The sequence below is a fragment of the Sinohyriopsis cumingii genome, chromosome 9 (assembly GCF_028554795.1).
Source record: "Sinohyriopsis cumingii isolate HCF-2022 chromosome 9, ASM2855479v2, whole genome shotgun sequence".
NCBI lineage: Eukaryota > Metazoa > Mollusca > Bivalvia > Unionida > Unionidae > Sinohyriopsis > Sinohyriopsis cumingii.
This window is the reverse complement of record NC_142969.1, coordinates 31,183,382-31,244,329: the sequence shown is the minus strand read 5'-3', so window position 1 is coordinate 31,244,329 and position 60,948 is coordinate 31,183,382. Positions and strand designations below refer to the sequence as shown.

General features: G+C 35.6%; 1 protein-coding gene across 1 annotated transcript; it reads right to left on the bottom strand.

Annotated features, from left to right (window-relative positions):
* Window positions 1-20,422: 20,422 nt before the first annotated feature.
* LOC149791498 (uncharacterized) lies at window positions 20,423-50,064 on the bottom strand. Its single transcript, XM_089969435.1, has 3 exons — window positions 49,774-50,064; window positions 39,439-39,505; window positions 20,423-20,952 (listed from the first exon to the last, which is right to left on the bottom strand). The coding sequence occupies exons 1-3, from the start codon at window positions 49,792-49,794 to the stop codon at window positions 20,423-20,425; spliced, it is 618 nt and encodes a 205-aa protein (XP_089825561.1). The 5' UTR covers window positions 49,795-50,064.
* Window positions 50,065-60,948: the final 10,884 nt, after the last annotated feature.

Below are 60,948 nucleotides of genomic sequence, written 5' to 3'. Positions count from 1 at the left end.
ATATTTGAATGACTGCCTCAGCAAACATCATATCTGCGTCTTTAATGGTTTTCATTTCGGAAAATTAGCTTAAGAATTTAGTATCTCACCTTGACGATTTCATTAGTGTCTATTAAATGATGCCTATTTATATGCCCTACTCCACCTATTCACTTCTAAGCTAACAAATTTTGGTGTTCTTAATCTTCAATACACATTTTAATTATTTTCTATTTTCTAACTTTCTATAATTGTCTCAAGATTATACTGAAAGCTTGTATTCTTGTGCCCCTATGGTAACAACCTTATTACTTTCCGACGGAGAAGATTTTTTCGTTCTCTCTCACAGAAACGTGAAATTAAACCGAACTCCACAGCTAAGATCTGTATATTCCTAAATTACAGTCCTTCGTTCATCCATGCGTATCAAGAGATAAAGTATATTTCCTGTTATTTAAAGCATCCATGCACTCTAATTAGTGTCATATTCTTATTATTGTTCCTACGAGTGTTCTTTCTCGTCCCCTTCACATTAGAAGACCTGCATTGATGAAGATAATTTGGTCAAACATACTTTTCCAAAGATCTATATTAATGAAAGAATTCATTTTTGCGCGTCTCATTTGCAAACTTACAAACGATAGATCACAAATTAGACTCAAAATATATTACCACGAAATACATCCGATGACTTTTGTGACGAGACCCTTCAAAGAAAATGAAGCTCTATCTATGTCCACATCGATCACTAATTTCAGCGTTCCCCTTGTCAGATCGACTCAGTTGGAGAAAGATTGTCTGAATGTCATTCCATACTGCCGTAACTGGCGATTTCCGTGTGATATGTCGGCAGGTACTATCCTTGGATGCAACTTTACTAATTTCTGTTTGTAATTTAATATTTTCAGATCGTTAGTTTGTATTGTAGAAGGACGAAGGGACTTGTGTAAGAAGCATTATTGCGATCGATGTAAGTCGCATTCAACTCTCTTCCAAAATAACAGATAGGAACACAAGAGTTTCAACCTACAGCTTAGAATAGTGCTAAATTATTCATCAAATAAAGTACAATGTGAACAATGACAAAGGTGGGCAGGTCGAGTGCAATGAAGAATATACAAGCATCTCAAGAAGAAAATATACCTGTTGTAACTGTGGTAGTGGCAGTGTCTTGAGTCGATGAGGTCGTGCCGCTGCTACTAGTTGTTGTTTCGTTTGGTATGAAAGTAGTACTAGATGCCGTGGACGTCTCCGACGTGCTGGTTGTCTGTGGTGTACCTGTACTTGTACTTGGAGAAGAGACGGTTGTTCGACTAGTAGATGTCGTTAAAGGAGAAGATGTGGTTGGAACCGCAGTTGTTGAGGTTTCCAATGTTGATGAGGTCGTTGGCGTTGTTGTCTCTGACGTTGTACTTTCCGACAGCGTTGTTGGCGTACCAGTAGTTGTAGTCCCAATTGTACTCGTTGTTACCGTCGAAGTGCTAGTCTCCAGTGTGGAAGTGCCTGTAGACTGAGTCGACAAGCTTGTTGCACTGCTACTTGTCGCTATAGAGGACGTTGTTGTCGGCAACGATGTTGTAGACGTCTCGATTGTGCTAGTTGCTGTTGGTGAACTTGTTGATGTGGAACTAGTCTGAGAAGTAGTTGTTTCAGCACTTGAAGAAACTGTGAAAGAGACGATCAATTTGCAATCACGTGTTCTGCAACCACTGAATCTTGAATGACTTTCAATTAGGCAAATTTATTTTATATTTAAGCATCTCAAAATGCCCATTTCATTACTGTCTATAAATGATATGCATTTCTGTGCTCACTACACCCATTCACTCCTACGATGGAAAATGTTGGTGATCTCAATCTTCATAAGACATATAAAGTCGTTTCTATTTTCTCAATGTATGTCAGTAAGCTCCATGATACAATGAAAGCTTAAATTCCTGTGAAAATTCTGAAACATTGTAAGGTTCTAACGAGTGATGAGATTTGTTCATTCTATCAAAGTCGAACATGACAGCTCAGGTCTTGATATTACTAATTTACATCGATTCCATTCATACATGCATTGCGCGATTTAAATTAAATTTCTTTTAATTTTAACTATCCATTCGCTCTAGTTAAAGTCACATTCTTTTCATCATGCTTACCATTCAAGTATTGTGCCGTTTCGATAGAACAAAGAAAATGGCTTATGAAACCTAACGTAGTAAATATTTACTTTTCCAAAGGTTTATATTAATACAGAGATTAAAGACAAGCTTTTCTCTTGCTTGATCATACAAACAATATGTCGTAAGTATGAGTCAAGCTACTTTAAAAAGAAATATCTTCGATGACTTTTGTGACGAATGTATTCCATAAAAATATTAAGTCTGTATATGTCCGCATCAGTCACCAACATGTGCGATCCCCTTTCCAGATCGATTCGATTGGACTAACATTGTATGCATATTTAGTCTTTCTGCCCTTATTGTTGACCCCTTGTGTGATATCTAGACATCAATGTCCTATGATGCCATGTTAATAATCTCTGTGTTTGTAATTTCTATTTTCAAATCTTTAGTCTAGGCTCGAACGGCTTATTCAGGGAGAATTACCGACATTGTGGGAAGTCGCATTAAGCTCTATACTTATCATACAGATGCCAAAAAGAGGTTTTCAAAGGAAAGCTTTGAATGGTGCTATCATTTTCATTAAATCTTGTTCAATGTGGGCAAATATGGGTTGGTCGATTTCAATGAAGAATATAAAAGCATATCAAGAAGACAATGTACCTGTTGTAGCTGTGGTAGAGGCAGTCTCTGGAGTCGATGAGGTGGTGCTGCTACTACTAGTTGTTGTTTCGCTTGGTATGGAAGTAGTACTAGATGCAGTAGATGTCGCCGACGTGCTTGTTGTCAATGGTGTACTTGTACTTGGAGACGTTGTGGATGGAACCGAAGTTGTTGAGGTTTCCAATGTAGATGAGATCGTTGGCGTTGTTGTCTCTGACGTTGTACTTTCCGACAGCGTTGTTGGCGTACCTGTAGTTGTAGTCCCAATTGTACTCGTTGTTGCCGCTGAAGAGCTAGTCTCCTGTGTTGTAGTGCCTGTAGACTGAGTCGACGTGCTTGTTGGGCTGCTACTTGTTGCTATAGAGGAAGTAGTTGTCGGGAACGTTTCGCTTGTACTAGTTGGTGACGTTGTTGATGTGGAACTAGTCTGGGAAGATGTTGTTGCAGCGCTTGTAGAAGCTGAGAAGGAAACGATATATTTGAATGACTGCCTCAGCAAACATCATATCTGCGTCTTTAATGGTTTTCATTTCGGAAAATTAGCTTAAGAATTTAGTATCTCACCTTGACGATTTCATTAGTGTCTATTAAATGATGCCTATTTATATGCCCTACTCCACCTATTCACTTCTAAGCTAACAAATTTTGGTGTTCTTAATCTTCAATACACATTTTAATTATTTTCTATTTTCTAACTTTCTATAATTGTCTCAAGATTATACTGAAAGCTTGTATTCTTGTGCCCCTATGGTAACAACCTTATTACTTTCCGACGGAGAAGATTTTTTCGTTCTCTCTCACAGAAACGTGAAATTAAACCGAACTCCACAGCTAAGATCTGGATATTCCTAAATTACAGTCCTTCGTTCATCCATGCGTATCAAGAGATAAAGTATATTTCCTGTTATTTAAAGCATCCATGCACTCTAATTAGTGTCATATTCTTATTATTGTTCCTACGAGTGTTCTTTCTCGTCCCCTTCACATTAGAAGACCTGCATTGATGAAGATAATTTGGTCAAACATACTTTTCCAAAGATCTATATTAATGAAAGAATTCATTTTTGCGCGTCTCATTTGCAAACTTACAAACGATAGATCACAAATTAGACTCAAAATATATTACCACGAAATACATCCGATGACTTTTGTGACGAGACCCTTCAAAGAAAATGAAGCTCTATCTATGTCCACATCGATCACTAATTTCAGCGTTCCCCTTGTCAGATCGACTCAGTTGGAGAAAGATTGTCTGAATGTCATTCCATACTGCCGTAACTGGCGATTTCCGTGTGATATGTCGGCAGGTACTATCCTTGGATGCAACTTTACTAATTTCTGTTTGTAATTTAATATTTTCAGATCGTTAGTTTGTATTGTAGAAGGACGAAGGGACTTGTGTAAGAAGCATTATTGCGATCGATGTAAGTCGCATTCAACTCTCTTCCAAAATAACAGATAGGAGCACAAAAGTTTCAACCTACAGCTTAGAATAGTGCTAAATTATTCATCAAATAAAGTACAATGTGAACAATGACAAAGGTGGGCAGGTCGAGTGCAATGAAGAATATACAAGCATCTCAAGAAGAAAATATACCTGTTGTAACTGTGGTAGTGGCAGTCTCTTGAGTCGATGAGGTCGTGCCGCTGCTACTAGTTGTTGTTTCGTTTGGTATGAAAGTAGTACTAGATGTCGTGGACGTCTCCGACGTGCTGGTTGTCTGTGGTGTACCTGTACTTGTACTTGGAGAAGAGACGGTTGTTCGACTAGTAGATGTCGTTAAAGGAGAAGATGTGGTTGGAACCGCCGTTGTTGAGGTTTCCAATGTTGATGAAGCCGTTGGAGTTGTTGTCTCTGACGTTGTACTTTCCGACAGCGTTGTTGGCGTACCAGTAGTTGTAGTCCCAATTGTACTCGTTGTTACCGTCGAAGTGCTAGTCTCCAGTGTGGAAGTGCCTGTAGACTGAGTCGACAAGCTTGTTGCACTGCTACTTGTCGCTATAGAGGACGTTGTTGTCGGCAACGATGATGTAGACGTCTCGATTGTGCTAGTCGCTGTTGGTGAACTTGTTGATGTGGAACTAGTCTGAGAAGTAGTTGTTTCAGCACTTGTAGAAACTGTGAAAGAGACGATCAATTTGCAATGACGTGTTCTGCAACCACTGAATCTTGAATTACTTTCAATTAAGCAAATTTATTTTAGATTTAAGCATCTCAAAATGCCCATTTCATTACTGTCTATAAATGATATGTATTTCTGTGCACACTACACCCATTCACTCCTAAGATGGAAAATGTTGGTGATCTCAATCTTCATAAGACATATAAAGTCGTTTCTATTTTCTCAATGTATGTCAGTAAGCTCCATGATACAATGAAAGCTTAAATTCCTGTGAAAATTCTGAAACATTGTAAGGTTCTAACGAGTGATGAGATTTGTTCATTCTATCAAAGTCGAACATGACAGCTCAGGTCTTGATATTACTAATTTACATCGATTCCATTCATACATGCATTGCGCGATTTCAATTAAATTTCTTTTAATTTTAACTATCCATTCGCTCTAGTTAAAGTCACATTCTTTTCATCATGCTTACCATTCAAGTATTGTGCCATTTCGATAGAACAAAGAAAATGGCTTATGAAACCTAACGTAGTAAATATTTACTTTTCCAAAGGTTTATATTAATACAGAGATTAAAGACAAGCTTTTCTCTTGCTTGATCATATAAACAATCTGTCGTAAGTATGAGTCAAGCTACTTTAAAAAGAAATATCTTCGATGACTTTTGTGACGAATGTATTCCATAAAAATATTAAGTCTGTATATGTCCGCATCAGTCACCAACATGTGCGATCCCATTTCCAGATCGATTCGATTGGACTAACATTGTATGCATATTTAGTCTTTCTGCCCTTATTGTTGACCCCTTGTGTGATATCTAGACATCAATGTCCTATGATGCCATGTTAATAATCTCTGTGTTTGTAATTTCTATTTTCAAATCTTTAGCCTGGTGCTCGAACGGCTTATTCAGGGAGAATTACCGACATTGTGGGAAGTCGCATTAAGCTCTATACTTATCATACAGATGCCAAAAAGAGGTTTTCAAAGGAAAGCTTTGAATGGTGCTATCATTTTCATTAAATCTTGTTCAATGTGGGCAAATGTGGGTTGGTCGATTTCAATGAAGAATAGAAAAGCATATCAAGAAGACAATGTACCTGTTGTAGCTGTGGTAGAGGCAGTCTCTGGAGTCGATGAGGTGGTGCTGCTACTACTAGTTGTTGTTTCGCTTGGTATGGAAGTAGTACTAGATGCAGTAGATGTCGCCGACGTGCTTGTTGTCAATGGTGTACTTGTACTTGGAGACGTTGTGGATGGAACCGAAGTTGTTGAGGTTTCCAATGTAGATGAGATCGTTGGCGTTGTTGTCTCTGACGTTGTACTTTCCGACAGCGTTGTTGGCGTACCTGTAGTTGTAGTCCCAATTGTACTCGTTGTTGCCGCTGAAGAGCTAGTCTCCTGTGTTGTAGTGCCTGTAGACTGAGTCGACGTGCTTGTTGGGCTGCTACTTGTTGCTATAGAGGAAGTAGTTGTCGGGAACGTTTCGCTTGTACTAGTTGGTGACGTTGTTGATGTGGAACTAGTCTGGGAAGATGTTGTTGCAGCGCTTGTAGAAGCTGAGAAGGAAACGATATATTTGAATGACTGCCTCAGCAAACATCATATCTGCGTCTTTAATGGTTTTCATTTCGGAAAATTAGCTTAAGAATTTAGTATCTCACCTTGACGATTTCATTAGTGTCTATTAAATGATGCCTATTTATATGCCCTACTCCACCTATTCACTTCTAAGCTAACAAATTTTGGTGTTCTTAATCTTCAATACACATTTTAATTATTTTCTATTTTCTAACTTTCTATAATTGTCTCAAGATTATACTGAAAGCTTGTATTCTTGTGCCCCTATGGTAACAACCTTATTACTTTCCGACGGAGAAGATTTTTTCGTTCTCTCTCACAGAAACGTGAAATTAAACCGAACTCCACAGCTAAGATCTGGATATTCCTAAATTACAGTCCTTCGTTCATCCATGCGTATCAAGAGATAAAGTATATTTCCTGTTATTTAAAGCATCCATGCACTCTAATTAGTGTCATATTCTTATTATTGTTCCTACGAGTGTTCTTTCTCGTCCCCTTCACATTAGAAGACCTGCATTGATGAAGATAATTTTGTCAAACATACTTTTCCAAAGATCTATATTAATGAAAGAATTCATTTTTGCGCGTCTCATTTGCAAACTTACAAATTATAGATCACAAATTAGACTCAAAATATATCACCACGAAATACATCCGATGACTTTTGTGACGAGACCCTTCAAAGAAAATGAAGCTCTATCTATGTCCACATCGATCACTAATTTCAGCGTTCCCCTTGTCAGATCGACTCAGTTGGAGAAAGATTGTCTGAATGTCATTCCATACTGCCGTAACTGGCGATTTCCGTGTGATATGTCGGCAGGTACTATCCTTGGATGCAACTTTACTAATTTCTGTTTGTAATTTAATATTTTCAGATCGTTAGTTTGTATTGTAGAAGGACGAAGGGACTTGTGTAAGAAGCATTATTGCGATCGATGTAAGTCGCATTCAACTCTCTTCCAAAATAACAGATAGGAACACAAGAGTTTCAACCTACAGCTTAGAATAGTGCTAAATTATTCATCAAATAAAGTGCAATGTGAACAATGACAAAGGTGGGCAGGTCGAGTGCAATGAAGAATATACAAGCATCTCAAGAAGAAAATATACCTGTTGTAACTGTGGTAGTGGCAGTGTCTTGAGTCGATGAGGTCGTGCCGCTGCTACTAGTTGTTGTTTCGTTTGGTATGAAAGTAGTACTAGATGCCGTGGACGTCTCCGACGTGCTGGTTGTCTGTGGTGTACCTGTACTTGTACTTGGAGAAGAGACGGTTGTTCGACTAGTAGATGTCGTTAAAGGAGAAGATGTGGTTGGAACCGCAGTTGTTGAGGTTTTCAATGTTGATGAGGTCGTTGGCGTTGTTGTCTCTGACGTTGTACTTTCCGACAGCGTTGTTGGCGTACCAGTAGTTGTAGTCCCAATTGTACTCGTTGTTACCGTCGAAGTGCTAGTCTCCAGTGTGGAAGTGCCTGTAGACTGAGTCGACAAGCTTGTTGCACTGCTACTTGTCGCTATAGAGGACGTTGTTGTCGGCAATGATGTTGTAGACGTCTCGATTGTGCTAGTCGCTGTTGGTGAACTTGTTGATGTGAAACTAGTCTGAGAAGTAGTTGTTTCAGCACTTGTAGAAACTGTGAAAGAGACGATCAATTTGCAATGACGTGTTCTGCAACCACTGAATCTTGAATGACTTTCAATTAAGCAAATTTATTTTAGATTTTAGCATCTCAAAATGCCCATTTCATTACTGTCTATAAATGATATGTATTTCTGTGCACACTACACCCATTCACTCCTAAGATGGAAAATGTTGGTGATCTCAATCTTCATAAGACATATAAAGTCGTTTCTATTTTCTCAATGTATGTCAGTAAGCTCCATGATACAATGAAAGCTTAAATTCCTGTGAAAATTCTGAAACATTGTAAGGTTCTAACGAGTGATGAGATTTGTTCATTCTATCAAAGTCGAACATGACAGCTCAGGTCTTGATATTACTAATTTACATCGCTTCCATTCTTACATGCATTGCGCGATTTCAATTAAATTTCTTTTAATTTTAACTATCCATTCGCTCTAGTTAAAGTCACATTCTTTTCATCATGCTTACCATTCAAGTATTGTGCCGTTTCGATAGAACAAAGAAAATGGCTTATGAAACCTAACGTAGTAAATATTTACTTTTCCAAAGGTTTATATTAATACAGAGATTAAAGACAAGCTTTTCTCTTGCTTGATCATACAAACAATATGTCGTAAGTATGAGTCAAGCTACTTTAAAAAGAAATATCTTCGATGACTTTTGTGACGAATGTATTCCATAAAAATATTAAGTCTGTATATGTCCGCATCAGTCACCAACATGTGCGATCCCCTTTCCAGATCGATTCGATTGGACTAACGTTGTATGCATATTTAGTCTTTCTGCCCTTATTGTTGACCCCTTGTGTGATATCTAGACATCAATGTCCTATGATGCCATGTTAATAATCTCTGTGTTTGTAATTTCTATTTTCAAATCTTTAGCCTGGTGCTCGACCGGCTTATTCAGGGAGAATTACCGACATTGTGGGAAGTCGCATTAAGCTCTGTACTTATCATACAGATGCCAAAAAGAGGTTTTCAAAGGAAAGCTTTGAATGGTGCTATCATTTTCATTAAATCTTGTTCAATGTGGGCAAATGTGGGTTGGTCGATTTCAATGAAGAATAGAAAAGCATATCAAGAAAACAATGTACCTGTTGTAGCTGTGGTAGAGGCAGTCTCTGGAGTCGATGAGGTGGTGCTGCTACTACTAGTTGTTGTTTCGCTTGGTATGGAAGTAGTACTAGATGCAGTAGATGTCGCCGACGTGCTTGTTGTCAATGGTGTACTTGTACTTGGAGACGTTGTGGATGGAACCGAAGATGTTGAGGTTTCCAATGTAGATGAGATCGTTGGCGTTGTTGTCTCTGACGTTGTACTTTCCGACAGCGTTGTTGGCGTACCTGTAGTTGTAGTCCCAATTGTACTCGTTGTTGCCGCTGAAGAGCTAGTCTCCTGTGTTGTAGTGCCTGTAGACTGAGTCGACGTGCTTGTTGGGCTGCTACTTGTTGCTATAGAGGAAGTAGTTGTCGGGAACGTTTCGCTTGTACTAGTTGGTGACGTTGTTGATGTGGAACTAGTCTGGGAAGATGTTGTTGCAGCGCTTGTAGAAGCTGAGAAGGAAACGATATATTTGAATGACTGCCTCAGCAAACATCATATCTGCGTCTTTAATGGTTTTCATTTCGGAAAATTAGCTTAAGAATGTAGTATCTCACCTTGACGATTTCATTAGTGTCTATTAAATGATGCCTATTTATATGCCCTACTCCACCTATTCACTTCTAAGCTAACAAATTTTGGTATTCTTAATCTTCAATACACATTTTAATTATTTTCTATTTTCTAACTTTCTATAATTGTCTCAAGATTATACTGAAAGCTTGTATTCTTGTGCCCCTATGGTAACAACCTTATTACTTTCCGACGGAGAAGATTTTTTCGTTCTCTCTCACAGAAATGTGAAATTAAACCGAACTCCACAGCTAAGATCTGGATATTCCTAAATTACAGTCCTTCGTTCATCCATGCGTATCAAGAGATAAAGTATATTTCCTGTTATTTAAAGCATCCATGCACTCTAATTAGTGTCATATTCTTATTATTGTTCCTACGAGTGTTCTTTCTCGTCCCCTTCACATTAGAAGACCTGCATTGATGAAGATAATTTTGTCAAACATACTTTTCCAAAGATCTATATTAATGAAAGAATTCATTTTTGCGCGTCTCATTTGCAAACTTACAAATTATAGATCACAAATTAGACTCAAAATATATCACCACGAAATACATCCGATGACTTTTGTGACGAGACCCTTCAAAGAAAATGAAGCTCTATCTATGTCCACATCGATCACTAATTTCAGCTTTCCCCTTGTCAGATCGACTCAGTTGGAGAAAGATTGTCTGAATGTCATTCCATACTGCCGTAACTGGCGATTTCCGTGTGATATGTCGGCAGGTACTATCCTTGGATGCAACTTTACTAATTTCTGTTTGTAATTTAATATTTTCAGATCGTTAGTTTGTATTGTAGAAGGACGAAGGGACTTGTGTAAGAAGCATTATTGCGATCGATGTAAGTCGCATTCAACTCTCTTCCAAAATAACAGATAGGAACACAAGAGTTTCAACCTACAGCTTAGAATAGTGCTAAATTATTCATCAAATAAAGTGCAATGTGAACAATGACAAAGGTGGGCAGGTCGAGTGCAATGAAGAATATACAAGCATCTCAAGAAGAAAATATACCTGTTGTAACTGTGGTAGTGGCAGTGTCTTGAGTCGATGAGGTCGTGCCGCTGCTACTAGTTGTTGTTTCGTTTGGTATGAAAGTAGTACTAGATGCCGTGGACGTCTCCGACGTGCTGGTTGTCTGTGGTGTACCTGTACTTGTACTTGGAGAAGAGACGGTTGTTCGACTAGTAGATGTCGTTAAAGGAGAAGATGTGGTTGGAACCGCAGTTGTTGAGGTTTTCAATGTTGATGAGGTCGTTGGCGTTGTTGTCTCTGACGTTGTACTTTCCGACAGCGTTGTTGGCGTACCAGTAGTTGTAGTCCCAATTGTACTCGTTGTTACCGTCGAAGTGCTAGTCTCCAGTGTGGAAGTGCCTGTAGACTGAGTCGACAAGCTTGTTGCACTGCTACTTGTCGCTATAGAGGACGTTGTTGTCGGCAATGATGTTGTAGACGTCTCGATTGTGCTAGTTGCTGTTGGTGAACTTGTTGATGTGGAACTAGTCTGAGAAGTAGTTGTTTCAGCACTTGTAGGAACTGTGAAAGAGACGATCAATTTGCAATGACGTGTTCTGCAACCACTGAATCTTGAATGACTTTCAATTAAGCAAATTTATTTTAGATTTTAGCATCTCAAAATGCCCATTTCATTACTGTCTATAAATGATATGTATTTCTGTGCACACTACACCCACTCACTCCTAAGATGGAAAATGTTGGTGATCTCAATCTTCATAAGACATATAAAGTCGTTTCTATTTTCTCAATGTATGTCAGTAAGCTCCATGATACAATGAAAGCTTAAATTCCTGTGAAAATTCTGAAACATTGTAAGGTTCTAACGAGTGATGAGATTTGTTCATTCTATCAAAGTCGAACATGACAGCTCAGGTCTTGATATTACTAATTTACATCGATTCCATTCATACATGCATTGCGCGATTTAAATTAAATTTCTTTTAATTTTAACTATCCATTCGCTCTAGTTAAAGTCACATTCTTTTCATCATGCTTACCATTCAAGTATTGTGCCGTTTCGATAGAACAAAGAAAATGGCTTATGAAACCTAACGTAGTAAATATTTACTTTTCCAAAGGTTTATATTAATACAGAGATTAAAGACAAGCTTTTCTCTTGCTTGATCATACAAACAATATGTCGTAAGTATGAGTCAAGCTACTTTAAAAAGAAATATCTTCGATGACTTTTGTGACGAATGTATTCTATAAAAATATTAAGTCTGTATATGTCCGCATCAGTCACCAACATGTGCGATCCCCTTTCCAGATCGATTCGATTGGACTAACATTGTATGCATATTTAGTCTTTCTGCCCTTATTGTTGACCCCTTGTGTGATATCTAGACATCAATGTCCTATGATGCCATGTTAATAATCTCTGTGTTTGTAATTTCTATTTTCAAATCTTTAGCCTGGTGCTCGAACGGCTTATTCAGGGAGAATTACCGACATTGTGGGAAGTCGCATTAAGCTCTATACTTATCATACAGATGCCAAAAAGAGGTTTTCAAAGGAAAGCTTTGAATGGTGCTATCATTTTCATTAAATCTTGTTCAATGTGGGCAAATGTGGGTTGGTCGATTTCAATGAAGAATAGAAAAGCATATCAAGAAAACAATGTACCTGTTGTAGCTGTGGTAGAGGCAGTCTCTGGAGTCGATGAGGTGGTGCTGCTACTACTAGTTGTTGTTTCGCTTGGTATGGAAGTAGTACTAGATGCAGTAGATGTCGCCGACGTGCTTGTTGTCAATGGTGTACTTGTACTTGGAGACGTTGTGGATGGAACCGAAGTTGTTGAGGTTTCCAATGTAGATGAGATCGTTGGCGTTGTTGTCTCTGACGTTGTACTTTCCGACAGCGTTGTTGGCGTACCTGTAGTTGTAGTCCCAATTGTACTCGTTGTTGCCGCTGAAGAGCTAGTCTCCTGTGTTGTAGTGCCTGTAGACTGAGTCGACGTGCTTGTTGGGCTGCTACTTGTTGCTATAGAGGAAGTAGTTGTCGGGAACGTTTCGCTTGTACTAGTTGGTGACGTTGTTGATGTGGAACTAGTCTGGGAAGATGTTGTTGCAGCGCTTGTAGAAGCTGAGAAGGAAACGATATATTTGAATGACTGCCTCAGCAAACATCATATCTGCGTCTTTAATGGTTTTCATTTCGGAAAATTAGCTTAAGAATTTAGTATCTCACCTTGACGATTTCATGAGTGTCTATTAAATGATGCCTATTTATATGCCCTACTCCACCTATTCACTTCTAAGCTAACAAGTTTTGGTGTTCTTAATCTTCAATACACATTTTAATTATTTTCTATTTTCTAACTTTCTATGGGTAAGGCATATAATTGTCTCAAGATTATACTGAAAGCTTGTATTCTTGTGCATCTATGGTAACAACCTTATTACTTTCCGACGGAGAAGATTTTTTCGTTCTCTCTCACAGAAACGTGAAATTAAACCGAACTCCACAGCTAAGATCTGGATATTCCTAAATTACAGTCCTTCGTTCATCCATGCGTATCAAGAGATAAAGTATATTTCCTGTTATTTAAAGCATCCATGCACTCTAATTAGTGTCATATTCTTATTATTGTTCCTACGAGTGTTCTTTCTCGTCCCCTTCACATTAGAAGACCTGCATTGATGAAGATAATTTGGTCAAACATACTTTTCCAAAGATCTATATTAATGAAAGAATTCATTTTTGCGCGTCTCATTTGCAAACTTACAAACGATAGATCACAAATTAGACTCAAAATATATCACCACGAAATACATCCGATGACTTTTGTGACGAGACCCTTCAAAGAAAATGAAGCTCTATCTATGTCCACATCGATCACTAATTTCAGCGTTCCCCTTGTCAGATCGACTCAGTTGGAGAAAGATTGTCTGAATGTCATTCCATACTGCCGTAACTGGCGATTTCCGTGTGATATGTCGGCAGGTACTATCCTTGGATGCAACTTTACTAATTTCTGTTTGTAATTTAATATTTTCAGATCGTTAGTTTGTATTGTAGAAGGACGAAGGGACTTGTGTAAGAAGCATTATTGCGATCGATGTAAGTCGCATTCAACTCTCTTCCAAAATAACAGATAGGAACACAAGAGTTTCAACCTACAGCTTAGAATAGTGCTAAATTATTCATCAAATAAAGTGCAATGTGAACAATGACAAAGGTGGGCAGGTCGAGTGCAATGAAGAATATACAAGCATCTCAAGAAGAAAATATACCTGTTGTAACTGTGGTAGTGGCAGTCTCTTGAGTCGATGAGGTCGTGCCGCTGCTACTAGTTGTTGTTTCCTTTGGTATGAAAGTAGTACTAGATGCCGTGGACGTCTCCGACGTGCTGGTTGTCTGTGGTGTACCTGTACTTGTACTTGGAGAAGAGACGGTTGTTCGACTAGTAGATGTCGTTAAAGGAGAAGATGTGGTTGGAACCGCAGTTGTTGAGGTTTCCAATGTTGATGAGGTCGTTGGCGTTGTTGTCTCTGACGTTGTACTTTCCGACAGCGTTGTTGGCGTACCTGTAGTTGTAGTCCCAATTGTACTCGTTGTTACCGTCGAAGTGCTAGTCTCCAGTGTGGAAGTGCCTGTAGACTGAGTCGACAAGCTTGTTGCACTGCTACTTGTCGCTATAGAGGACGTTGTTGTCGGCAACGATGTTGTAGACGTCTCGATTGTGCTAGTTGCTGTTGGTGAACTTGTTGATGTGGATCTAGTCTGAGAAGTAGTTGTTTCAGCACTTGTAGAAACTGTGAAAGAGACGATCAATTTGCAATGACGTGTTCTGCAACCACTGAATCTTGAATGACTTTCAATTAGGCAAATTTATTTTAGATTTTAGCATCTCAAAATGCCCATTTCATTACTGTCTATAAATGATATGCATTTCTGTGCACACTACACCCATTCACTCCTAAGATGGAAAATGTTGGTGATCTCAATCTTCATAAGACATATAAAGTCGTTTCTATTTTCTCAATGTATGTCAGTAAGCTCCATGATACAATGAAAGCTTAAATTCCTGTGAAAATTCTGAAACATTGTAAGGTTCTAACGAGTGATGAGATTTGTTCATTCTATCAAAGTCGAACATGACAGCTCAGGTCTTGATATTACTAATTTACATCGATTCCATTCATACATGCATTGCGCGATTTAAATTAAATTTCTTTTAATTTTAACTATCCATTCGCTCTAGTTAAAGTCACATTCTTTTCATCATGCTTACCATTCAAGTATTGTGCCGTTTCGATAGAACAAAGAAAATGGCTTATGAAACCTAACGTAGTAAATATTTACTTTTCCAAAGGTTTATATTAATACAGAGATTAAAGACAAGCTTTTCTCTTGCTTGATCATACAAACAATATGTCGTAAGTATGAGTCAAGCTACTTTAAAAAGAAATATCTTCGATGACTTTTGTGACGAATGTATTCTATAAAAATATTAAGTCTGTATATGTCCGTATCAGTCACCAACATGTGCGATCCCCTTTCCAGATCGATTCGATTGGACTAACATTGTATGCATATTTAGTCTTTCTGCCCTTATTGTTGACCCCTTGTGTGATATCTAGACATCAATGTCCTATGATGCCATGTTAATAATCTCTGTGTTTGTAATTTCTATTTTCAAATCTTTAGCCTGGTGCTCGAACGGTTTATCCAGGGAGAATTACCGACATTGTGGGAAGTCGTATTAAGCTCTGTACTTATCATACAGATGCCAAAAAGAGGTTTTCAAAGGAAAGCTTTGAATGGTGCTATCATTTTCATTAAATCTTGTTCAATGTGGGCAAATATGGGTTGGTCGATTTCAATGAAGAATAGAAAAGCATATCAAGAAGACAATGTACCTGTTGTACCTGTGGTAGAGGCAGTCTCTGGAGTCGATGAGGTGGTGCTGCTACTACTAGTTGTTGTTTCGCTTGGTATGGAAGTAGTACTAGATGCAGTAGATGTTGCCAACGTGCTTGTTGTCAATGGTGTACTTGTACTTGGAGACGTTGTGGATGGAACCGAAGTTGTTGAGGTTTCCAATGTAGATGAGATCGTTGGCGTTGTTGTCTCTGACGTTGTACTTTCCGACAGCGTTGTTGGCGTTCCTGCAGTTGTAGTCCCAATTGTACTCGTTGTTGCCGCTGAAGAGCTAGTCTCCTGTGTTGTAGTGCCTGTAGACTGAGTCGACGTGCTTGTTGGGCTGCTACCTGTTGCTATAGAGGAAGTAGTTGTCGGGAACGTTTCGCTTGTACTAGTTGGTGACGTTGTTGATGTGGAACTAGTCTGGGAAGATGTTGTTGCAGCGCTTGTAGAAGCTGAGAAGGAAACGATATATTTGAATGACTGCCTCAGCAAACATCATATCTGCGTCTTTAATGGTTTTCATTTCGGAAAATTAGCTTAAGAATTTAGTATCTCACCTTGACGATTTCATTAGTGTCTATTAAATGATGCCTATTTATATGCCCTACTCCACCTATTCACTTCTAAGCTAACAAATTTTGGTGTTCTTAATCTTCAATACACATTTTAATTATTTTCTATTTTCTAACTTTCTATGGGTAAGGCATATAATTGTCTCAAGATTATACTGAAAGCTTGTATTCTTGTGCCCCTATGGTAACAACCTTATTACTTTCCGACGGAGAAGATTTTTTCGTTCTCTCTCACAGAAACGTGAAATTAAACCGAACTCCGCAGCTAAGATCTGGATATTCCTAAATTACAGTCCTTCGTTCATACATGCATATCAAGAGATAAAGTATATTTCCTGTTATTTAAAGCATCCATGCACTCTAATTAGTGTCATATTCTTATTATTGTTCCTACGAGTGTTCTTTCTCGTCCCATTCACATTAGAAGACCTGCATTGATGAAGATAATTTTGTCAAACGTACTTTTCCAAAGATCTATATTAATGAAAGAATTCATTTTTGCGCGTCTCATTTGCAAACTTACAAACGATAGATCACAAATTAGACTCAAAATATATTACCACGAAATACATCCGATGACTTTTGTGACGAGACCCTTCAAAGAAAATGAAGCTCTATCTATGTCCACATCGATCACTAATTTCAGCGTTCCCCTTGTCAGATAGACTCAGTTGGAGAAACATGGTCTGAACGTCATTCCATGCTGCCGTAACTGGCGATTTCCGTGTGATATGTCGGCAGGTACTATCCTTGGATGCAACTTTACTAATTTCTGTTTGTAATTTAATATTTTCAGATCGTTATTTTGTATTGTGGAAGGACGAAGGGACTTGTGTAAGAAGCATTATTGCGATCGATGTAAGTCGCATTCAACTCTCTTCCAAAATAACAGATAGGAACACAAGAGTTTCAACCTACAGCTTAGAATAGTGCTAAATTATTCATCAAATAAAGTGCAATGTGAACAATGACAAAGGTGGGCAGGTCGAGTGCAATGAAGAATATACAAGCATCTCAAGAAGATAATATACCTGTTGTAGCTGTGGTAGTGGCAGTCTCTTGAGTCGATATGGTCGTGCCGCTGCTACTAGTTGTTGTTTCGTTTGGTATGAAAGTAGTACTAGATGCCGTGGACGTCTCCGACGTACTGGTTGTCTGTGGTGTACCTGTACTTGTACTTGGAGAGGAGACGGTTGTTCGACTAGTAGACGTCGTTGAAGGAGAAGATGTGGTTGGAACCGCAGTTGTTGAGGTTTCCAATGTTGATGAGGTCGTTGGCGTTGTTGTCTCTGACGTTGTACTTTCCGACAGCGTTGTTGGCGTACCAGTAGTTGTAGTCCCAATTGTACTCGTTGTTACCGTCGAAGTGCTAGTCTCCAGTGTGGAAGTGCCTGTAGACTGAGTCGACAAGCTTGTTGCACTGCTACTTGTCGCTATAGAGGACGTTGTTGTCGGCAACGATGTTGTAGACGTCTCGATTGTGCTAGTTGCTGTTGGTGAACTTGTTGATGTGGAACTAGTCTGAGAAGTAGTTGTTTCAGCACTTGTAGAAACTGAAAGAGACGATCAATTTACAATGACGTGTTCTGCAACCACTGACTCTTGAATGACTTTCAATTAGGCAAATTTATTTTAGATTTTAGCATCTCAAAATGCCCATTTCATTACTGTCTATAAATGATATATATTTCTGTGCACACTACACCCATTCACTCCTAAGATGGAAAATGTTGGGGATCTCAATCTTCATGACACATTTAAAATCGTTTCTATTTTCTCAATGTATGTCGATAAGCTCCATGATACAATGAAAGCTTAAATTCCTGTGAAAATTCTGAAACATTGCAAATTTCTCACGAGTGATGAGATTTGTTCATTCTATCAAAGTCGAACATGACAGATCAGGTCTTGATATTACTAAATTACATCGATTTCATTCATACATGCATTGCGCGATTTAAATTAAATTTCTTTTAATTTTAACCATCCATTCGCTCTAATTAGAGTCACATTCTTTTCATCATGCTTACCATTCAAATATTGAACAATTTCCATAGAACAAAGAAAATGGTTTATGACACCTAACTTAGTAAATATATACTTTTGCAAACGTTTATATTAATACTGAGAATTGATACAAGCTTTTCTCTTGCTTGAACATACAAGCAATGTCATACGTATGAGTCAAGCTACTTTAAAACGAAATATCTTCGATGACTTTTGTAACGAATGTATTCCATAAAAATATTAAGTCTGTATATGTCCGCATCAGTCACCAACATGTGCGATCCCATTTCCAGATCGATTCGATTGGACTAACATTGTATGCATATTTAGTCTTTCTGCCCTTATTGTTGACCCCTTGTGTGATATCTAGACATCAATGTCCTATGATGCCATGTTAATAATCTCTGTGTTTGTAATTTCTATTTTCAAATCTTTAGCCTGGTGCTCGAACGGTTTATCCAGGGAGAATTACCGACATTGTGGGAAGTCGCATTAAGCTCTATACTTATCATACAGATGCCAAAACAAGGTTTTTAAAGGAAAGCTTTTAATGGTGCTAATATTTTCATTAAATCTTATGCAATGTGGGCAAATGTGGGATGTTGGATTTCAATGAAGAACATAAAAGTATATGAAGAAGACAATGTACATGTTGTAGCTGTGGTAGAGGCAGTCTCTGGAGTCGATGAGGTGGTGCTGCTACTACTAGTTGTTGTTTCGCTTGGTATGGAAGTAGTACTAGATGCAGTAGATGTCGCCGACGTGCTTGTTGTCATTGGTGTACTTGTACTTTGAGACGATGTGGATGGAACCGAGGTTGTTGAGGTTTCCAGTGTAGCTGAGATCGTTGGCGTTGTTGTCTCTGACGTTGTACTTTCCGACGGCGTTGTTGTCGTACCAGTAGTGGTCGTACCAATTTTGCTCGTTGTTACCGCCGAAGAGCTAGTCTCCTGTGTTGTAGTGCCTGTAGACTGAGTCGACGTGCTTGTTGGACTGCTGTTTGTTACTATAGAGGAAGTAGTTGTCGGGAACGTCTCGCTTGTACTACTTGGTGACGTTGTTGATGTGGAACTAGTCTGGGAAGATGTTGTTGCAGCGCTTGTAGAAGCTGAGAAGGAAACAATATATTTGCAATGACTGCCTCACCAAACATCATATCTGTGTCTTTAATAGTTTTCATTTCGGAAAATTAGCTTAAGATTTTTGTATCTCGCTTTGACGATTTCATTAATGTCTTTTAAATGATGCCTATTTCTATGCCCCATCCACCCATTCACTTCTAAGGTAGCAAGTTTTGGTGTTCTTAATCTTCAATACACATTTTAATTATTTTCTATTTTCTCATTTTCTATGGGTAAGGCATATAATTGTCTCAAGGTTATACTGAAAGCTTGTATTCTTGTGCCCATATGGTAACAACCTTATTACTTTCCGACGGAGAAGATTTTTTCGTTCTCTCTCACAGAAACGTGAAATTAAACCGAACTCCACAGCTATGATATGGATATTCCTAAATTATAGTTCTTCGTTCATAATGCTTATTAGGAGATAAAGTATATTTCCTGTTACTTAAAGCATCCATGCACTCGAATTAGTGTCATATTCTTATTATCGTTCCGATGAGTGTTCTTTCTCGTCCCCTTCACGTTAGAAGACCGGCATTTATTAAGATAATTTTGTCAAACTTACTTTTCCAAAGATCTATATTAATGAAAGAATTCATTTTTGCGCGTCTCATTTGCAAACTTACAAACGATAGATCACAAATTAGACTCAAAATATATTACCACGAAATACATCCGATGACTTTTGTGTCGAGATCCTTCGACGAAAATGAAGATCTATGTATGTCCACATCGGTCACTAGTTTCAGCGTTCCCATTGTCAGATTGTTTCCATTGGAGAAAGATTGTCTGAATCTGAAACCTTGCTGCCGTAATTGGCGACTTCTAGTGTGATATGTCGTCAAATACTGTCCTTTGATGCCACTTTATTAATCCCTGTGTTTTACATTTCATTTTTTCAGACCGTAACTTTTATCGTAGATTGACGAAGAGACTTATGCAAGAAGCATCATTGCAATAGATGTAAGTCGCATTCAACTCCTTTCCAAAATTACAGATAGGAAAACAAGAGTTCAAACGTCAGCTTAGCATAGTGCTAAAATATTCAAAAAATAGTGCAATGTGGACATGGCAAAGGTGGGCCGGTCATTGCAATGAAGAATATAAATGCATATAAAAAATACAATGTACCTGTTGTAGCTGTGGTAGAGGCCGTCTCTTGATTCGATGAAGTGGAGCTGCTACTATTAGTTATGGAAGTAATACTAGAAGCAATGGATGTCGCTGATGTGCTTGTTGTCATTGGTGTACTTGTACTTTGAGACAATGTGGTTGGAACCGAAGTTGTTGATTTTTCCAACGTAGATGCGATCGTTGACATTGCTGTCTCTGAAGTTGAACTTTCCGACAGTGTTGTTGGCGCACCAGAACTGGTCATACCAATTGTACTCGTTGTTGCCACCGAAAAGCTTGTCTCCTGTGTTGTAGTGCCTGTAGACTGAGTCAACCAGCTTGTTGGACTGCTACTTGTCGCTATAGAGGATGTAGTTGTCGGGAACGTTTCGCTTGTACTAGTTAGTGACGTTGTTGATGTGGAACTAGTCTGGGAAGTAGATGTTGAAGCACTTGTAGAAGCTGAGAAAGAAACTATAGATTTGCAATGACTGCCCGTAGCAAACACCATATCTGTGTCTTCAATAGTTTTCTTTTCCACAAAATTAACTTTAGATTTTAGTATCTCATCTTGACGATTTCATTAGTGTCTTTTAAATGATGACTATTTCTATGCATTGTACACCCATCCACTTTTAAGATAATACGTGTTGGTGTTCTCAGCCTTCAATACATATTGTAATTATTTTTATTTTATCTGTGGGTGAGGCATACAATTATCTCAAGATTACATTGAAAGCTTATATTCGTGTTCCCAGTGCGTAACAACATTATTACTTCCCGACGTAGAAGATTTATTCGGTCTCACTCACAAAATCGTGAAATCAAACCATTTCCACAGTTCAGATCTTGATATTCCTAAAATGCAGTCGTTCGTTGATAAATGCATTTCCGGAGATAAAATATATTTCCTGTTTTTAAAACACCCATGAGCTCTAATTAGTGTCATATTCTTATGATCGTTCCTTTGAGAACGAAATACATCCGATGAGGTATAAAAAAAAGAAGTTTGCAAAGATATGTAAAAATGTATTCATAGAAACAAATTACAGAAAGAGATAAATATACGTGGATCATACCATCGAGAGATGTAAGTTAGTACGTTAAATAAGTTTGCCTTTTAATCTTAATTTCATAATTGTTGTTTGGTGGATAACATAAACTCACTTCCATATGGTTAATCTCGACCATTGGCAGGTTCTCCTTATCAGACATTGTAACTGACCGGAAATTGAGGTATTGTTGAAATAAGATTTCTTGTTTCACTTTTGGCTTTATTACAACAATATCACCTTTCAGTACTTCAGGAACAAAGTTAGTTCCTTTATCAATCGTTGCCTTGACACTTATCTTTTGAATAAAGTGATTCGTAAATTTTACATTTTCTGTAACGCCTTTTATTATACAAATCTAGTTTTTAGCTATTATCTATACAGATATTACAAATTATCAATGGCTAAAATAAAAAACAATTCAGTAAAATCATCTAAATTTGCGTAGTCATCGATAAGAATCAAAGTTGTCCCCCTTGCTCTCCACTTTCTAATTTATGAGATAATATGGTATTAAAAATAATCAATAGCTTATACTTCTAGACTCGTTATATATTATATGTTTCAAATGATATATACTTTAAATAATGCACCATCAAGTTTGATTCGTTTTGATTAAGTTCTTGTTTTCTCCTTTAGAACTTTTGATTTTAAGGATGTCAATTTATCTTTTAAAGTGTTTTCCTAAGTTTTCTTCTTTTTCATATCATATTTTAAATCCATATTACCCACGTTCTCAAACATTGCGCATCTAATCCATTCTTTCTCTGGCAACTTACACATTTAATGTTAGATTGTTTGTTACAACAATCATTAACGAACACGTATTTGCATCTGTCTCACTACAGTCACCTTAATGTGATCACATTGAAGCACTTTAACTTAATTTAATTGTATTTATTTCAGGTTGTTGAATACTATGAACCTTAACTGCATCATTCATCGTGATATTTTCAGAACAAAATGTTTAGATCGCATGGGAATTTCACCATTGTAACCAGTCAATAACATGCCACAAGAGAAGCGGACGTCTAGTCTAACATAATAACAAACAGGGAAATAAAAATTCGTTTTATAAAATCACCCTCCAAGGAAATGAGGCTGAATGAATATAAGATACAAGTGAATAATTGCCATTTGGAGGTATGTTTAATCAAATTATAGAAAATGTCACACGTTACTTTTCTGCGCTTTATTTCTTGTTCATATTCTTCATAGATCAACCCTTACACAACAGTAAACTGTATGATAGTTATTCACAGTCGTATTGATTATCTCTCTCTAATTTGATTCGTCATGAATGAAATATTTATTTGCGTTATTAATTTTTTTCCAATTTATTCCCTTGTGAACAAACAGATGTGGAACTTTTTCCACCAGAACCACTTACCTATTGCTTATCTGAAATAATTTTCATGACTATTCTCTGATCTTTTGTCTACATAGTATCAATGCTCCCTTGTATTCTATGATGAATCGAGTATGACATTGTTTGGGGTTTTATTAGTGTTTCCATCAGTACGTTTCTGTCTTGTGATGTGCGCAAAGGAGAAGGGGTGTTCATTTATATACCTTATGCTAATCGAGTTATCCGTTATGTCGGAATTGATATAGATGTACTGTGAATTCTTCATATTCATAATCCATGTAACTCTAATCTCTCCATCCTATAGCGTATGTCTTCTTAAAGCTAAAGACATAATTAACATGCAATAAAAATGTATCAATTTTTGTATCTTTAATAGTCTATTTATCGTACCGCTTTGCACCTATTTATAGCATTTAAAATGAAATCACGGTAACAAATACATGAAAGAGGTACGTGATCTAATATAGTATAGTAAGAGTTATTATGTAATTCTTTGTATGATTTAGCTGATCAAGAAAATAAACAAACTCCAAAGTTTCAAAACTCCACAAAATGTATATAAGCCGAGAGCTCGAAACTTATTATGACTAGTATATCCTATTATTTCTGTGCTTTATTGATACGATTTGATTAGACCTTTCAAAGTATGGTGTAATGTCAATATCAATACCTTCGTCGTTGTATTCTTTTGCTGGAGTTCATTCCTTTACATCCTTCAAATAGATTTGAAGTAATCCCTCTATAATCTAAAGAGTTTTTTTTCTTTTTCTTATTGTACATGTACGAGATAATATTTAATAAGCAACCTCATAAGGGGATATTGGTACTGAACTTTATAATTTGCTATCTCTGACATCCATTTGAATGTAAATTTCCAACGACAATCGTTCTCAGGATCTTATTTATTTCTTTCGCACAAAACAAATAAAATTTAAAATAAAATAAAACCTCTTGTTGAAACATCATACGATGTTCAAGGGAGATAAACCCCACATTCTCCATAATTCGAACTTGCACATTCTTGGTTCACATGTCTTCCCTGGTATCGAAATCAATAGATGTTGCATTAAAACATATGTCTGTTTTCTTTTCTTCCGAAAGAAACTTTGTGATTTTATGGTCAATGTTTATCAAGACAGACTACTTCAAATCAGCATAGTTAGTAGACACAGCCCAATTCCTCAGACATATCCTTATTCCTCAGACACAGCCCTGTTCCTCACATGTAGATTATTGTCGCATTCGGTGTCGCAAGTAAACATTGTCCATTGTCAGACGTTGTTTTGCAATACTTCAAAAACAAATACCGTGTGAGGGCCCATTGATGATTACAATTACCAAATGATGATGGGCACCTTTGTCCTCATGGACTCTTTCTTTGGGAAAACAAATGCTATGTATATTTTCCCAGAAAAAAAAAGTGATTTTTTTCTTTTACATACGTGATCAGCGTTTCTGTGGCAAGTACAACAATAGCACTTTATAGGAAAACAACCACAAAATAGAGACACTGAACAATACGAACGTAACAGTTGATATCTGCACATCTCATGTAAACAAGTCTGGAAAGCACCTACATTGCTACATATTCTACACGCGATTGAGAACAAAATGTTGTGAATCTAATCTCGATCACGGTTCACAGTATCACTTACATTTAGATATTAGTGTAAACTGGTTGCGGATACTAATAATTTCCTATTAACTTTCCTTATTGTCCGTTTAAGCATAAAGGATTAATAAGCATGCATTGTTATGCGTTAACTTGTGCATCAGCTTTGATTGGAAATAATCTCCGGTACATAATAACAATATATGGGATGGATGATATGGAAATTGAGTTGAAGAAAACTAAATAATAGCTGATATAGGTAGTGAATATCCCAGTTCGTCAGTCGGATATATTCATTTACACGTTCATATTTCCAAGTACTAGTTTCAAAAAATAATATTTTCAGATTTGTGTTTCTAAACCCTGGAATGAACATCGCGGATTCATACATGTATGTTAAGATACACATTCAACGTACTAACTTTCATTGAAAATGACTTAATGATGAATCATATTCGTTAGGTTTTGTAGACCATATCGGAAAGAAAATTGAAAATATAAACACACAGACGTAACCAAGATCACCGATCTCATCACGATTTAGTTCAGATCTAGAGCTGTCAACTTCACGCCTACTTTTTTCTACCCATTTTACTTGATTGCTACATACGGGTTGTATAGGTTATTCAGGATATATATATACTGAATACAATAAATAAACATTTTATTAATATTATTATTATGTATAATGCTTATTTAAAGCAGATATAATAAAAATAAATATGAATTTTTTTATTCCAATTGAGAAAATCAAAGATGAATTTCAGCGCAGAATTAAATTTATTTTTTACTGATTCTTGTTCAGATTTCACGTGAATGATACTTAAAACAACGAGAATTAGTTAGATTTTATAATTTGATGGGGTAAATGGTGCTGAAAACAACGAAAAGTAGTCAGATTTTATAGTTCGATGGGGTAACCAGTACTTAAAATTGTTAAAATCCTACTCAAACACATAATTATTTTTACATAATCATAATGTAACATTTGACTTTGTCAGTGAACAAATAAGTACATTATAACATAATTATGTTAAATGATCATCAGCTAGATTTTATAATTTGACGGGTATATTACCCATAATATTTGAGATTATCGAACAATTTCATCAAACTGATGGATATATTACCCATATTTCCGGTTATTAGTCAATTTCATTAACAATTTTATGTTCAGTGCTTTTATTTTTTATTTAATCGTTATTAATAGTTTTTCAGATTAATGACTAATTTTATCAAATTGATGGTATATTACCCAAATTAAATCAGATTAACAAACAATGTTATCAGATTGATGGGTATATTACCCAAATTAAATAAGATTATCAAACAAATTCATCAGATTAATGGGGTAAATAATACTCAAAATAATATTTTAAAAAATCTCATCCAATGCAGAAGAAAAAATACATAATAATAATTTCATCCTTGACAATGCTAAGGAACAAATAGATATTTTATAACATAATTTTATTTTACTGATTCTCGTCCAGATTTCAGGTAAACGGTATTAAAATCATGGAGATCAGTCAGATTTTTTAATTCGATGGGGTTTATGGTACTTAATATCATACAATAGTTTTGTAATCCTACTAAAAACAGGAAATTGCATAATAAATATAATAATCTGAATAAATATTATTCTCAAAATAAAGATTATTATCAGTATAAATATTATAACCTTATTCCTCAATGATTTCTAAATTGCTAAAATCAGTCTGATTTTATATTTTGATGGGGTATATGGTACTCAAATCATGAAATTCAGCTAGATTTTACTATTTGATGGGTTGGATGGTAGTCGAAATTTCGAAAATAATACAGGAAAAAAAATTACATAATAAATAGTATAATGTGAATAAATATCTAAATTTAAACAAGCATTAGTTTCAGAATAAATATTATTATCAGAATGAATATCATTATTTGAATAAAAAAATCTGAAACAAACTAAAAAGTAAATATGAATTCCTTAACAAAGTCAAGGATAAATATTATAATCTGAATCATAATAAATATTATGATCAGTGTTATTACAACCACTAGTAAATATTAATTGTTTTCATCAGAATCCGTTACCTCAGGCATAGATGAAACGTTCGCTGCTGCTGTAACTTTTACTTTTATAATCCCCATTAGTGACGTGTTCACAATCACAACGGTCAATGGTGGCAGTGCTATTTTCAAATATTTGACATAATTTTTCTAAATTGTCTTACGCGAGTGTTAGTAATAATAATTTGTTTCGTACTCGTGTGGTAATTCTGATCAAATGTTTATCTTCAAAATTCCATTGTCGTAATGATTCAAAATCACAAATACTTTTCTCAGCATTCAACTCATGACAAATTTTATACCGTCATGCGCATTAATTGCCGAAAGAATTGCATTAGTATTTCCATAATTTATAATATAATGAATATATATTTAAATTATATTCCTGAACAAAGACGATATACAATTATATAGTATAGACGCAAGCCCTAGAGTACTAAACTAACGTTTACACGCCTTTTCATTCTAACGAAAACACTTCCAGACTGACTGGACAAAATTCTTTGTGACTTTTATAGTGATTTAACGCCTATGCAGAATGTTCCAGAATGACCAACATAATTTCCAGAATTATTGACAGAATGTCCAGAATAATAGAATAATTGACAGAATTTCCAGATTAATTGACAGATTAACCAACATAATTTCCAGAATAAGTGAGAGAACTTCCAAAGTAATAGAATAATTGAATGAGTCTCCAGAATAACCACATAAAATTTCCAAAATAATTGACTGAGTTTCCAGAATAATTGATAGAATAATTGACTGGGTTTCCAGACTAATTGACAGAATAACCAACATAATTTCCAGAATAATTGAGAGAACTTCCAAGATAATAGAATAATTGAATGAGTCTCCAGAATAACCCACATAATTTCCAGAATAATTGACGGAGTTTCCAGAATAATTGATAGAATAATTGACTGACTTTCCAGACTAATTGACAGAATAAACAACATAATTTCCAGAAGAAATGACAATTTCGAAAATAATTCAATCACTCGATTTTCTAGATTATCCTGCGTCGGCGTTAAATGACTATACAAGGCATCCAAAAGTTTTCTTCCAGTCAGACTGTAAGTGTATTCGTGGGTGTGAACAGGTAAATAAAACAGTTTCTTGAACTGTGTTGTGTTAATTGCCGAACAGACATTTAAATTACTGTATATTGCTTACTGAATTATGACAAAAAAATAAATAATCGCGTTAATTAGTCATATGAATATTACTCAGTAAGAAGCAGGATAACTACTAATTACTCTACAGGAGAGAGCTTCGCATTACAGAGTTATCTCCCTTCATCTGCTTGTATCTAACAGAACCGAGAGATACTAAAATATTTTTTACATTTCTTCGAAAACGCCGATTTGTAAATTTCATTCGCGACATGTTGTACTGAATGTATACGAATATCAAAATATTTGCCAGCTGCATTCATTGATTTAAATATTATTTCTTCACCATTCTCTTTATTTACGGATTTGACAACGCTTGGAAATGTATTATATTTCCCAGTACAACAAAATGTTCACTTCTGACTCTGTGTAGTTACTCAAGGAATTATTTTTCAGGTCAGAATCAATTAGATCAAGTACAAAACCCTTTTCGATTAATCTTTGAAAACACTCGTAAACGAACCTATGCGAGTAATAATGTTTATTTCCTTTAGTAATGAACATGAGAAAATCAGTATTAGGGACATAATTGACTGGTTTTTTTTAGTTGACAGTGCTGATTACACCACCACGAGATGCTTCATAAGCCTTGATGATAGATATTTTACAAATTAATTTTGCTTCATTTTACATAGTAATATTATTGATCTAAAACGTTATTTTGAAAATCTGGCGAAATAATCTTCAGCATTTTTATGACCTTGTCATTATTGTCGGTGTTTTTTAATCATAATATCGTTTCAGCTCCCTGTATTTTTTACTACCACATTGCACACACAATTGCGTTACTCCTCTAACAGCAACACACTTCAAACACTGTTTTGATCTAGTTCACTCTTTGTTAACTATTTAGGTGAAGACCACATAATTCGTTTACGCAGGCTTTATTACAGGAAGTTGCAGAACCTATAATTTCTTCTTTGTTTGAATCGTTTCAATTTAAATACTGTATATACTTGCCGTAATTATAATATGAAATAATTTGAGGGAATATCTAGTATCGAATATAGATTTGATCTTGACAGGAGCAACCTGTACTTGCAGAGGCCAGCTCTGGTTGATCCGACGGAACCTTTGATTAAAATAATTCGTGGCACCAAGAAAGAATTTCGTGACGATGGTGCAGCTCATGTGTGGTAAACAGTCAGAATCATGTACAATAACGAAGGTGTTGTCTATGCTACAATGAATGACCAATGAGCAGCGACGATTATTAATTATATCGACAATCAACGATATCTTTATTGAATAAAATTTATTGCAGAAGTAGACGATACTTGAATTATCCGTCAAAAACGTGGCACTGTTAGATTACATAACACTAAAAATATGGTTAAGTTAAATAAAAATTCCAAACCATGAATGTTGGATGGTACTGATCAATCTTATATTGAACAAGCGCATCCTGTAACTGCAGCTATTTATGCAATATATCAGATAAATGATAAACCTAGAGTTCATGATCTATAACCAATGAAAGGTTCGTAAATAAATTGTGTAGCCGAGCGAAGTAAAGAACACTTCAAAAACGCGAAACGTGGAAATAAACTAACGGATAAAAGACGTAAAACATAAATGATTGGGCAGAAACAGTTAAAGATCTATCAAAGACGTTACTGAAAAGGAAAAGAAACTAAAATCCCCAACAATGGTAAAACCAATAACCGGACAGACTTTGTACGAATCGAAAAATGAATATAAAGTAACTCGATAAACATTATTGATCATAATGAGCATGTGTTGGCTGCGATAATATTTCCTCGAGATAGAACAGTTAAATTTTATCAAGGAAATATTTTCGATTTTATTACTCAGATTAGTAAAGGTGATCCTGTATCTGTGTGATTGCAAAAAAGCTCTGAATATGAGAGTGATCTGATAAGGCCTGATGGAAGACAAAATACAATTTGATCAGTTTGTAAGACCTAATGGTGGTATTTATCGAACAGGGTCTTTTCACACAAAAATGAAATATCATGCGTTAAAATATATCAGCGACTATAACCGTTACTTCGCAATTGTTTTACTGTTCCATCTGTCGCAGATCACTTCGCCAGAAAGAAAATTTATTGGGAGCCGACTCGGTTTGAATTTCTCGAGGACGTAATATAAAGTTGTGGACATGATGCAGCATGAAATATCAGATACGATTTAGAAAATATGATATAATTTGATATAGCAGTGTTTCATTCTGGAAGTTTTATTTGAATGGGAGAATATTATGAATAATTTAAGAGACTTGGACATCCAACCCAGGAAATGATTCTAGTTTCTGTAAAAAGACCTCTGTCATATTTTAACGTAAGGGGTTTTGTACGAATTACTTCATTTAAGTTTACTGAAAATCTTCATCCGATTTGTTATATCTGGTTTAGCAAACACTCTCAGAACAAATGTGGTCACCATCAGTATTGTTACGATATATGATTGATTCAAGAATTTTATTATTGTTAGAAGTGAGTGAAATATTAATGTCGTATCGTGCACAAAATCAAGTTTGGTTACCAAAAGAAAGAAACAATATTTGGATCAATTGGAGGATGAAGATAAGATTGATCATGAAAATAAACAAGCAAAGGATCTCAGTAGAAATATATAGAAAGTTTACGCAAGGTGGTTCACATGATCATAGACGAGGCTCGTGTCGGTTAGTTATTGATGATGCTGAATTATATTTTATCCTCGCCGATACACTACATACAAATATTTGTATTAGCCGAGGTACATCTTTCCTGTCAAACGTAACTAAATTATGTACAATTGTGAGTTACCACAGTTTACTCATTTAAGATCATCGATGCTCGCGTATGTTACAATCATTCTATTATCGATGGTGAACAGATTCCCTAAGTTTCTGTCAGTGTTGTTGAGGGCGCGTTGACGATGGAAAAATCTCCGTGGACCCTAGGATATGCTATAACAATTCATTCGTCACAAGGATTAACTATTTATGATACCAATATTTGGATTGTTGATGATCGTATCGAATGGTCAGATTTAGTTGTTTCCGAGTGTCTCGAGTCAGAAGAATATCTCGGCCGCGGAGGGCTATTGTAGACTTCACAGAAAAAAATAATCCTACAGCTAGCAATAGCAATGGCGTATTAAGATAAAAAACTAACTGGGTATTAGCAGTGTGACAAAAGAAAATAAACGTAACTTTGTTATCGATGCTGAATGTATAATAACGCTGAAACAACGACAGGATAATCATTGTGCGAGCTGTAACACAGTAATGTTGTGGCAGTATTCGAATAATATTCCAAAACATGCTACCGTAGATAAAATTAATAGTAGTCTTGGTCACACATGCGAAAATGTGATGCTGACCTGTTTTGAGTGTAATCGACGTCGAGGACCTAGCTCACAAAGGTGAACGATGTGGTAATTGGTAATCTTTAGGAAATACTTCTAATTGTTCGCGTACAAAATCCACGTTGAGGAGAGGTTGAATCTAGTCTGTAGATTGCAGGTCTACTCGTGGAACTTACCACACTGGAAATTGTATGTATTGGTTGTATTGAAAAAGTTCTGTCGTTGTATTGATATTGTTTTTGCTATTGTATTGATGGGTTTCGTTCAAATTGCAAAAGTAATTTCATTATTTAACACAGCTATTACACTTGATTGTCTGCAACCCATTCACGGGATCTCTTGTCTTTCTGAATTATTTCATGCGCACACCGATATCCAAGCAATACTGATATCCAAACTATCTCTCAGCACGTCTTCAATTAAACCGTTCAACGATTGCCTGATCGCGTTGAATTGTGGTATGTTTTCGTCTGACTGTGACGTTATGTTATTTCATCAGAGGTATACTGCACCTAGAAATGTCTTGCCAGGATCAACCTGTAGTAAATGTGTCCATTGCATGGGTCTTCGTTGATAAATTCGTTCAAACGCAGATGCAACTTTAGCTGATGCTTTAGTTGATAGTGGTTCTGCATTTCTATATCTACTTGCAACGTCAACGACAGTCAAAGCGTATGTGTATGTACGTGATTGAAATCTTCTAATTTCAACGGTGTCGTGTGGTAACAACACAATATCTGCTTGATGAACTTCATTGGAAGTGCTGACATCAAATTGTGCATACTGAATTTGTTTAGGTGGTGGTAGATAAATTTGCCATAGTGCTTGTCGTGCTAACCAGTTTACAGTAACAGAACGTGTGACATGTGCTGCATCAGCAAGTTTACTAATCGCTGTCCTACCCCTCCAATATTATCTTGGGCTATATTAAATCGATTTCATTATGCTAATATTAATCGATGGATTAATAACCAGGCCCCTAATGCTAGTTTACCTTTTTCGCAGATTTTACTAGGAAGCTAGCAAGTTATTCTCAGAGTGATTTTTTTTTTATAGAATCAAATTAGTAAATGAACGTGACATCTGCAACATGTCATTATTGTAAATCTTTTTTTTTTTGTTTACGCTGCATCATGAACATGACATGGTTGATCAATGTTATTTATTGGATAATCTCCAGGTCTTGGTTGATCTCTCTCATCAAGTCCGATATCAAGTCGGGTTCCAGGACAATAATAATTATATCCAGGAAGATGTTTTTTCTACTGAATATTTAGCCCACGGAGCTCCTCATAATTCTCCCAGTGAAACGGTGATATCAGCACCTTTCTTCATACGAGACGAAATAAATTTGTATTTTTGTATCACATTTCATACACATGCCTGCTTTTGCACGCTTTTTATTTTGTCTTATTATTGTTGTTAATTCACTAATGGAGTGGATGCTCTGCATCGAATACAGTATAAAATCATATTATTTTTTATATTTCTACAACATGGATATCATTGATTTCTCAGCGGCACGGAAACAAGAGCCAGTAAAACATCATCCAGCGCTACTGAATTCTATCAGAGCAATTATCATAGGTCCATTTGGGTCTGATAAGACGCAATTTTTACTTAATCTAATAATGAGATGGCTGCAATGGGATAATTTATATTTAGTGGCACCATCCGTAGATGATCAGAGATGCTATGATGTGCTTACAGATTTTAATGAAAACACAAAATTGTTGGACGACGATGGCAATGATTTTATTGATTTTATTAACGATAATGTTGAAGACCCGTCTTTGAATGAACTCGATGGATTTATTAATAATCTCGTATTCTGTGATGACGTGAAGCTGGCAATACAATCAAATTCAGCTAAGAATTTTCGAGGGAGATACAAAAACACGGAGTGATTTATGTTACTCAGCGAGATACACAAATACCTAAAGTGAATAGAGATAACTGCAATATTTTAGTGTGTTTAATAGAACTGATACACATACTCTGCGAAATATGCATCAGAATTGATGTTACGGGGATCTGGATACGATTAAGTTCAAAAGCTTCTGTAGTGTTAAACAACAATAGAAAGAAGAAAAAAAGAAAAACGGCAAAGTTGTTCGGGATCTGCAAACTTGATAATAATCTCATTTCTTTTAATCAAGATCCAGCGATAAAGATTAAAGTCAATGTCAACATTCTTTAGTCGAACATGAAGTATTTTACAGATGCTAGCTATTGGATATTTATTTACTCTACTTTTCGGCCGAATTATATCAAATGAAAACATACAGAACAATACTTAATGAATTATAAGTTTGCAATATTCATCCCATATACAATACTGGTGAAATGATGGTAGAATTTATACATCTTTTACACTCGACTGTGATCAACATTTTATCAATCTAATCATGATCCCTGTTCCTAATTTCACTTAATAACTTTCAACACTAACATTTAATGATATACCCTGGTAATTGTCTGTATTTTCACTATTGCAGTCAATTCTCATAAGCTCTTGCTAAAAAAAAACGATTTTTTTTTCATTATTGATTTATACGCACAAGCAACACCTAATCCGCCCAAGCATGGTGATGGAACCGTGTTTCCAATCTCATTTCGTGCATTAATTATTGGCCCTGCTAGAACATGAAAAACACAAATGTTGCTGAATGTGGTTTTAAGATGGTTAACATGGGATAAGTTATGCGTAAGTGCTCCATCGGTACATGATCAACAGTTTTATCAAGTTTTAAAAGATTTTCAAAAAGAGTTAACTAACAAAAGACAATTGAAAAGGCGTGACATTGCTACCATAGATTTCTTGTCCACCATTAACGAAGGAAATACGATTACTGACGTGGATGCTAACAAAAACATTATTGTTGTGAAGGGCGATGTGATGCTTTCAAATCAAGTCAATCTCCTTTAAATATTTTCACAAAGCCGGCACAAAAATACTGATATGTTTAATTTGACTCAACGATACGCACATGTGCCAAACGTAATGCGTGACAACTGTAATATGTTGATGATAGCTGGTAGTATTGTTGCACATCTCTTCCATATATTCAGTGGACTGAGTGTGCCGCGTACCAAAACGCAGGATGAACTTCCTGACATGTTCGCGCGGATTACTTCGAATCCGTATAGTTTTCTCACAACTGATTTGATTGGAACCTGCAATCAATAGGATGCATATAGACCAGGTTTCGGATGCACCAATTAAACTACCAACAATATCAACAATCATATAAAAATGTCCGGCAGTGATGCCATAGAAGAGCATGAGCATCAACGCCCTGCAGCTGTTCAGCAATATCTAGAATTTATTGAAAGTGCAATAAAAGGCTGAAAAAAGTGCCAGAGACATATTACAATCATGAAATACTACACGAAAAAACCTCACTTCCGGCTTTGAACAAACATATGACTAAACCCACAACGGAAACTGCCGAATAGGCCGAGGATATTTAAAGGAAACCGGAAGAACCGTACAAGTGGCAGCGATCACGGAAAAAGAAGCAATCTTGGTACAGTTCGTAATATGAACAAACTCACTGAGGTTATAAAAAAAAAATCCACAAGAGCAACTACAGCGGCCATCATGCCTTTTCCAAAAGCGTCTGCGGAAGCCTGAGACGTTAAAGAAGCTGTTGATGTAATTAGTGAGGACGTATCAAATACACAACCATATTTAACTGAATGATCCGTATTTATTTCTGACAACGCTTCCCAGGAATATTAGTAAAATTTAAATAACTTTCTTTTGATAATTAAGAGGACCATAATATCTAACCTGAAGTGGATTTTAAAACATTGACAATAAAGACAGAATTTTATCACCAGGTTAAATGTTCTTACCTTTGTAGTTTGGACCTTTTTAACTGTATATTTGACTGAGTTGAGTGAGTTGACAGAAGACTATATCTCGCTACTTCACAATCAGAGACATACTATGAACGATTAATGTGAGAATCATCTGTTAAAAAAGGTTTCATTATGCACTTCCAATGCTCAATGGCTAATAGTTCAAACGATGGTTTAAAAAAAAAAGACTGGACAATTGACAAATGAAACAAGAATTGCAATACTTGGAAACGTCACTTTTAATTTCCGGGCTAAACAAATGATGTAAGATCTTGTGGTAAGTCTTGAAGATTCCCAAACGACCTGCCAAATGAGTTACAATGGCTATACTACGAATTTCCTGTCTATGTCTTAGCAATCACAACTTGATACCTCAATTGGGTCCCTCTGAAGTGTTACCTTCGCTAATAGCCCTCTGCAATAAATAAAGATTTCGTGGTCTTTGTCGCCCTAATTAAAAGTATGAGCATGAGGAGTTAAAAGAAGAGGATCAATACCTTTTTATTGATCAGTAACATGATCACATGTAACCTCATCAGAAGCCTGGCCAATACATATGTTAACAAATGAATAATTTCCTGCTCAACTTCATTCTGAAGCTGTCTGTTTGCCATAGCTACAGTAACTGCACACGCAGAGTATATGATAGTGATTTTACTTTTGACCCACAAATGTAATGTTTCCAATATATGATCATGACCTTCGCCTATAAGAAATAAAAGCTCTGTCCGTGTTCTGCTCCTTATTTTGTTAACGTAAAGCAAATATAAATAACGTGCCCTTCTTTCTTTCAGAAAGTACACGTAAGGAATGATAAGGATGTCTCGTTTGTTTTATGAGGCGTTGGTTCTTATTACCTGTACAAGATTGAAATGTGTAAGTAACCAGTTGCGACTGATCTGATTTCCTGCTGTCCTACTGCCCATCTGTTTTGTGAGTCAAGGAATATTCATCAGCTATACGAGCTCAATATTATTAAGTATCTATATTGTGTTCAGCAAGGTACATTGTGACGTAACTATGAACGAAATTCTTGAACTGTCCACTAATAGTAGTTGTCCGAAGTTGTCATAATTTTAATTGATCTGCTTAGATGCATACCACCAATCAAATAGGTGTTCTTGCGCGCTAGCATACTCGACAGCATTTGATTCTTTTTGCAATTCCAAGGTCTCTGTCGATAAGCTTCGTGTGCCAACTCATAACCCATCAAGATACTTTCCTTGACCAAACCATAATCAGCACTTGCTTGTACTAACGGTGTTGCATAATTTCAAGAAATGTGCCAATAATTACACTCTATAATCCGGTGCTCTCTTGCCCACTTTAAACTCTTTCCTATTTTTCAAAAATGTGGAAAATATTGATCAACATATTTTTCTGTAAAAGAAGGTACTAATGTGAAATTTGTGTAACATAAAAACTGAACTTTCGTAAGGGGGGTGCGTTTTGATTTCCTGATCTAATTATTTAAATTAGAATTGCATTTCCATTTCTCATTCTTTTTTTTTTTTCTTTTTTTTTTGTATTTGCACGTTCACTTGCATCTCTCTTTCTTCTTTTTGAATGTGCCTCTCTCTTTCATTTTCCAACATTAGCATCTCTCGTTCTTCCTTTTGCGTTTTCAATGTCATTTGCATCAGTTTTCCTTCTTTTTGAACTTGTCAAACGCCTTTTTTACCTACATTTGCATTTTATTTTCATCTGTATTCCTTCTTGTTGAGTCTCTCTCTCTCTCTCTCTCTCTCTCTCTCTCGTTTTTCTCTTTTTCAGGCTCAAGCTTTCTTAACTTCATTTCATTCTTAATTTTTAATTTCAACTCCGACTTTGCCAGCTAAAATCAGGTTCAGATTTACTGAACAAACACAAATATTTTTTATCGAAAATATTCTTTTTTTACCAAATATTAAACTAAAATAGTTTGTATTTATTTGTTTTTAAAAAGATGGCTTTGCTTCCAAAATATCGTCTCATCTGGGACGTTGGAGCACTTCATCTTTTCAAGGACTCTAACCGGTCTTATGCAGGATTTCCACTTTAGATCTCATTATGTAAGTTTCTTGGTTTTGTAATGTAACACCAAAACAGCAGCGATAGGAAAAAGTCCTGAATAAAATAAATGTAAATTTCAAAACAATTTTCAATTTTATTTAATATTTCTAAAATTTGTATCTGGGACTGTCACTTGGTGGGAAAATTTGTGGATGACTTTTGTATACATATATCTTCTACAGTTAATTTGTCTAGCCTCTTTGTAAGATGTTAGTCCAGGAGCTATTGTACATAGCCAGGAGGTGTGTTGCAAATCGCCCGTGACTTTCTACTGACATGAAATAATTCAGACTGTAGGAAAATAAAATTCAGAGTGGCCAGCAAGGCAGTTTCAAAGAGATCCCACTGTATCCAATAAAAACAAAGATCTTAAAATTTAGGACGGATTTTCTACGCCAGAAAGCCGTTAGTTTCGAACTACATTCATTTTGAAATTAATACTTTGGTGAACCCAGCTAATGAAGGATCACAGAATGTTTAGATTGTACTCCGATTGGATATTTTGCCACTCGTAAAAGAGAAGAAATTCTCGTGGCATTCGAGGTTGGGATCTGCGAACAAAGGCTTCTTAAGGAAACTTTCCGGCTGGAAGTGGATGCTTTAAGCCCAAAGAGAAAGTGGAAATGGCGCATAGAATGCAAGTAGTATGTCATAGTGATGTCAGTGGTTGCGGTGCAACGCCGGAAGAAGCACATGACTTGAGCATCGGAAGTTCCAGGGGAGCACAGTAGCAAGTATTCCGGAGTACAAAAGACGAAAGGAGGAGTGACAGATGAGTACCTGGGTCAACCATCAGTACGGAAACTCGCTCTCTCTCTCTCTCTCTCTCTCTCTCTCTCTCTCTCTCTCTCTTACGATCGTTAAATTTATGCAATGACATTAGGTAACTTGTAATGGGTCATCGATTGTAATAGTTTGAAGAATTGAATTTGAGACATTGTCAAGGGAGTCCACAAATTCCCTTACGAACCTATGGTCCTTACTAAGTAACAGAATGAATCAAAACATAATTTTTAAAACTTAAAAAAGAATTTAGTTATAAAAGTATTAAATGAAAATGTACGCGGAACTTACGTTATTATGACATGAATAATCCTTATAAAGTTCGAATAAAGTACTAAATGGATGAAACGTTACGTACACATATCAAAACAGAAAATGTACTGGTCCTCCAAGATCATTGACATAGTCAAGATGAAGCTATCCAAAGTTATTTCGAATAATTTAAACAGATCCGAAATAATAGTATAATCCAAATAATTAGCACTTTAAATTTCCACAGAACAGTCCAAACATATTTTTTCCTCTAGAATAATATCAAAGACACAATTAAACACATCTACGTTTTGAAACAGAACACCCGAAATGAGAGTGATTCAGAATTAAAATGACTGATACTGTGTCTCTTTCTATAGACAGTCTATTGCAACCATATTTCGCAGTAGACCCCGCGTGACGGATCTTACTACCGATTAACTTGCCAACCAATGGATATTACTGAAGTCTTTCAAAAGCGTCGAAACCCCACCATCTAATGAGAAATTAATCCGAAGGCGCTATTAAGTCGTATTATTAAGAGTATCATTAGCAATTGTCAACCAATACCTCAGTTTATATATCCTATGCAATGGTTTACGCTCTTAAGACTCAGGTCACGTAGACAATATCAAAATAAAGATAATTTTAACATTTTACTGTCATGAATAAAAGTCACAAAAATTAAATAAAAGCATGTACCAGGAGGTAGAAAAATATAGATAGACGCAATATATTATAATAAGATAATAACGTGCAAAACGAATTGCACATATACCCTCACGGACATGTGTAGTACATTCTTCTGGTATATTTAAGAGAACTTTAGTCAGAGAAGAAGTTAAGCGCGATAGCCACTCAACCTTAACAAGTGGCCGACTTATTTTCCATTATATTTTGATATACCTCAACCTCGCGTCTTAACACTGTGAGAGTCCAGATCATACTTTCTTATTATAAGTGAACATAAAGGTCCGTGAGGTAAAATACAAATGTTGATATTTGTTAAACATGGTGTTTGCTTTGACACCCATAAATTGTAAACTCTGGTTGTAATTATATTATTTTTCTTGCTACAGTTGCAATACCAAGTGTTTGGATTAAGTATTTGTGTCTTAGGCGAGACAGAGTCCTGCATCATTTCCTGCTGGTTCCATTATAGAAATATCAGAAAAGAAACCTCTTTCATTTTTGTTTATTTAGTGAATAGGAAAACATACTAACATTTTTTTAATATAATTTCCATCTATCACCTCCATTTTTGCACTTTCCTTATGAAAAAATGAAATCCTTATGTGTGTGTGTGTGTATGTGTGTATTTGTATTTGTTATATATATATATATATATATATATATATATATATATATATATATATATATATATATATATATATATATATATATATCTGTCCCTACCTGTACTCGTACTCCACTGACTTGTCATGAAGAGAATGAGCAGCCATAATATTCGTTTGTGTCCAGCCTGAAATATAAAACAAAATATAACGTGGTAACTTATTGTAATTCATTCAAATTAACAAGTGCCACTACAGTCAACCCAACCCTCCAGTCCACCAAAGCATGGTGATGTTACTATAAACGTGGCCTACATATGCAAGAAGTATCTTAATAGTGGTTTGTTTTTACAATACGTTCACACAATGCAGTTTCAAAGAAAGGGACTCTTCAGGACAGACGTTTGCTTAATACATGACATACATAGAGGATTGACGTGGACGTTTATCGAAAATGTACGTATTGATTCGATGCTAGGGAATAGCTACGGTTGCATGTTGTATATAAGAGTATGTCGTATTATATATGCTTAAAAGGACTGCTTTTTACGTTATGTTAGGTTGGTAGACGTTCTGAAGAGTATGTTTTGTTATTATTTGTTGTTTTCTTAATCTCGTTTGTCGTGACAACTTTATATCTGCGATGTGAAATAATTTTATTGCTGAAAATTAACGCTTCCAACTTTTATAAGGGTATAAAATGCAAATACTGAATTAAAATAGGATAACAGTGTCATTCTGTGTGACTAACAGTATGCCGTTTGTGTAAAACAGGACATGCTAATGAACCTGCTGATTGATATATTGTATCAAAGGTTAGAGTGAAAAGCTCTCTCACCCTCTCCCTCTCTCTCTCTCTCTCTCTATCTCTTTGATTATAGCTATAGCCAGTTTCTAATTTATATTAATGATTGTAGTTCATGTTTTCATAGTATTAACTTCATTTGTTTATTATCGTACACAATTTCAGAGTGATTACCTAATGCAGTCAGGTACATATATCACGTCATCATCGTTGTTTGTGCTAATAAACCTCACTATGGCACTTATAATTTATCATTTACATTCATTTTGTCAAACAGATTTTTCTTTTGTATAGTTTATTCTCAAACTTTTTTGTCCATCTCATATTTGACTTGACGACGCTCGAAAACCTTGTTGAACCAGTTTCTCCATTGATCAATGCTTTCTTATCGTACTGTAATGAATAAATTGTGCAATACATCTCTTTAAATGAAGGCAGTCGGTTGGATAGTTTTTAACAGGTCTTTCAACACATTATTGACTGCATCATGCCTGGATAATAGGAGCTAAGTATCGTTGCAAAGAGGACCCGCAGTTGACCCGCTCTGTGGCCTCTGGGGCTATCAAATCCCCGAAATTTGTATGGCGAATCCTACAATCTACCACCTGAAACATGTCCAAAACGGCAGCACCTTTTGCTGTGGTATCACGATAGGGTACTTATAGACCGCGTATAATCTCACACGGCGCTACGACGGATAAGCTAAAATGTTTTGCCCAAAGCAAGATCTTTTCACCTAATTATAGTTTTATTGGTAGTGAACTAGTTATGTCTTATCACTGTGTTCGTCGATATATTCCCCTTGAAACTTAATTGGGGTAAACGTCGCATATGACGGTAAATAGCCTATGAACGAGTGCTCGATTAAAATATAAGTTGAGAATTTGACTGATGTCATGCGTTAAAAGCCTGGAGAGTGCAGCTGGCCTACATTTTGTGACTAAACGCGCAAACGGACTAACACGGAACAACGCAGCGAACATTTGTTGCAATGAAATGCATGTGAAAATTTTAAGGAAACGTTTAATTCAATCAAGTACAAATATTTGTTTCATTTCATTGCTATTAGTACAAAGTACATCTTTCTAGGAACGTGGACAGAGCAAAATTTCAGATATGTTCTTTGGTGTCTGCTACGTTATACGCGTGAACGACATAAAGACAAATTCTTCGCTATGTCCTTTTCTGTTTTTAATGAACACAATTTAAAACAAAACGCACACTACAGTACAGAATATTTCATATTCATCACCATGTCCATACCATATTAGTGCATTCGTGTTTTATGGTATTTTGCCTAATTTTCCACCTCGATGAAGTCCATATATGACTAAAATCATTTTACACATAGAAGTATTTTGACTCTTAGAACAGCGACAAGACTAAATGAAAATAAACTTCATTTACAGGGTAATTAAAAGCTAAACATTTGTAGTTTGCAAGTTTTTCTTTTTCATTGCATATTTTGGGTAAAAGTAACACACACTTACACAAACACACACACACACACACACAGTGGAAGCCACAACAAAGCGTCTTAAAGGAGATGGGGTGGTGTTGTCGGAGCGATTGTATCAGGCTCCCGAGGTCTTGTGGCGCCGAAACAGCTGATAAAAAAATAAATTTCAGGAAAATCGTTGGCGGGTCATCGTTGTCGCCCTGGGCGCCATTTATCCTTAGTACGCCACTGAGGACACCAAGAAACCTTGTACATGTGATTGCGAATCTTAGCGAACCTTTGGCGGATTTACAAAGATACTTGGAAAATGTTTCAGGTATAAAATCATGGTTCAGTCTGGATAACTCAACCGGTACAGATGCCTGCGGAATCACCGAGAGAAGCATCCCCACATCTGACTCAGTCACAATGTTCACAGTTTGAGGATCGAGGATCAACATTACTCTCTGAAAGCCCGTAATTATCGAAAAGTAATATACAGGTCATGACCAGACACGCTTGATCGATAGCTTTGATAGAGTTTCGAACATACAACAATAAAGCAATCGAATGGAGGCACACAATAAACAACTTACTATATGTAAATGTTCTAAATGAATCAAGATTAAACGTTTTGCATAAGGGGAAGAAACTTGAGAATCAAGATATACATCCATGCATAGGCAACATGATCTACGGTCTTTCAGACATTAGGTAAAAAGCGGAATGACACGGAAAACGAGAAACAAGAATACATATAGCAAATACTGGACAAGGCTGAGTCTGAATTTGAAATCATACGAGCGCACCTGCTACATTCAAAACGGACTCGGAGGCCAGCATTTATGCCGATTGCTCTCTTCAAAGATAACAAAGTAATGTTAATGCAATACAGATAACTTAATAAGACAGCCCGAAACAAGGCACATGTGAAGGTAATAGAAAAAGAAGGATAAATCACTGGAACTGGCAACGAATTACATATCCCAATATCCCAATATCTGAAAACGTCCCAAAAAGAGCCCGTCGGGCACCATCAGTTTGCTGTATTTTCTTCATCCAGGACTCAGGAATGGTAAATCAGTCTTCTTCAAATACGGACATGTAATAAATAGAACTGATCATGTTTAAATATGCACTCAACGTTATTCAGGTTATAAATGATAGATGGGTGTCTGGCCGAGGCCATTTTTAGCATACATAATGTGCACAAGATTGGTAAAATTAAGTTCTATATCTGGAATATGTAAAGAAAGCTATCACGTGAGCAGTCTCATTTCGATCGTTGTACCTGTATCAATTGTATGCACGAATTTGATAGTTTTGATATGGTTGAGACATGAGACCATGACAATATCGGACACATCTGGTTTCACATGTTACATACGTGTCAGTGATACAGAGAATAATTCAAAACGTTATTTTGGTTGTGTTGCTGTATTTGTAAAAGAACATATAAGACATAATTTAATAATTTCGTATCAGTCAGCTTGTCACTAAAAAATTAGTATCTGGTTCAAATCCTCCGCTCGTATACAAAAACCGCTTTGAAGACCTAAATTATGGTAGGAATATAAATTGCTTTGACAATCGTCAGTGCCTACATGTTTGTTATTACACAGAACGAATCGGCACGTTATATAGTTATGCATCCAATCCACCTATTTATTATTGGTGGATATTTCAATGTCTATACCTCCACATAACCTGGTTTTATTATACATCATACTAATACGATCATTGATAAGGATAATGCCAATGTCGAGAAGGGAGATGAGCCAATAAGAAGAGAAAGAAGCTACATCACTTGGTTAGAAATTACATTTTTTTCAGCTATCTGGAACCAATATTGCAAATGGTATATTTTGGGGATGACAAAGGTATTGGAAACTGTACATGTATACAAGGGAAATCGGTTGCAACCAATGAGAACTTGCTTTTAGGTCAATGATCATTTAACGTATATCTACCTTTCGGATTAGTAGTATAATGTAATCTGTTCGTCTATTCATAGTTCAACTTAGTCTAGCTGATAGTATTAGTATCGTAGCTGACAAAACATTAGTATGCGTCAAATCTAAGGAGGGATTAACCTTTAACCATTCCTCAACAAAATATGTACCTCAGATTTAAAGGTAAAACCAGCAAACAAGATAAAAGTAAATAATATTTTAGGTGAAGAACAAATGGCTATACTACACTAGACAATATATGTATCCTACGTCCAATGATATGTAAATATCTGAGGAAACAAAGAGACATTTTTTCTGCTATTTTTGGTTGAGTATGACCCTACTGACAGGAGCTTCCTTTATCATAAATTAGTAGATGAAAATATTACGAGCAAAGTTATTACGATACTAAACGTAAATGTTGACGCTTGTTTGAAAATGTCAATGGTCATATCATAAGTATTTAACTGCCCGTCTGGAGTACGGTAAGGTTGTCATATCACCTATTTTAGTCTCTTATCTTTTATCTATTTTAGTCTCTTATCTAACCAATATATAAACACACAACTCTGGCCAAAACAGCGCTGTACAATAAAATTTGTTCATTTAGTTATAATGTTGTATGCAGATAACTTGGTTGCTTTGCCAACACTGCTATGCACCATACAAGGAATCTAAACAAACTTAAAGCGTACTTCATCTAGAAATTACGGTTAATCCTGGAATAAACTAACCTTGTAGTTTTCGAAAAGATGGATATTTGAAAAGATCTGAAAGTTGGTGTTTTGGTGATTGCGTGATACAGACAGTATCTTATTACAGATATCTTGGATGTGTATTCTCTTCTAAAACCTCATTCAAGGACTTGGCTATTTAATACTTTCTTTGAATTAAGTGATACATTCAGGGGTGTTTCTTTCGTTCAACATTCATCGGATTGACCTTCAGGTAAACGCTTTTGAATATTATAACATTTATCATAAGTTGTACTCGCACATAAACATATTAAAGCCTTCATTGGTAAACGGAGCGGTTCTTGACATTGATAGTAGAATTGGAAATATTCACAGAATTCAAGCACTGTAACTTATTTTTAATTATTTCACTGTGTTTGATTTTATATGTTAGGGAAACAGACATATTTTGGACAATTAAACGCTTGTTTTGTTTTACCCTGTATTGATACATAGTTTAAGCCGTTAGGACGTAACACCAAAGAATCAACAATAATAATAATATTCTACATACGTAGCACCAAAGAATCAACAATAATAGTAATATTATACATACGTAACACCAAAGAATCGGCAATAATAGCAATATTCTACATACGTAACACCAAAGAATCAACAATAACAGTAATAGTCTATATGCGTAACACCAAAGAATCAACAATAATAATAATAATATTCTACATACGTAACACCAAAGAATCAACAATAACAGTAATATTATACATACGTAACACCAAAGAATCATCAATAACAGTAATATTCTATATACGTAACACCAAAGAATCAACACTAATAGTAATCGTCTATATACCTTTTCAACTTACCCAGAACAAATTATAAAAGTCCGAGAGGGTCAGTCCTAAAATTATGATTTGTGGTTATTCCATAGTTTTAATGCATGCAAGTAATTTAGGTTGATGACCCGTATTACAAAATAATATTTATTTATGTATGCATTTGTTTATTTTCTTTTAAAAATAATATCCCACAGTTTATTACCGTTCGCCAGCAAGATACAGAAATCCGAGAGACAGGATTTTCGTATTTTTCATTTGCTTTGTTGTATATCATTCAAATTATTTTCTTTGTTATGGTGATATTCATTAATATAAGTGATATACTTTGCTCGTTCAACTTAGAAGCTTATACCCCCAACTTTTTAGAATAATCCTTGGTGATGTTACCATGATAGATATAGAGTAGAGTTAGGTCTGTACATGCAAGACGTATAGTACAAATTAAAGAATTAATGGTGAAACATTTTGTAAAGATAACTTCGCAGTACATTCTGTTGAATGCTGAATACATTCAGCATGATAGGAAAACATTAGGCTTTCGAACCATGTGTTAGACTCGCCATATACTTTAGACTGAGAGTGGTGGAATCAGCTATGTTTGGGGCAAAAATTAAATTTTAATTGGGATTCGCTAGGTTAACAGTGAGAGACTGGTAAGAGTACAATGTTAACGCAAGGTCAGTAGCGGTAAATGACAAAGACTTGAGACAAACCAGGATAAATTTTAAGAAGTCATGGGCAATTTGAAACTGGTGTAATGAAATTATATTTTCGAGAATATTATTGAATAAAGGTCTAGAGAGGATTATTCTGACTTCTATGGGAGTGGTAAATAATTTTAGCTAAACCAGGAGGTGCGTGTCTCCAGATTAAATTCAGGCTTTCAAGAAATTCACCTCGTGAAATTAAGCAGTCTAAGTTTCTGAATTAGCTTCGGGGAATATAAACGTTCTCGTTAAATTGCTTATGGACACTGGTCAGAAAGAGATGGGCATAGAGAGGGGAGAGATTCGGCTTCATAGGGAGGTGCGAGTCTTGAATAAAGCACATGGATAGACTCAGTTGCATACAATATATGTTCATTAATATATGTTTGTAATTGTTTTTTGAATTTATTCATTCTAAATTCATTCATCTATTTTCCTTGAGTTTAGAAGTTAATAGATTGCATGCATTTTGTCTCAGATGTTATTACGTGTTTTGTATTTAACAGAAATCATGTATAAGGTATGCCGAGAATTGATTTTTCGTATGTCTGGAAACGGATGTGAGAATCGAGGAGCGTATGCCGACTAGAATATATCAGCTGGTTTTTATAGCCACAGTAATATTATCTGAGTGGGCTAATTATGTCAAAGTCTCAGTAAGGATCGGACAAAGATATATATTCAAGTCAATAGCGTTAAATGTGTGTGTTATGATGCGAAATTGCCACAGCTAGTTCTGTTGAATTCTGATAGACGATATCTGATGCAAAAGAGAGTTGGACTGTGGTTGATACCAGTAGAAGAAACACCTGATTAGTATATAGGATATGTACTATATTTGTTTATCTAAGGGAGATAGCTCTATATCTGACTACATAGTGGAAAGAGAGCGCAATCTGCGACCAAGAGGTTGACGACCCGAAGAGGTTGGAGAGAGAGAGTTGTTGTTGTTCTAGGGTTTAGCGCCATTTTTCAGAACAGGATAGGCTATACATGGCGGCCAGTATAACTGGTGGAGGAAGAACCCTGGAAAACCCAGGGAAGAACCACCGACCCACGAGAAGCTACTGGCAGGCTTTCCCACGTATCCACGCTAGCCGAGCCTTGGATGAGAGAGAGAGAGAGAGAGAGAGAGAATCATTGACACGTCGACCCATCACCAACAGTGATTTGGAAACGACCGGAAGCACTAGGTGATGTTGACATGCCGACATTTTGAGTTCGATCAGTCACTCGATCATATGATGGAATTTGTACTATCAATATAATAGAACGGCTAATAGAATTTCATATAAATTGTGCAACTTTATTTCTGAGAGAAAGATAATCATTCGAATATCGCATTTGATTATATTGACGTAATTGATCAAATTGTTATGTTTTTTTATACGGGGGCTCGTGTTATACTATTGTATATCTCTGCTCAGATCTATGTTTGTCATCCCTTAATTTCATATTATATTGAATTGTTTACCAGATCCGGGTAATACCACCGTGAGCGTCCCCTAGATAATGATAACTAAAAATGATAAGGAGGGGTGGAGATAACACATCTTCACCACCACCCTAACACTCTGTGATGAGTTTCGTTATTCCTGTTTCGCCATGATGTTAAAGTTATCATGCATTACTGCTGTAGAATACAGATATACCACTTTTCACTCTGATGTATATTTGTATATCTGTATCTGTCTGTCAGTCTGTCTGTCTGTCTTTCTATCTATCTATCTATCTATCTATCTATCTATATATATATATATATATATATATATATATATATATATATGTGTGTGTGTGTGTGTGTGTGTGTGTGTGTGTGTAAACGAACTGAACCTTAAAATTATATTTTATGTAGATATAATACGGACAAAAATATAAATAGGTAAGTAGTGTGCGGTTTAAGAATGTAAATTCCCCTAAGAGGTCCCATTTCCAGTTATCTCATTATATTGACACCAAACCGACCAGTCTTAATACTAAACTCTAAAATGCTAAGCGCCAAGCGAAGCAGCTGCTATTATATTATTTAATTTTTTGGTATGATACAGCCGAGGCGTCTAAGGCGGACGCTCTTCCCTTAGGCGACCGGAGTGGTCGCACATACTCCAGAAACTTAACACGTGTGCCCAATGCGGCTTGGATAGTTGTGCAAGGTAGCGTTCGATATTCAGGATTTGTACAATCTAGGACGTTTTAGGGTTTAGCGGTAGGTCAGAAAAATACCAACTAAATGGTACAAATTAAAAGATGTGTGTGATTTAAATTTTAAACGTAGTTTTAAAAACAATTCAGTCATCTCTACGTTATATGCAGTGTGGCAGTTTATCGTTATGTCTAGCATGGGGCATGATGTCGTACAACCGTAGTATCATGCCCCACCCAGTCACATCATCCTGACCACTTAGTCCACCGGAGAAGTAAATCAAAAGATAATTTCTTAAAGTGTAAATATAGAAGTTTGCAAAAGGATAAGGAAGATGCAAATTTTTAAACAAATATAAGTTCTACAAAAGGAAAGATAAAAGTTGAAGCGGTTACAATCGAGTATCATGTATAAAAAATAAAAAAATAAAAGTACAAAATACTAAATCATACACACATTGATCAAAATTTGTATTTAAAGCTTATTCTATCAAAAGGTCCAAGATCTGGTACCCGGGAATAGGGTCCTTAATCATTGGGTTCATATTTTTAACAACAACAAAAATATGTCTTTTAAGGTAAAGGTCCCTACTCTTGACAAGAATGTGTTTCGCTGTCAGTAGAGAGTGGCATGGTATGCACTCTGGTTGACGTTGACTTTATACTAAGGGAAAAAGTTACAGACAAGCCATATCCAAAGGACAAATTTGACATTCTGTGGGTTAGATTTTCCTTCCAATTCTACATGTGCGAATAATCACCTTTCTTTACAGCCAGCATAATGCTTTTTTGTTCGGCGAAAGCATTGCAAGATATAAAAAGAAACCTGCGTAACATTTTTGGGTTACATTGATGGCGTCCAGTGTATGGGATTAAAAAGGTAGTGCGTGAACTTATCCACCCATGACCTAAGATATTTGGATTTCCCGACGAATGCCGCCGTGTTTGAATGGGCGTGCCATCGACCTTGTTTGTACATAGATGGTGGTTCGAATATGGGCCAAGAGTGGACACGGTCATCGCGCTTCACTTCAAAGATTATTTATGAATCAAACTTCGTAAAATACACGAGTGTAGAACGATAGCGAAATGGTTATGCTTTTCGGATGACAGTAGGGATCTAAATGAAAGCTTAAAAACCATGATGCACAGAGCAAACCAATTGTACAATGGAATGTGCCTTGATATTACCTAATGCGAGTACATTATACATTTGTTACAACAAAAAATAAATAATAATAGTGATATTTTGAATCTTTATTACAGATTAAATTCCTGGGAATTCTGATCACTACTGTAGACAAGGGAGTGTCACCACCCTTAATAGTTTGCTATTCGTTAAATGCAGACCATAGAGTTATATAATTTATCGTTATACTATACGCATATGCACACGGACATTCGAAATTAGAATTTGTACATACTTTGCATTGATTGAAAGACAATTATATAATTTGCACTAGCGCAGTAAAATTTGAAACTTCCATTCATTAATGTCAAATAATATTGACACATTTAAGCACTAAAGGCGGGGAAAACGTTAGCCATTGATGTATTCTATATTACTTGATGTCGCAAGTTTGGGAAAAGGGAAAAAAAAAGAAAAGGTTCGACAATTTTAACTAATGATGGTTTGAGGTTTTTTATGGCTGATGAACTAGACGGGTATTTTATAAATTGTCTTAAACACTGAATCTGCACCAGTATTCAAATAATGATTACGTGAACATCGTATTGGATTTTAATACTTTGATGGATTTAGAGAATAGTTACACGAGTGTATTACTATGTTACTAATTGACTTACATTTACTAATACCTGTACTTATAACATAATACAATTGAAAGTCGTATTTAAATAAAAGTGAAATAAAAGGCTTACCGGTTTCATGCTATGTGCCATTTGTACTGAACATTAGTATCCTGCAGACATATTCTCTTTGAACACAGAAATAAAATGAATCACAATAGCTCCAAAAAACTTTGCATCACATTCAACTTTTTTTTTGTCAAAAACAATACTTTTCAGAAATGATCTCACAATAATCCTCCAAGTGAATTTTAATATTTTTAATCGTTAGCTGGAATATACTTTTTCCAAAGTTATCTAAACAAACTATTATTATCGCCTTATCGAAAAATCCGTTATGTAGTTAAAAACCAAAGTGCTTCAGGAAATCTTGAAATAGGTAGTGTCTGCAAAATTAATGCTAACAGTATACCTCAAGAATTTACTATCACACTCCATGATCAACCAATCGAATTTTATTATTTCGCTGTCAGCACTGGAGGCCGGACCATCATTATACGGATATCAAAATAAATCTGTATCATTCCCGCCCACTTACAGCTGTATGTAACGGGTACGTTGTGAGAATATCGACATCATTTTGTGTGCAGTGACGCATGTTCCTCCGTTGTCAGTGTAGATAATTGAACTTTCTATTCACTATAACATCTACCCGGATCGTGATATGGAAAAAAAAAATGTTTTATATGGTAAGGTGAAGCCAGTCTGAACTTTTTACTCGAACAGTTTATTATAATCACCATTATTATTGTTATAATAATTATAATAATAATAATAATAATAATAATAATAATAGTAATAGTAATAGTAATAAGTAGCAGTAGTAGCAGTAGTAGTAGTGATAATTTACTTACCGCAGAGTAGGTGAGTGAAACTTTATCAAGTGAATAGACAAATTAAATAATATGGTATTACAGTTTATATTGGGATATCTCTACTGAAATTATATTATACTGTTGATTCTTTTCCTAATCGGTAAGAAAACATATTTACGATATCACATCAGGCATCTAACAGGGCAACATAATTGATGTTCATGAGGTACAGAACACATTGATTATTTCCAATGTTTCTGGCGACTCTGAATATTTCCCGAAACCAACAATGTCTGTTTTCATGAAGAAATAGAACATGGAATAATGCTTCTTTAATTGATCCTAAGTGTTGCTGAACAGTGATTTGTCCGCTGGTTGTACTTTTCGGTGATGAAAGTAGGTTAAACAAGTATTAATGCTGTTACAAAATCGTGGTGAATGCTTTCTATAGGCACGATTCTGCCTTTAGTATACCTCCCAACCATAGGTCCATATATTCCGATCACTAATCTTACTTGACCCACGACGTTTGAATCACCTTTTATTTACTATCATATGAAACTTCACGCAGAAGTGTCCCTTTCCAGTGAAGTAAATGAACATGATGAATTCATGCCCTTAGGATGAGAGTTAATTTCATCGTAAATGTTGTCTGTGAACAATTGTTAGTATAACCTTCTCTGAAACTATGCTTTAGGTGTTGTTGTCTCTGCATTTGTTTAGAGAAAGCATTAGTGTGGACCCACGCAGGCCAGATAATTTATTTTGATGTTGTTGTTGCTATTGTTGTGGGGTTAAAGCTATGTTTCTGCACACGACAGGCTATACATGGCGGCCAGTATACCTGGTCGAGGAAGGCGAGAGACCACCGACCCACTGCAAGCAAATGGCAAGCGTTAGCATATGTCCAATTTGGCCGAGCCCAGGATTCGAACTATGCGTACGAATGTGATGTCAGTAATCGGTAAAGGCGGGCGCTGTAGACCACTTGGCCACCCGTGGTGCCTGATTCTTTTCTGATTCTTCTAGTTAACTAAAACTTTAAACACGACCATTTCTTTTTCTTCTCCTCCTCCTTCTTCTCTCTCTCTCTCTCTCTCTCTCTCTCTCTCTCTCTCTCTCTAAACTGAATTGCTGATAATCAAATTGTATTGGAAGGAATTTATTTAACTATATATCAATAACAACCATTTCTGGCATATGAGTGAAATGGGACAACCGATATGCTATGGACGCTTGTAGATGTGAATAAGGCAGAAATCTGTTCAAATGAGGTGTGTAACGTAATGAAACTACAGGTAGACTAGAAAAATTTAATCTTTTAATGGCGTCAGCAGTGCAATCTGCATACAATCTTGTGTGAATAGTCGGGTTAGAAAACTAAACTCATATTTGATCTCCTGTGATAATCTGAACAGATACGGAATACATCTTGCACCAGCCTTTCTGAGCATCAAATAATTCTTCATTGTATTAAAACAGCTGACGAATTAGTGCCGTAATAATTGAAATATCTTCTATTGTGTATGGATCATCTTCATCCATGCCCCATTACAGGGTCCGTTCCTGCTAACAAATCAAGGATAACAGTCTTCCAGGATGTGGATCGTCTTCCAGGATGTGGATCGTCTTCCATGGATTCAGGGACATCTATTAAGCAATGAATCCACCTCAAAATTCTACGCTACGAAAGAAAATTATATATGTTAACGTTATCTACATCGACCTTGATATCCGTTACAGAATGCCCTAATTGAGTCTGGGGAATAGAATACATCATGCTGTTTGTTCTGTAGTATATTTGGTTTCCCTCTGCAACATGTTTTCGTCACTGTCCTGTACCTATTGTGCCAAAACGAAGCCGACTGGAAGTGGTTTTGGCGAAAGCACGTAATACAGGCAGGTCAATGAGATGTTTATTTTTTATAATGCAGAATAATGACGAATGACCATGACACCTCATTTATGTGCACAAAGCGCATCAACAGATGTAACCGATGGTACAGTTCCTGAACGGAATCAATCTGCGTGGAATTTCAACGAAATAAAATTCTGTATGACAATGGGCGTGATATGACCAATGTATGGATCTTATGAACGGATATCTTTGATAGATGTATTGATCAACACATACGATTGATACACTGATTTGTTGCAGATACGATCAATGTATAGAATTACACCCAAGCAAATATGATAAACCAGTATGGCAATGTATGGTTCTTCAACAATAATAATTGACGAATGACTTATTTTCACACATATAATGACATTATCTTTGCTGACCTGCGCACATAGTGATATTGAATTTTAGGTTAAAAAGTGAAATGTATGATTTTAATGATCTCGCGGCATCTAGTCAATAATCGCGAATCATCCCCAATTCCACAGTTCCGGTCAAAATATGAAGTACTGCAGCTCTCAGCATGCCGAAGGCACACTCTGAAACTTCCTTACCGCGTCTGTGTAAATAATGAATGTAGTGCAAGGTGCATACAGTTAAATGTGAATAAGGTATCCAGTTAAACACAATGAAAGTGTACACATTATTGAAGATAATTAAAAGAGTAATTCCTATCTAATCTGTCATACAGGAAAAAATCACAGAAAATTTATTTGAGCAATTAATCAGATCTTGTGTAACCTTGTGTTTTGTTCATAAAACGTGTGTTTTCAATTTACGGTTTTATTGCTCAATACGATCTTGTATATTTCATTTGCATACATTTTTGTATTCGCGTAAACCTTTTCTAAATAGTATTGCACAATCGTTCTTGTATTATGTGTTTTTACGAGACAATAAGGTATTATGTGCTGGTGCCCTTCATTAATAATATTTAACAATTCTCTTCGTCATTGATAACATATAAGAGATGTTTTGGCCAAACCACTGGCTTGGATGAAACAAAACTATTGGTGAAGGCAACATTTACAGTGGTACCATTCCCCTGTATAATTTACTGTTTTCACATGCTGATTGCATATGATATTTCAAGGGACTATTCATTTTATTGAATTGTGACGTAGACAGCAAAAGCATACAAGGATATATCCGACAGCATTATGGGTTTTGTCTTGATTTACATGCCACTATTGCCAGGTTTGAATGCTAAGAAGCTATACAAAATAATTAACCTACTTTTCTCCCTAATTATGCCCATTGCAAATATACGAGTGTATGGATGTCCCAGACGCAGTAGGACAAAAATAATAAACTTGCCTGAGTATCCGTGGCGAACAACTATCAAACAACGACAACAATGTTGATTATAGCTTATATGAGCAACTTCCTCAAGGGCTCGGACGGGATAATTGATTTTAAAGCCACGCCCTATTTGATTTTTTGTAGAAATAATAACATGTGTGTTTTTGTAATGGAAGTTTGGGTGTGAAGAGACGCGTTGGGAAATGCACATCAGGTGACAACGGCTTAATTCATTATCTACTAAAGATTTTAATTGGCTTGCAATTACTTTTTAAAAAAATCGAAGTGCTCGATTTTAACCCTTTGTTTTCAGATATTCACTGTGCTTTATCATACCAATTTCGAATTAATAATCTACAAGTACTTGACGGTTCTATCATATAAAACTGTATCAGAGTAAATAGATGTAAGCGATTGTGGGATACAAGAAGAAACAGTGAATTCTTGGCGAATACAAGTACTCAAAGTCTCGTTATATTGACTGTGAATTGCGTGAACCCGTCAGTAAAGGTAACACAATTCTAGACGGCGTACAAATAACCATTAGTGACATTAATAATACTTTGCTGAACTAACGTGTGATCACACATGACATAAGCTGAATGTTTTGGTAATACCCGCAGGAATAAAACTGACTATAAGCCATGGTTTGGCAGTGAGTGTATGAAAGGCAACAAATCAATACCGTTGATATAAGAAAGGCCACGAATTTAAAAAAGGTACAGCAAGTAAAGATAATATTCTAACTACAAGTAGGCATTGTAAGAATACTCTTGCAAAACATGACCCTCTATTTTTTTTGCAAAAAGTCTTTGGCAATGAAATTACGCACTTTACAGAAAAAAGATCTAAAATGACTCTAGAATAAGATAAATAACGTTGGCAAGAAAAAAAAACCGGTGCAGACTATTGCAATTCAAGAATGATTTTAATATATTTAAAAAAAATGAACTCGTTGAACAGTGATAGTGACGATTATGTGATCCCAAACATTCTTCAAGCGGCGGATGTTGTCGATAGTTCTTGTTTAACTGATCTCATTACAGCTGAAGAAATATTAAAAATCGTTAAAATATGAAATATAATAAAGCAGGTTCATTCGATAATATATTAAATGAATATATAAAAGGCTCGATTCATGTAATGTTAAATGTAAAATACGTTTTAATATAATCTTGAATAATGGCTACGTACCAGGTAGTTGGACTAAACTTGTTATTGTGCCAATTTATACAAATTAAGGTGACATAACCGATACCTATAGATTATTGACTGAATATTGAAAAAATATTGGTCCCGAGTACATGTGGCAAATGGATCTCGACCTACACCACACAAAATAATAATATTTTGTATTATTATTATATACCCTTTTTTCCGTTATCTTTACGTTGTCAGAATTGTACAGTATCTTACGATACTGAACACTAATATTGCACGCACGGGCGCAACACGTGTGCCTAAAGGAACTACTTTGCAAAAATATAATGTACAATCATGTACTTTAGGTTTCAGTTTATTAGATTTGTTTGTGAATGAATATAAACAGCTGGCTCGTTTATTTGAAACAAAAATATAATAAATTGATGTATACGAGTTTACTGAGTCACAAATGAAATTTTAAAATAAGCAAAGGAATGAAAGTGATATTCCCAATTTCCACAGCAAACGTGAGAGGAGCAGTGTTGAAAATACCGTTCTCATTGTTTTTAACATTTATTTAGGAAAAATGTTCGTAACATTAGTGGAATTGTTCAGACTATGACCAGTGATTTATGGGATATATACAAATAACATAGAAAAGCATACTGAAGACAAGGGCTATCGCATATATGTCATATACGTACCATTTTCTACGTGAAAGTACTAAATTCGTGGGGGAAAAAAGAAATGAAAGTCTTGTTAGAAAAGTCACAGTCTCAAAACCAATAAGCCAAGACGACAAAGAATTCTTATTCCGCTGGGTGAATTATTGTGATACGCCAAACACTTTGCAATTTTCCGCATTAACTTTGTTGATACAATGTTTCGGATTTAGGCTAGTGATAGACGACATGATACTGAGTACAGGTCATAACATAACTGGGGAAGCATGCATATGATCACGCACAAACATTTCTTTAGCTGGTAAAAATGGCAAACATATACTTACATTTTTGCATCTTGAAGTTCCTCAAAATGTACTTTCTTCATTCTGCAAATCCGAATCACATGAGCTATGTCATAGGTTATAAAGCTTCCTTACACATTTATCGAAATTGTACTGTAATTTGGACTACGTTCCAAGTGCATTCTACTTACTGCTATAAACCTAATAGCAAGCAAATTAATCATTCCGCTTTATTAAAGGCATAATACCCCTGAAGCAATAACATTTTCTTGTTTCATATTTTACATGATGTTCAAATTATGAATGAAACCTGAGGACCGCGCATTATTACTGCTTTAATATCATGAAGGCGCGCTTAAAATTTTTTTACAAAATTAAAAAATTAGCTTGCAAAAGAGAATGGAATGTTATGTAGCCAATGAAACACAACGAAAGATTGATACAAGAGGCAAATATATATATGAGGAAAATACGACTAAATGCTTCAATGGAAACTAAAGGTACAATTATGAAAATATGCCCAAGAAACAAATTTCCTTGAATGTGATCATGGTGGACGACTTGGCCGTCTTTAGATGATGCTGTCATAGCCGAGAAAGGATATGTGGGTATGGGAGTGTAGATTTGGGCCAATGGTGTACATCAGGATTGAAGAATATTCCTTCTGCTCATTTACACTTAGTTTAGAGTCGTATGCCGTTATTGAAAAAATATGTTATACCCAATGGGCTGCATGATTCTATTTGGTGGCACTTAGACTTTTGAGAGTGGAGTAGGCCTATTTGTTGTTTTCCTGACGGAATGATTCGTGAATCTATTCTGAAGTCCCGCATTTTGAGCAGCAACCTTCATCAAAGTTCCCAAGGTATTGTGTCTCATCGGTCTTGGGTATTACCTCAAAATAAGGATTGTTATTCATTTTGAAGTCCATGTGTTTCATGAGATTCCAAGTATAGGCTATGGCAGTGTTATTCTGTGACTGAAAGTGCACCGTTTATGTAAAACAGAACATGCTCATGAACCTGCTTATTGATACATTGTATCAAAGGTTAGTGGGGGTGAAATGCTCTCTCTCTCTCTCTTTAATTATAGCCACATCACATTTTTTCTTGCAATTTTAAGTCTTTGGATCTCATGGTGGCTACAGTAGGTATGTTTTTAAATTTCACTTTGAAGGAGAGTTATATCTATCCATCACACTTGTACATATAAACAAAAAGTTCACTATGATAGTCGTTGGATACGTGTGGATTGGTATTTTATATTGTCCTAGGCTAGCTCACTACCTCCCATGGCCATTGCTGAACATTTTTTGCGTACAGTTGCGTCGCCGCTGTTGTATTATACTTTTTCTGTCTCTCAATGAAATTTTCCACGTCATCTGGATTTATGTGTAAATCTCTTGCCTCTTCCTTTATTTCTTCCTCAAGCGGTTAAAGAAGTAATACGCTGGAAACGTCAAAATGTTTGGACACTGTCAGCGTTCATTGCCATTTTTTGTGACGTTCACAAAAATAGTGCTGCGAATGCGGGCACGTAATTACCATATAAGGAAGATTTTAATATTTTTTTTTTTAAAAACTCCAGTCAATATGGATATTGACCCGTATCAACAATCTTAAATTAATGGAACATTATGAAGTGTATAATAACTGAAATTATGGTCCTTTTACTTTAGTAAGCTGTTTTGGTAAATGGTTTACCGCAATACTAAACTTGAGATTGTCTAAATTCCTTGACGATAATAAATTACTATCTGAGACTTAAGCTAGATTTAGAAATGGCTATTCCACAATAGACGATAGTTTTCTTTTGTATAGCCTTATTGAAATTATTAGTAAAGGCACAAATATTGTTTGCCCACTTGTTAATTTTAAAAGTGTATTTGATAATGTATGGAGAGTTAGATTATGGCACAAACTGTAATCCGTAGGCATCAGAGGGAAATGTTTTAATGTTATATAAATATTTAAAATGATATAAAATCATGTGTCTGTGCAACTAATGAATTTGCGGGTTAATATCATGTGAAAAAGGTATAAAGATAAGGGGAAAATTTGTCCCCATCATTGTTCTCCTTATTTCTTAATGACCTGGAATCTTTATGTTAGTAAATGGTTTCAGAGGATGCGCTGTACTTTCCAAACATACTGACCTTGTAAATATGTTAAATTTTATGTTGCCATGATACGCTAATGACACCATTCTTGTCGCAGATAATCATGTTTACATGCAACATACTCTTGATAGGTTTCGTAGATATCCCGATAACTGGAAACGTACAATCAACACCGAGACAACATAAATGACTATATTTGGTTCAAACTAGAAACATACTTATAAATTCCGTATAAACATTTTCGATATGGATGTTGTAGATGAATATAATTATTTAGGTTTTATATTTCCAGACTGGAAAGTTATCAAACGGTCAGAGTAACCTAGTATCCTTAGCTAATAAAAATATGCATTTACAACGAAGGCTTAGACACAGTTTTGATTAGACTATTGATTGTCAACTGAAACTGTTTGAATTGTACCAATTTTAGCATATGCTTGTGAAATTTGGAGATTTATTATATCTGATATAATCGACAAACACATGTTTCGTTCTTCAGAAGTATATTAAATGTGGAAAAGGCTACCCCTCTAGATATGGTATACGGCGAACTTGGTCGTTTCCCTTAATTATGAACATGAAAAGTCGATTGATAAACTATTGGGCTAAAATTGTTTGTGATTAACAAGAAAAAATATCGTATCATATGGATTCTCTCTTCTACAAACGCTTTGGTGATATTTTAAGTGATAATGAATGGTTACTAGAAGTAAAATGTAAATTAGATAATGTTATGTTAAGTTCTATACAGAAAAATGAAATTTTTGTATCAGTTAAATGGTTATCGAATTCGGTAGAAAAACGATTCAAAGATCAATACTTATAATCTGGGGTAGCTAAAATTAATGTCATCTAGTGGTCTAAATTGCAATCTAATTAAAACTCATTTGGATTCAGAAAAAGTTCTATGTCTTATTACCAATAAATATATCTACAGATTAAATTAAGTTTTGAACTGAAAAAAATAATAGGTTTTTGGTTGAATCTGGTAGGTGGGCTAATGCTCCCTATAACGAATAATCACATTGTACGGGTGGCTGTACTAATGAGGGTGTGTTCCATTTGCGTTATTAATACAAATTGCGTTTAGATGATTCACTTTGATTTAATTCAGAAGTGTGTGTGTGTGTGTGTGTGTGTGTGTGTGTGTTTGTGTGTGTGTGATTCAGGCTGTTAGCTTAGCCAAGAAAAGATATTTCAGTAATCTCACTACATGCCTGCAATGTCTCCGTTCATAGTGATGTCTAGCACTGGTACATCATGTCGCCGACATGTAGCATGACGTCCCACCCAGTCATATTATCCTGATAGCACACAAACCAGTCCTAACACTAACCTCATAATGTTGAGCGCCAAGCGAGGAAGCTGTTAGTTCTATTTTGTATAAGTCTTTTTTATGACTGGGCCAGGGTTTCAACCCGCGACCGACAGCATCCAAGGCGGACGATCTAACCACTTAGGTCACCGGAGAGGTCAATTTAGGAGAAGAATAACCATAACATAGTTCCAAGTAAAATAAAGACATTTTCACATTTCATCACTTTAGAGCTCAATAATTTCAACTCAGAAATCTATTTTGCAAGATCTTGATTTTGTTTAACCCCAAAACAACGTGGAAAAGTATATCTCAATACGAGCTAAGTAATAAATAAAAAAAAATTAAAATATCTTTAAATGCGAGAAAACTGTATCTAGCTGATGAAGCGGTTGCAGCTCTCAACTTCTTGCCTCTACATTCTACTAAGAAACAGCATACTTTTATAGTGCAGTATTTAAAATAATTTCTTTTCGTGTATAAACGTAAGAGATAACGTTGTCAAGACTAACGACGGTGATACTAAAAGCGACAAAGACTATGACAATAAACAATAGAAGTACAATGATGGAGTAAGATCATTACATTGAATACAAATAATATCAGTCAGTTAGTATATACACATACATACTAGGACGCGTGTAGCGTACTACAGTGGGGGATGCATCATAAAGGTCAAGGTCTCAAGGTCGCAGGACAAAATGTTATATTTTCATGAAACTTTCACCTCCCCTCGATGACTTTAAAGCCTTCTGTTACTAACGGATGAAAATTGGTCTATTTACATCATCAGTGCAATCTGAGTTGTGATGCATTTATGGTTCGTATTTTCAATATCAACATCACGGCTTAGTATTTAGCGCTTTGCATTATACTTTTCCTTCCATTATACAGCGCTGAAAGCCTCTGCGATTAAGGGATGAAGCTCAGAACAGTTACGCATAACGCGTACCACATCAGGGGTTGTATCTTTAAGGTCAAGGTCACAGCTCAATATTTGGTTCTCAGCCCTCGCTCTTTCCGTTCGGACCTGTTTATTCTGAGCCGTTGAGAGAAAGGTTTGTAACTGTGTATAGTTATACATCGTTATTAGACATTTTGCTATGTTCTATAATATGCTTGTCTGTATGTATGTATGTATGTATGTATGTATGTATGTATGTATGTATGTATGTATGTATGTATGTATGTATGTACGTATGTGTGTGTGTATGTATGTATGTATGTATGTATGTATGTATGGATGGATGGATGGATGGATGGATGGATGAATGGATGGATGGATGGATGGAATAAAGGATGGATGGATGGATGGATGGATGGATAGATTGATGTATTATGTATAGTATGGCTTTTAATTGCTGGTAGCGAGCAATTAATTCTATACCAATACTGTTGGTATATCAAATTGTAATCCGCCATGAAAGCAGACTATTATATATATATATATATATATATATATATATATATATATATATATATATATATATATATATATATATATATATATATATATATATAAAATGCAATCAGGAATCGATTATATGTTGTCAGAACAGAAACTGAAAGTATTTATGTCATCCATTTCTTGTAGATGATGTAAGGTAAATACTTTTTCGTTTTGTTCTTTTCTCCATTTTGTAAATATCTTTGCTTGGCATGCTTAAGAAAACGAGAAACTAC

What these genes read in the sequence shown, in the direction of transcription:
- LOC149791498 (XM_089969435.1), bottom strand. Translation starts at nt 49,794, where the DNA reads ATGGCACATAGCATGAAACCG. An exon ending in TGGCACATAGCATGAAACCG is followed by an intron (nt 39,506 to 49,773) that starts GTAAGCCTTTTA and finishes TTTATATTTCAG; the next exon opens with GCTGGACACAAACGAATATT. An exon ending in TCAGTGGAGTACGAGTACAG is followed by an intron (nt 20,953 to 39,438) that starts GTAGGGACAGAT and finishes TTTCTTTCTCAG; the next exon opens with CTTCTACAAGTGCTTCAACA.